Below are 60,000 nucleotides of genomic sequence, written 5' to 3'. Positions count from 1 at the left end.
ATGTATGCCTATGCACCAGGCATACAAGAGGGCATTGGATCCCCTAGGACTGGAGTTACAAAAAAGTTGTGAGCAGCCATATGGGTGCTGGGAACCAGGTTCAATTTCTCGGAAACTGCTGAGTCATCTGTCTCTTTAGCCCTCCATTTTTAAGTTTGAAAAAAAAAGCTTTATTTTTAGTATTTTTTTTTTATTCAAGAGTTTGTGTTTATGTATGTGTGTGTCTGTGGGAATGCATGTCACATGTGTGTGGGTGCTTTGGGGGGCCAGGTCCCATAGAAGTGGAATTACAGGCAGTTGTGAACCTCCCTACATGGGTTCTGGGTTCTGAATTCATATTCTCTGGATGATTAGTAAGTGTTCTTAAGAACTGAGCAGTTTCTCTGGCCCTATTTTAAAGTTATATGAGGAACCTCTAATGTTCCTAGGTTTTATGAATGATGGAATGGAATTTACAGAATGTCGCCCGCCTTCTCAACCGGCCCAAATATTAGTAATTATTTGTATCGACTGACTGACTTTTGCTACTTTTTTTATTGGTGGAGGAAAGGTTTGAGTTCTGTTTGAGTTAAGTGCAAGGTTCTCTGGGAAGAAAGACAAGAGGGATGGAGGAATTAACCACCTGTCCTCCTACCTCCTAGCTTGAACAGCACATTTCTGAAGGGAAAAGCCCGAGTGGGAAAAAGAGAAGTAATCTTATAAGATTTGGAGCAACTAAAACCACAAGCGGGTTTTGCTTTGTTTGTTTCTTTTTGGCTTTTTGAGAGAGGGTCTCACTATGTAGCCCTGGCTGTCCTGGAACTCACTATGTAGACCGGGCTGGCTTCAAACGCCCAGAGATCTCCTGCCTCTGCCTCCCAAGTGCTGGGATTAAAGGCGCGCACCATCAAGTCCAACTAGGTAAGAAAGCATGCACTCTCCAGGTATGGTAGTGTATCCCTTTTATTCTAGCACTTAGGAGGCAGAGGCAAGATAATCTCTGAGTTCGAGCCCAGCCTGACCTTCATAGGAAGTTCCAGGACAGCCAGGGCTACTTAGAAAGACCCTGTCTCTAAATAAATACACAAACAAAGAAATAAAATGCTAATATCCTAAAAAAGAGAAAGTACACACTCTGTGAGAGGGTCATTGCCTCTTCCTGCTTTCTGCGTTGGCAACTTGCTGACCTACAGTGACCTTAGCAGAGAAGAGCGAGAATATCTGTGTGAAGCCGAGTGACGGTGTTCGTTCAGAGGCAGCCCCTTTTAAGGGGCTTGCGAGCACCAGGTCATCTGTGGAGAGGCTAAAGTAGAAGTACATGGTTGGTTTGCTCCTGAGCCCTTGGGGGCCTTCCAGAAATAACTAAGGAAGATGACCAGGGGCATCCGTCAGACCGTCGGTAGAGGCTAGTGACATGTAGGCCAGGATACAGCATGGTACAAACAGGATGTGGAAGTTTGGTGTTCTGAGATACCGGGCCTTCTTCCTTCTGTGTGTGGTTCCCAGGAAAATCCTGTCTTTAGCAATGATACCTTGAAAAACCCTACGGGCTGGAGGTGTGGCTCATTGGTAAAGTGCATGCCTGTAGCTTGCACAAGGCTGCAACTAAGGCCCTGGGTTCATTCAATCCCTAACCCTGAAACCAAAAGGGGCATGGAGTGTAGAGGGTAGAGGGCCTAGCCAGCATTCTGGAAGCCCTGGGTTTATTCTCCAGCACCACAGGCATTCAGGCGTTCAAGGTCATCTTCAGCTATATAGGGAATTTAAGGCTGGTGTGGATTACATAAGACCATATCTCAAAATATAAACATAAAAGAAATAATTAGGGGCTAGAAAGGTGACTCAGCAGTTAAGAGCACACACAGGCTGCTCTTCCAGAGGACCTGGGTTTGATTTTTAGCACCTACATGGCCGCTCTCAACCACCTGCACCTCCAGATCCAGGAGATCCTATGCCTTCTTCTGACCTCCCAGGGCACCAGGCACATACACACAGTGTATAGGTATGCATGTAGGCAAAACATCCATACAAGCAGAACAAAATAAAAATAAGTTTAAAAGTAAATAGATAAACTTACAAGACAGCATCCTTCCAAGTGGAGTTATCCAGGGCAGTCCATGCACCCATTAGCTGATTGCCCAGCCCCCCACTTCTTGGAGGGCACTTTAGTTAAAAGGGAGGAATCTCTCAGAAACTGTCCCCACTAGAGAAAGTCTAGCTGCAGGGTTTCTGAATGGAAAGAAAATAGGTTTTTGTTCTGTGTTAGGGACAGTGAATCAGATAGGATTGGACACAGCCTTCTGAGGCACAGCTTTTTGCTCTTTCAGCTGAACTCTGAAAGAGAAGACACACTGAACAAATTGTGGCATACAGGATCTAGATGGTAACAATGAAGGGGTTGCCAGCATCGAAGGGCAATGGAGTAGCTGTCCCAGGTCCACTTAAAAAAAATTTTTTTTTTGACTATTTGAGCAGTCTTTAATGAAAGCTGTGTAGGACACACCCCTACTCCTGCATCTTCTCAATCGTTTCTTCCTTGTATTTGCCCTTCTCCTTTCCAGGATCTTTTTGCGGTCCATCTTTAGCCTGGTGATAACCACCTTGCTGGGGTGGATGCCCGCATGGAGAGTTGTGCCGTTAGCCTTTTCTCGCTGCACTCGTTCGATGGAGATGACATATTTCCTCCTGTACACTTGGACCACTTTGCCAATCTGCTGGCCTTTGTAGTGTCCTCGGACAACCTGAACTTCATCATCCTTTCGAATGGGCATAGACCGAACGTTGTACTTCTGCCTCAGCTCTTTGGAAAAGGGGGAAGACATGATCTTTTCTCCGAATGTGAGAAGGTGCATTGAAATGCTGTTTGCGGTTCTTGCTTCGGTCCGAAGTCACAAAGGGATTGAACTTCGTTTTGGCGGCTACGATCCAGCGATGGCCGCAAAAGGAAAGAGTAAAAAAATTTTTTTTCGCCGGGTGGTGGCGGCAGCACACACCTATAATCCCAGCAATCGGGAGGCAGAGCCAGGCGGATCTCTGTGAGTTCGAGGCCAGCCTGGTCTACAGAGTGAGATTTAGGACAGGCACCAAAATGACATAGAGAAACCCTGTCTCGAAAAAAACAAAAACAAAAACAACAAAAAAAATTTTTTCAATTTCATTTATTTGTATTCGGGGATGGGCAGAAACATCCCATAGCATAAGTGTGGAGGTCAAAGGACAGCTTTCGGGATCTGATTTTCTGCTTTCACCATGTGTGTCCTGGGATTAGTCCTGGGGACAGAACTCAGGTTGTCAGCCTAGGCAGCAAGAGCCATTACCACTGTTTTTTGTTTTTGTTTTTGTTTTTGAGAGAGATGTGGGTGCTGGGAAGTGAACCCAGGTCCTCTGCAAGATCAGTAAGTGTTCCTAACCTCTTAGCCATCTCTCCAGCCTCAGGGTCTTTTTCTAACCCTGATACTAAGCAGTTACTTACCTTTGCACTGCCCGTCGGTAGACTTGCTTTGTAAACCCTCATCATATTTTCCAGAAAAACACACAGATACAGTCTGGGTCATTGCTTACTCCTTTGGCCCAGACAGTCTTTTGAGCATGGTATCCATGTACACATTTAGGGTCCCCATCTCATCCATGGCAGATTTTGGGATCCCTCTGGGTGTCCAAAGGGCATGGCTCCTGACATCCAGTCCATGGATGCGCTTACGGATGCTGATGGGGGACTCTTGGGTCACCCCCTTGACGATGACATACAGCCCTCCCTCCACCCTTCCCTATTGGTCTGCGTTAGAAAGGACCAAAGGCCTTCCTTAAGTGGAGAGAGGCAGTCACGTTGCTCCAAAGCAGACAAAGAAGGGTAAGGAAGAGGCTTCTTTAAACTAGAATGTGTAAAATAGAGGTGCAGGCTGTGAACATCACCGCAGCAATTATCCCGAAAGACTGCAGTACAGGCTGGGGCTGGGCTGCGCCATCCTATCAGACATCGGCAGCGACACATCTCTGCAAGAGCCTTTTAAGAGCTGCTAATTATTTAGATTCCAATAGGAGCTGGGTCTTAAAAGTGATTTTGAACTGATTACAGCTTTTTGAACTGATTGCTGCTGTAAGTTAGAAAGGCAGGAGTCTATAAAAGCAAAAAAAAAAAAAAATCCTTTGATCAAACACAAAGGAATTATCCTAAATAAAAATACCTTTATCTCACATATACACAGTTGTTTCACACATGTAAACAAGTAATTTCTATACATATCAAAGATGTAAGCAATTACATTCATTATTCCACTCTCTCCCTCTCCCCATCCCAGGCTGGGGACCATGCCCTGGGTTTTGTATGTGTTGGGTAAATGCTCTACCATTGAGCCGTGCTGCCCACCTATCTACACCAAATTTCATGTTGGCTAAGAACAGGGGCCACACTGTTCACCCTTGTAATTCTTTATGGTGTGTAGAGTGCTATGGAGAACATAGAAAGCACTTACTGAATGGAATTGAACTGAAGCATTTGCTGTATTAATAATCAGAGCAAATAATTGTCATTTACTGTGGTAGTGAACTACCGTAGAATGAATACTGGGGAAAGGCAAGACAAAAGACCATCTGAGGAGCGTCAGTGCTGGGGAGACACACCTATTTTTTTCCAGAGACCCCAGAGAAATATGCAAATGTTCTTCAGAGGAAAGCCAACCACTCTACATACCACAACAGAGACCGTGTTGATTGCTCTGTGGGAGTTGCTAGGCAACCACTCGGTAATTCCCCGAGTAATAGAGATGAGCCTGTCATCTGCTTTCTTGGCTGTATGTGACATGAGGAGACAACAGGTAAAGGACAGCTAAGAACACCTGCCCCGGGATGACACAATCTCTCCCGCTGAAGTGTGGTGACACTGGAGAAAATCCCTGTGCCCTGTCACAAGTCGTTGCAGGGGGGATTTCATTAAACTATTAGTAGAGGGCATTGCAGCGAGCTTTCTGGATTCACCCTGTGGGCAGATCCTGTGGGTGATCCTGTTATCCCTGACCACAAAGCGGCAGACCAAAAGCCCTGCAGTTCTGCATGTGGACGGCTGTCACTTCAAGGAGGGCTTCCGGAGACTGTCCCCTGGCTCCAATGGATGTGGCTTCGCCGGATAAAAGCAGCTTTTTAAGTCCTAAAAGGGACACTAAACTACAAAGAGACCCAAGTTCTGGGTGAGCAGCCCACACTTTTCACGCCTGTAGAAAAGACCTCTTAGTGATGCCTTTGTTTGTTGTGATTTCCAAGGTGTATGATTTCATAGACAAACGGGTGGCCTTGTGAAGAATCCTCTCCGACACAGGTCTCGACACCGTCACTGTCTGCAAAACAGTGTGATAAAAGCATGATAAAGCATTGGAGGATGAATGCTCTATCATGTCTCAAATCTTCTTTGACGTTAAGCAAGGAAAAGAGAATTTGAATTTAAATTAGGAGGACTGACTCTTTCATTCAAATTTTCAAAAGGTTGCCCCCTCCCAAATTAAAAAAAAAAAAAAAGCCATCCAGTCTATCGTATTTGAGTCTTTGGAAACTGATTGCTTGCTTTTCAGCCTTCCTTTTGAGATCTTGGGCTCCTAGATTAGGCAATCAGCCCCAGAGAAGCAAGTTCTGGACTGAGGTAAACCATTCAGGTAGCCTGTGAATAACTAGGCAAGACTTCATTTTAACATCAGGCAGCTACTAGTCCAGCCTGTTGTGGCTGTCACAGCTGTGGCGGGGAGGAGACAGTCAAAGGAGAGGCCCTTCCTTTGGCTATCAGGCTATTGAAACAATGGCCTCCAGATCTTTAAAATTTCCCCAGGAATCCCGTGCTGGGGGGAGGGAAGGCGAAGTCCTGGCACCAGTCCATTGAGGAACTTGCTTCCCAGGAAGACATCACACAGGTCTCTGAGAGCTTCACATGTGCACATTTCCTGACTTATTTCATCTTTCCCATAGAGTTGGAAACCTGCTACAGAGGAAGTGGAGGAAGTGGAGAGAAACCAAGAGTTTGGTCACACTATAAATAAACGTAATTCCATTTACCAATTTCAGTCTCCTAGTTCTTTTTTGTTGGCGTATGTGAACTTGTGTGTGTGCGTGTGCGCGTGTGCATGTATGTGTGTGCAAATGGAAGCCTGAGGACAACCTTGAGTGTTGATCCTCAGGAGCCATCCACCTCAACTTCTGTGACAAGTTCTCCCTGGGAGCTGGAACTAGCCTAGCTGGCCAGAAGCCCCAGTCATCCACTTTGTCTCCACCTCCTCTGGGGTGGTTTGATTGAGAATGGCCCCCATAGGTTCATCTATTTGATTCCCAGTTGGTGGAACTGTTTAGGAAGGATTAGGAGGTGTGGCCTTGGAGGAGGTGTGTCACTGGGGTGGGCTTAAGGTTTCAAAAGCCCACATCAGGCCCAGTCTCACTCTCTCTGCCAGTCTGCAATTCAGGATGTGAGTGCTCAGCTACTACTCCAGTGCCATGCCTGTCTGCCTGCCTGCTGCCATGCTCCCTACCATGATGATCATGGACTAGTCCTCTGTAAGCAAGCCTCCATTTACATGTTTTCTTCTACATGTTCCCTTGGTGATGGTGTCTTCACAGTAATAGAACAGTAACTAAGACATTGTCCGTGCTGAGACCACAGGGCACACTTATGCCTGGCTTCTTATTTGGATGCTGGAGCATCGTACTTTCATGTCAAATACTTTTCTAACTGAGCTATCTACCCAGCCCTTTAGTCTCCTAATCTTTTAAGATACAGGGTAAGGATGGAGCAGGTTCAATGAATCTAAGTGTCCCAGTAATGACACTGCTTTAAACAGACCCAACTGGCCAACCTTTTGAGTGACACCTTCACAGATTCAGTCTACCTCCTCCAGGAGTGTGGTATACAGTGTTTAGGAATGTTTTGGTCTGTCACACAGACACTACACATGTCCTCTCTACTGATATTCTTTATAGACTCCAAATACCATCAGCCGTTAGCTAAATAAAATTTAAGGAGGCATTTTTTTTAGATTAAAAAAATAATGTCTGAGTGTTCTGCCTGCATGTATGCCTGAGCATGGTGGGCATGTAGTGTCTGTGGAGGCCAGAGGATGGCATCAGATCCTCTGGGACTGGAGTTACAGCTGTTTGAGCTGACATATGGGCACTGGGAATTGAACCAGGGTCCTCTGGAAGAGCAGCCAGTGCTTTTAATCTCTGAGCCATCTCTCCAGCTCCTCAAAGACATTCTTGAGCAAATGATCAGTATGGAAAAAAACTCCACAAATGATTCAGAAAGACAAGAATACTGGGGCTTTGGTGATTCTTTTCCAGAATTACAAGTGTGGAACAGAGTCTGGAGAGTGGTTGGGGATTTAGCTCAGTGGCAGAGCACTTGCCTAGCAAGCGCAAGGCCCTGTGTTCAGTCCTCAGCTCTGGAAAAACAAAAACAGAGTCTTCATGCCCCCTCATTTCTCTGTTTCTCTCTGCAGGGTCTCATGTAACCCGGGCTAGCCCTGAATGTTCTATGTACTAGAGGCTGAGTATTTAAATGTGAAAGGAGTTTAAGGTGCAAGCAAGGAGAGAGAAAGCAAGCTAGCTGTTTGGGAGGAATTTCCTGCCCCACAGACTCAAAACTGTGTCTGAATGTTAGTATCCTGACTGTACCTAAACACAGTCTTTCTCATGATCCTGCTTTTCCAGATTCCCACTATGAACACTGGTCAAGAAGTAACCTGGCTGCTGGGAGGAAGGAGGTCTGCACCTGCATCCTTTTATTTCTGACCTGTACATAGCTCTGTCTGTGTGAGACCATGGTCTCTCTTGCCTGTCCATGCTGAATAGCTGCCTCTTCTCTCAGCATGCCTCTGGCCCTCCAGTGCACACATGTATCCACCACACCATCAAATCCTCTTTGGAAGCTCTATGAATTGGCCAGCATCAAAGATACTAGGTACTGATTAAGACTAGAGGATGCTACAGATGGCCAAGGGATGTTCAGAGAAATGAAACCACTGCCTCCCAAATGCTGGTCCAGGAACCGATCCAGCCCTTATGCTTTTATTGGTCCTTGGTAAAAACTGGAGAACTGACGATGTGAAAAGTCTGGCATGACTCTGGTTTTCTGAGACGGGGTTTCTCTGTGTAGTCCTGGCTGTCCTGGAACTCACTCTGTAGACCAGGTTAGTCTCGAACTCACAGAAATCCATCTGCCTCTGCCTCCTGAGTGCTGGGATTAAAGGAGTGCACCACCACGCCCAATTTGAAGTTATCCATTTTTTTTAAATTGTGAGATTATACCTATTCTATGTATATGGGATATCAAAATGCCCTTTCTTTTATAAAATGATACTAAGAGAAGCTGGGGTTTGAAACTGGATATTTTGGATACTTTCCTTGATTCACATTACACTAGTATTTTTAAAATGATTCTAAAAAACTGTAATTTTATATTCAAGTTTATGTATCAATTATGTATTTATTAAGCACTGGGATCTTTCCCCATCCCCTATCTCTAGTAGCTTTGAACTCTTGGCCTCAAGTCACCCTTCTGCCTCAGCCTCTCAAGTAGCTAGGATTGCAGGAATGTACCACCAAGCCTGGAAAAAATGATTATTATTTATAAATATTTGAAAGCATACCAGGTGTAGTAGCTCACATCTGTAATTCCAACATTCAGGAGACGGAGGCAGGAGAGCCACTGTAAATTTAAAGCAAGGTCAGCCTGGGTTACTAAGTGAGTACCAGGCCAGCCAGAGCTACACATAAATACAAGATTGAATAAATAAAAGAATTGAAAGTTTAAAAATATCTCACACACGTACATACAGACATACATGGCTAACTCTTTATGTTATGTTACATGGAACTAGAAAGCCAAATCCTCATATGGACAGGTGATAATAATTTATTGACGTAGACTGGAAAGAGTTGCTGTTTCTTACCCAGCCCTGCTTACAGGGGGAAATCTAGTCCCAAATTCTAGCTCAGCATTTAAGGTACCATGTCTCCCCCTGCTGGAAATGGTGTTGGTAAACTAAGTATTGAGCCTCCAGCGGTACTGGGGATGATTCAAATTGCTAAGACCTGAAAACCAGAAGAATCATGCTTCAAAATCTACTCTTCATTGCAGGGACCTTGGCTGTGGGGGAACTGTCCCCACTTTTCCCTGGGTACTCTTTGAGGAGAGAGGGAAAAGAAATATTAGGTAGAATGATAGACAGAGATGAGAAGAAAGACAGAAACACAGGACAGTTTCGGGAGGACCTGGATCAAAATCCACAGGCCCAGAACTTTATTCAAAAGGGCTTTTTATAACAATGCCAAGAGGCAAGGCAAAAGACCTTCCCCTTGCTAGATACAGCCAAGTGCAGACCCTTCCAAACACCTGTAACCACGCCCATGGTCAAATCATTCCCTTATGCAGCCCTGAAGGGTAAAGCAAGCTCAGATTCTCTGCCCCTGAGTAATTTTGGGCCTCCACACAGCCCAACCAAGAATCTTAGAACACTGATTAAAGGTCTCAGGCCCCAGGAAACTATCCATCCAGGGGCCAATTTACAACCCTGGGAAATCAATAAAGGAAGAAAAAAAATTAATGATTTGGCTACCTAACAATATTATCTACTTCCAAGGACTTCTTCATATAGAATCATAGGGTAAAATAATCATAAATCTATATCTATAAATACCACTGATTTTAGTTTGAAATTCAAGTAGTTAATACAGAATGGCTGTCTGCTAATATGTAAGGGGAATCCGACTTTCTTTCCCTTTTTTTTTTTTTTTTTTTGGTTTTTCGAGACAGAGTTTCTCTGTGTAGCTTTGTGCCTTTCCTGGAACTCGCTTTGGAGACTACTAGGCTGGCCTTGAACTCACAGAGTTCCGCCTGGCTCTGCCTCCCGAGTGCTGGGATTAAAGGTGTGCGCCACCACCGCCCGGCTCTTTCCCAGTTTGAGGTCCAAGACAAAGTCATTCCTCGTGGTTCTGCACACTTAATTCTTTTCTGCCTGTATGCACTATCCCACCTCCATTACTGTACATCGACTTTTATCTGTGCTTAAGGCTTTACCTGGTTTCTTCCTCTTTCAACAATGACTCAAGCTGAGTAATTTTTCCTCCTTTGCTTTTATTGATTTGCTCACTTTTTTTTTTTTTGGCACTTACATTCTCTCATGTTGGTTATTGGACCATTTTCGATTTCATGTGTTTGATCTTTAAGGTGTTTGAAGGCAAAGATCGTTTTAGTTGGGGGCCGGATGTCTTCCCTGTTAAGCTCAGGCTTACAGGGCACAAACTTCAGTTCCCTGGTTTATAAACAAAGGATAACAGCACCTACGCCATACAATTGTTGAGGCGTCCTGAGAAAATGCAAGTAAAGCTAAGGACTGTTAATGATTTGATAATGGTTAACCATCATTTTCGTTTCCTCCATTTCCCAAACAACAGCCTTAGGTGTAGGCATTCAACTATTACTTGTTGGGAGGGCTTATGCTAATAAGTACATTCATACTCACTAATACATTAGCATTATCTGTGTCTGGATGAATAATGTGATTAACTATGACCTTTAAATTGCTTGGATTACCAGTGCAGAACTATTCGCCATCTAGATCCGCAAGGTCCAATTTAACTATCGGCGGTGCCAAGAACATGCGATAATCTTCGCTGTCCAGTAAAGCAGCCATTAAGCTGCATGTGGTCCCTGAGCTCTTGTAACGCCGCTAATGCGGCTGAAGCCGTAATAGCCTCATTTTATTTAATTTTAACAGCACTTCCTGGAGTACTGGGTTGGACAAACGAGGGCAGCTCCAGAACCAGCTTCCAACTTTCAACTTTTTAGTTGTGAAGCACTCCTCTTGGGGATTATCCTCATTTTGTGCTCCCCTTGCCCTTCATGGTGTTGGAGCGGCCGTTTCCCAGGGCCAGGCAGGGGACGTCGTCTGTAAAAGCTGACATCTCCCCCTGCCGGGGGGCAAAGCGAGCCAGACATCAAACGGCATGAAATCACCCCCACTAAAATACTGATTGCGTCTGGTCCTCGTGCACGGACTGGAGGGTTGACGGGGAAAGCGAGCCAGGCGACAGGCGTGGCAAAAACGTGAGCGAGCCGCAGGGAGACACCGCGCCCGGCTGCCAGCCCGCGCGAGTCCTCCCACGCTGGGCGCCGCAGCCACCCCAGGCCGGGCGCGACCAGTTCCGGTCCCCACCCCTAACGGCGTCCGGGGGGGGCGGGGGACACTCACACCCCGAGAGCAGCTTCCCGTCAGGATCCCCGAACGAATCCCGACTCTCGCCAGGTGGCTGCAAGCCACTAACTAACCCCTGCCTTCACAATCCAGTCCCAAGGGCTTGCTCTCCACACAATAGCTCCAGGAGCCAGGCAAGATGGCGGCGGAGCCGCAGGCGCCGACCATAGAGAGGACCACCGCTGCGGAGAGAGCGGCGACCTGCAGGTCTTCCGGCGTAGAGAGCGGAAGCGGGGTGGGGTGGGGGTGGGGGGGGAAAGAGGGCGGGTCTCCAAGTGCCCTTCTAGGAGCACAGCGCGCAGTCTCCATGGTGCTGGTTCCGTGGAGCCGGGTCACGTGACCGGCGGAAGCCGCGGCGGAGGCGAGGGGGAGGAGCAAGGGGCGGGAGGCCGGGGGCGGGGGGGGGGGGGATCGCTAAAGAGACCCGGCGAATACCAGGTTGTCATGGAGTCGTGGGGCCCGGCTCGCGCATGCGCCAGCTGACCCGCCGGGCTGGTCGTGGAGCGGCGACCCTGGCCCTAGGTGAGCGAGGCAGGGCTCGCTTGGCTCCGGGCACGGGAGGCGGGGGGGGGGGCGACTGGGATGGCGACACTGGCAGGTTGGGACTGGGATCACCGAGAAAGCAGGTGGGAGCAGGTGGATGAGGAAGGAGAGCAAAGTGGACACAAAGGGGAAGCAGGACTTTGGGGGGGACGGGGGTCGCCAAATATTGGGAGCAGGGGGACTCGCCAGCCCCGGCTTCTGTTTGGTTGGTTTGCTTTCAAGGGTCGGGCCCGCGTGGGAAAGGGAATCTGGGGTGAGGCAGAGACGGTGTGTAGGGATGGGGCCTTGTGTGAGGGGCCGGTGGTGTGAGTCCCTGAGGGCACGTGTGCCCTGGCCTGGCCCTGGGTACCATGGCTCCTGCGGGAGGAGCAGAGGGGTCTGGGAATGGACTGGTTGGTGGGCATGAGGGCTGCTTACCGAGTGAGTGAGGGCAGGTGAGTGTCCAGCACCTTCATTTAGCAGCTATGCCCAGACACAGGTGCACTGTCTATTCCAGGGGCCCGCGGTCCCCTACTTTAGGCCCCCTAGCCAGGCGTAGTGCCAAGGATAGGGATGCGAGGAAGAAAGTGGATAGTGCCAAGTAAGAAGTCAGTGGTTAATGGCTGGGTAGGGCAGTTTTGATCTGGACCCAGGACCCAGGCCCGAGCCAAGCTCTTCTGTTTATTGCCCAAGTTCTGGCAGGAGGCATTGCCTGGGCATTTGCCCTGGAGACTGGTGGTATGCCAGTCACAGCATAGTCCTGTGGTCTGCCCAATTCTGCCCTGTTGAGTTGGCAGGCTAGTTGATGCCTGGAGGGTGTGCATGCTGCTGCCTGGCGCAGATGTCCTGTGGGCTGGTGCGAATGGGTAGGTGGGCACTGTTAGTGTGAGCCCCCCGCCTTTCAAAGTGATCTGAGAACGTGCTCTAATCACATGCCCCCCCCCCCCCCCTTTAAAGGATGGAGAGAGTCATGGGAAACGGTGTGACCGTGTGGAACAGGGCAGGATCTTGGACACGACCTTTTCAGCCAGTTTTGAGAATGGGAAGGAGGTTGAAGGAGACTATGAATAGTGGACACTTAGGCAGGTGCGGTTTTTCCACTACTACAATACACATTCTCCTGGAATGGTATTTCTGAACATGCGGACCCGAAGGAAACAGCTGCAGAGAAAACGGACTAATACGTTTGTAACTGGGGTTACTCAAGGTTTTATGGCTGATAAAGGCTTTACTTTCTATGACCTTATCACTTTATTCCATATGAGCCTTGGCTTGGGCCTTCACCTCACACCTCTGCGCACGCATGTCGTACACGTGAGACATTTAAAGGGAACGTGAGCTCTCAGGAATGTCGCCAAGTAGCTATAAAAGGAGAGCACTAAAAGCTGCATTTCAGATCCTTTCCCTGTAACCCTTTGGTCGCCAGAGATAGTGGGTCACACCAGCTTTTAATTTGGTTGGTATATTTGTCCCATCTTAGAATAATGGGTATACTGGACTAGACCTGAAAGTTAGATCATGTGTTTGGAAATGCAGCCTTAACCGTCAAAATACCTGAACTCAGGTATTTTGGTGACTGCTAAACTGCTTTGGCTTCCAGAGACTGCCAGACTGAGATTTGTTAGAATTTGGTATTCTCTTGAATACCTTACAAGTCTGTTGCAAAGATTGAAAACAAAATAAAAACAGAACCAGCAACTGTGAGCTTCTAGAGATGAATAATGACCCGAATGTAAGGAGTGAAAAATGGAAGTAGGCACCAGGTGCTGCGGAGTACTTCCGAGAGTGTTTTCCTGTACCAGTTTATATGAGCCTCTGTGTTGACTCACTTCCCATTTTGAATTTTACTGTAGACTGCCCGCTTTGATAACCTTTTGGATAGTGTGTTACCCGTATATTCATATGAGGCCCAGTTAGGGTCGCTGGCTCTGCCTGTTTGGGAGTGTTAGTTAAGTCCTCGTGCAGAATGAGGGAAGTGCAGGGTAATCTGAGATGTGTAGAAAGTGGTAGTGACTTCGGGGAGCCGAGAGATGAGGGAGCAGGTGAAGACCATGTCACCCATTTTCAGATGCTTGTATCTGACTCTATTGTAAAATAATACCGAGGAGGGAAAATAAAACCCTCTTGATTTCTTGAGTTTTTAGGTTTTGCTATTTGTGTGGTTCTTGGCTTAAGGGGTGCTAGTGGGAAATCCCCCCCCCCCTCCGTTTTTCTGCCTAGGGTTTCCTCTGGTGTGTTGTGTGTGTGTGTGTCAGCCCACTTCCTCCCAAAGAAGAGAGGTGGGTGTAGCTCTCATGCACCTTCCTACATGGGCCTCCTCGGCTGGAACGTTAAGGCTTTTTTCCTGTTTAAACAGAACTTTATCAAGAAGAGAGGTTTTCATATTTTTAAACGTTTTTTGCATCCAAAGCAGACACTTGGCCATTCTAAAGTCAGTTGTATGGGTTTTGTTATTTTTATTCCCAATTGCCACCAATTCCCCAGGATCTCAAATTTTAGAATTTAACAGATTTGTCGAAGTTTTAGTATTTTGGTTCTGTAGTCAACATTATCCTGTAAATTCTCTGTGAACCAGAGTAAATTCCTACGTGTTTTTCTATAGCTCCCCTGACTGCGCTTTAGTAACAGTACTCACATTTTGATACTTAGCAACAGTACTAACTTTTTTTTTTTTGGTTTTTCGAGACAGGGTTTCTCTGTGTAGTTTTAGTGCCTGTCCTGGATCTCACTCTGTGGACCAGGCTGGCCTCGAACTCGCAGAGATCTGCCTGGCTCTACCTCCCAAGTGCTGTGATTAAAGGCATGTGCCACCACCGCCGGGCAGCACTAACATTTTGATAACTCTTTTCATTGTCTTGTCCAAGTACCATAGAAGGCTAAGTTGGGATGCTTTCTCTAAATTTCTCTAAAATGCCTGTAAAATACTCTATGTTTAGTAAGATATTGTGAAGTTTTCTCAGATTCTTAATTAGTTGCAACTGACATGCCCTGCTAATCTGGATCAACAGCCTGGTCAGACCTGCCTTAGTCTGAATGCCATCCAGAAGCCACATCTCGTTTCATTTTAAAGAAGGCTCTGTTCACTTTGGAACAGTATTATTTTAGGAAAATTGTACTCTATGCATTTGTTGAGTTTCATAGGCTCCTGCTTTAATATACAGTTTTACATTTTAGTCTACGTTTTAAACAGGATTGCCTTTGCAGAGTGCTCTGTTACCTGTGACAGTGTCGTTCTTCTCATTGTGTGGAGGGGGAGTGATGTGACCTGAGCTGGGTGGGGCTGATCAACCTCCCTAAATGAGTTGTATGCGGGGCATGATGACTTCTACTTGGAATGGCGTTGAGCGTTTCCTCCCATCCGATCTGTGTGTGTCCTTAGTCCACTGCAGTTGTCTGGAACAGTGGTCTCAGCTGTCCCAGTGCTGGGACCCTTTAATACAGTTCCTCATGCTGTGGTAACCTCCAACCATAGTTATTTTTGTTGCTACTTCATAACTCTAATTTTGCTGCTGTTATGAATCGTAACGTAAATATCTGATACACAGGGTATCTGATATGCAAACCTGTGAAAGGGCCATTTGACCCCCAAAGGGGTCACGACTCACGTGTTGAGAACCACTGGTCTGTACATATGTGAGGAAGGGGTACTCAAGAGTGCACCAAAGCATGAGTCTCCTGTCTCATTTCCCATGAGTCTTCCCTCTAGTTCACTAGGTCCTGAACTACCAGAAATGTTCAGGTATGGGACTTCAGGATATTCCAGGGACAGTGCTGCTTGGCCGAAGTGCGTGGAGTCCTGAGTGGATCGTGAAGTAAAGCATCTCTGGGTTTGCTTATGCCTACCCAGTTTCATTATTACTGTTTTCCTAGGTGGCACCCTGTTTTTTTTTATCCCCAAAGTGTCTCTTGTTTTTGTTGTTGAAAGACAGGATCTGGCTAGGTAGCCCTGGCTGGCCAAAAACTCACTCTATAGACCAAGAGGTCCCCCTGACTTTGCCTCCTGAGTTCTGGAGTGTGCCACCACTCCCGCTGCGCCTTAGTTAACATCCACAGTCTGTCCAGCATGTGCGGTTGCAGGGCCTGTCTGTCCTGGGTGTCTGCTCTCCCTCCTCACCCCCACCCCATTGTCAGTACATGGTCTTCTGCTCCTGCAATCTGCTCTGGCCAGCCTGGCCATTTCCTTCGGAGTGTGCCAAGTTCTTTCTCCCTGCAGCCTTCACGTTGGCCTGGAACACATTGCAACAGCTCACCTGTAGTCTTTGAACACACTAATGCCTGCTGACTCCTCAGCCTCCAGATTCCAGCCTCATGGCACTTTTCCTGGTGCTACAGACCATAGCCTCACTTTTTCAAAGCTCTTGTCAACATGATCATCAACTGTATGAATCCTTGGTTAATGTCTGTTCCTCTCTAGCTCACAAGCTGCAGGAAGGATACTAACACAGTTATGCTCTTCCCTCTGTATCCTCAGTCTAGCACAATGCCCAGTTTATAGGAGCATTGATACATGTTTTTTATGTAGACATGTGACTGAATGTAATGCATCTGAGCTTCATTGCAAAATGAATTACAACTGAGGAGGATATTGTGAAACTCAAGAATAACATTAACAGCAATAAATGTTGTATATCCTTATGCAATATAAGCTCTTACACTTTTAAAATTTATTTTACTGTTTTCCTAGGTGGCACCCTATTTTTTTTTATCCCCAAAGTGTCTCTTGTTTTTGTTGTTGAAAGACAGGATCTGGCTAGGTAGCCCTGGCTGGCCAAAAACTCACTCTATAGACCAAGAGGTCCCCCTGACTTTGCCTCCTGAGTTCTGGAGTGTGCCACCACTCCCGCTGCGCCTTAGTTAACATCCACAGTCTGTCCAGCATGTGCGGTTGCAGGGCCTGTCTGTCCTGGGTGTTTTGTTTGCTTGTATGTCTGTATACATACCACTTGTGTGCCTAGTACCCACAGGGCATTGGATCCTCTAGGATTAGAGTTGTTGTGAACCACCATGTGGGTGCTGGGAATCAAAACTGCTCCTAACTGCTGAGCCATCTTCCCAGCCCACCCCCCATAAACACTTCTTAAACATGTTTATACATAAAAGTTTTTGCTCTTTTGTTGTGATCAAACTTATACTAAGTAAGCATTCCACCACTGACCTATACCTTCAGGGCTGTAAAAGTTTTGTGGTTTAAAAAAAATTCGTTTAACTTTTATTTTATGAGAATTGGTGTGAAGGTGTCAGATCCTCTGGAACTGGAGTCACAGAGAGTTGTGAGCTTCCATGTGGGTGCTGAGAATTGAACCCAGGTCCTCTGGAAGAGCAGCCAGTGCTTTTAACTGCTGAGCCATCTCTCTAGCCCCCTTTGTGTGTGTGTGTGTGTGTGTGTGTGTGTGTGTGTGTGTGTGTGTGTGTTTGTATTGTTTTATGTTAAAAAGTAGCATAGAAGGCCAGTGAGATACTTCAGCAGGTAAAGGTGCTTGCCGCCTGACAACCTGAGTTTGAGGACCCACAAGGTGGAGGCCGAACCAATTCCTGCAAGTTGTCCTTTGACCTCCACACATGTGTCATGGCACATGTGTGTTCATGCCAATGTATACACGTACACAAAAGTACCTAGAATAAATGTAAAAAAGTCTTTTGAAGTAGTATGTGTGTATGCTCAGTACTTCATTTTGAGAACTGAGAGGTTTATTTGAGACACCCCGGACTGTGAGTGGTGGCAGTATATCACCATCCTGCTAGGAAAGCTCGCCTTGCTGGGTGCTGTTACCTCTTTTCTCCTCAGGGAGGAGGGCAAGTTTATTTGGTTACCAAAAAGGCTAATCAAATGTCCCTTTGTTAGCTGTTCACAAAGCTTCCACTGAACATGGTTTGTGTGCCTTGACTCGCAATGAAATTAGAGGACAGAAGGGGTGGGGAGCCTCCTTTGGATGGAACTGTTCTGTGTAGTAAACCTGAAGCTTGGTCAGCTGAGACTGCGGAGACGGAGTAGCTGAAGTGGGTGAGGCTGGCAGTCTTTGCCCTCACTTTCTTCACCATTTGGCTCGCCTGGTTCACTCTCCAGGTGATGACTTCTTACGTCCTTGTTGTTTTTCATAGAGCAATCCACATGCAAAGACTGTCTGTGACCCAGCTTCCAGCCCGCTAACATGGAGAGGAAAATGCCATCCAGAGAGAGCCCTCGAAGACTCTCTGCCAAGCCAGGCCGAGGCACAGAGAATAAAAGAGTCACTCGGCCGCTCGGTGTGGTGGCTGCCGACTCAGACAAGGACTCCGGCTTTTCAGGTTAACAATATCTTCCTCTTCTGCCTTCTGCTCCATAATATGAATGGAAACATTCCTCCCTGAAGCTCATTAGTATAAGAAGCACAAGAAGCTTTCATATACAAGATAAATAACTATCTGAGCTCTTCAAAATAGCAATTCTGAAACCAAGGGGTGGTGGTTGGTGATTCTGGTATCTTATGGCACCATAGGTTAGTTCTGAAAAAGTAATTTTCCTTTTCAATTTAGACTTTAAACTCTCAATCTTCCATTTCAAACTGTAGTTACTAGAAAAAATATTTGAACATGGACTGGAAATGTAGTTCAGTTGTGGACTGTTTGCCTCGTATGCAGGAAGCCGTGGGTTGGATCCCCAGTACTCATAAAACTGGCCGTAATCCCAGCACTGGAAAGTAGAAACAGGAGGGTCAGAAGTTCAAGGTCATCCTTAGCTGCATACGAGTTCAAGGCCAATATGAATTACATGAGATCCTGTCTCAAAGACAAGTGTTTTTAAAAATACTCAGGATTCTGTTGCATTAACTCCTTTTTCATGGCAGGGAAAAAGAAAAATACTACTGTATCTTGTTGCCATGAAACAGTGTGAAGGTCAGTTAAAAGTAATGTGGTCATGTATTATATAATGAGAAATTGGTCCTTAAGGAACACTAGGGTGTACTTTCATAAACCTAGATGATATAGCCTATTACATACTTAGGCTCTATGATATAGTCATCATCTCAAATGTGGTCTGTCATTGGCTGAACCGTGTTTATGTGGTAAGTGACTGTCATTTGTTAAGATAACACTTGCCTAGAAAGTAATTTTGCTATACTTAAAAAAGTCCCCTCCTAACAGTTTTTCCTAATAACTGTACACTTTGTGTTTGGACTGTGAGCCACCTGGGCCAACTGTAAACTCCATTAGACATAAGAAAGTAGAACAGGAGGCTGGAGGGATGGCTCAGCAGTTAAGAGCACTTGCTGCTTCTGCAGAGGGCATGAGGGCACTTGCGTGTACATGCACATGTATATACAGACAGAGAAACAGGCACACACATATACATAAAAGAAGATAAACAAATCCGTGAGCATGTATGGTAGATATGCTTTTAATCCCAGGACTTGTGAGGCAGAGACAGGTGGATCTCTGTGAGTCTGAAGCCAGTATGGTCTACATAGTGAGTTCCAATCCAGTTAGGGCTACATGATGAGGCCCTATCTCAAAAAATAAAAATCAAACAAACACCCTCCCCCCCAAACCAAATCTTTTATTTATTATCATATCATCATTGTCATCATCATTATTATTATTTGAGACAGGGCCTGTCTATGTAGCCCTGGCTGTCCTGGATCTCACTATGTAGACCAGGCTGGCTTTGAACTCACAGTGATCCTCCTGCTTCCACCTCCCACGTGCCAGGGTTAAAGGCATCCACCACCACATGTGGGATCAAAAAACCAATCTTTAAAAAAAATTTTAAAAAAGCTGAAGAGATGGCTCAGTGGTTAAGAGCACTGGCTGCCCCTTCCAGAGGACCGGGGTTCAATTCCCAGCACCCACATGGCAGCTCACAACTGTCTGTAACTCTAGTTTTAGGATACCCTCACACAGACATAGATACAGGCAAAACACCGGTGCATATAAAATAAAAATAAATAAGTTATTAAAAAATAAGAAGACTGGTAGTAGAGCAGCTTTCATTGGTAGCTGTCCAGAGTCTTCCCCAGAAGGGCTGACTGCATCCCCCCCTCAGCCTCTTAACTTCGTGCTGAAGCTCTTATGTCTAGGGCTGCGGGGAGTGGCTTGAACTACTCTAAATATTGAATTAATGCCAACATTAATGTCCCAGGAGAGTCTCAGGATGATGCCAGCGAGTCGGGCTTACTATCCTGGGAATGGAGCTTTTTCTAGGGAAAGATTTATAGGTATTACCCAGGCTCCAGAGACAATCCAGGCCTGTTACTGATTTACTCACTTACACTGGGAATTGCTGCTGTTAGGAAGTCTAGGACTCTCCCCTTCTTAGATTGGTACGTTTTCATCTCGTAGGCATGCTGAATGAGAAGCTCAATTATAAATAGAGTATTACTCAGAGAGGGACAGCACTGACCCAGGGGATTAGAACAGAGGAATTAGTGTCTGCCCAGGACCAGGACAGTCCAGGGAAGGGTGCGCCAGCCTGTAGCAATTGGGATCCCTTCACTTAATGAATTTCCTTACTGGGCTTGTCTCACCATGAAACCCATCAGAAACATCTGTTAAAGATTTAGATTCCTAGACCCTCTTAGAGATTCTGGTACTGAGGCTGGGGAAGGGTCTGGAAAGTGGGGCCTATAAAACAAGGCCAAAGGTCTAGAAACCACTGAAGGGCTTTTTTCTCTTTGAATATCACATTTGCTGTTGATCTGTTTCTGGATCATAAAGGTAATGTGTGCTCATAGTAAAAGTTTAGACGCTTGTGGGAGTCAAGAAGAAAACACACTTTACCCACAGTCCTTCTGTTTAGAATTCCCAGGACCACTGCCATTTAGCTCCATCTTCTAAAGTCTTTGTCAGGCTAGTTGTTTTAATAAGTACTGCACTATTTCGGACACAGAGTGATATTAAAAATGACCACCCTCAATCCTCTTTCAGAAGGTGGTCCCAGTGAATGCTGATCACTCTTGGGGCTAGATTCCAGGGACGTGGTCGCTGCCTGAATTACTCCAGTTACCTTGGATATAATGAAATTCTTACTTGATCTTAGCCAAAAGGCTGCCTGAGAAGGACTTCAGTAAAATTTGCAAGTCCAAAATGGATAATATTTTCTATTTTAATTATTTTTCCAAATTTATTTTGAGAAATTTCAAACCTAAAGAAAAATGAATGAATATTCTCTCTAACTACAATCTATTTGGATTTTTTCCATTGTCCCAGTAATGTCCTTATAGCTATTTGCCATTGTCTTTTTTTTGGATCAAGGATCCCATTGAGAAACATGCATTCTATGTAGATGGCCTGCCTTTTTAATATTATTTAATCCAGGATAGCTTTCCTATCTTTTCTTTCCTTTATGACACTGACATCTTTGAACAAGACAGAACTGTAGTTTTATAGCTTCCACATTTTTGGAATCATTAGAACACTGCATTGTTGATGTTGTATATTTTCCAAAACACAAGGAAACTCTTAAGTTAGTCTCATTTTTTTCTTTTTTTAAAGATACATTTATTTGTATGTATGTGTCTTCATGAGTTCGTGCACTACTTGCATGCAGGTGCCTATGGGGCAGCAGAGGGCATCAGATCCCCTGGAATTGGAGTTATGGGAGGTTGTTAGTCACCTGAAGTGGGGACTGGGAACTGAACCTGGGTCCTCTGTAAGTGCTTTTAACTGCTGAGCCACCTCTCCAGCCCCCCTGTTCTCATTTTTGATGATACTCTGATGCCTTGGTTAAAAGGTACTGTGTACCAGATTTCTTTATTGTAAAGATAATCTTTTATTTGGGCCTGGTGGCACATGTCTAGAATCCTAGGTTCTAGGAAGGCCGAGGCAGGTGAATGACAAGGTCAATTGCCTGGGTTACAGAGTGAGTTTTTGGCTTGTGTGGGTAACTTAGCCTCCAAGTGCTGGGATTTTAGGCAGGCACCACTATACCATCTTCCTTCCTGCAAACTCTCTCCCCTTTTTTTTTTTTTTTAAAGATTTATTTATTCATTCATTCATATGGGTACTTTGTCAGCATATACATCTGCACACCAGAAGAGAAGAGGGCGTCAGGCAGTTGTGAGTTGCCATGTAGGTGCTGAGAATTGAACTCAGGACCTTTAGAACAGCAGAGAGTGCTCATAACCTGTAGCTAGAGTTTTCCTGCCTGGCCCACAGTCAGGACAAATCTCTCTCACCTGCCAGTCCCACAGCCGCTCAGACCCGACCAAGTAAACACAGAGACTTACATTGCTTACAAACTGTATGGCCGTGGCAGGCTTCTTGCTAACTGTTCTTATAGCTTAAATTAATCCATTTCCATTAATCTATACCTTGCCACGTGGCTTGTGGCTTACCAGAGTCTTCACATGCTGCTTGTCATGGCTGTGGCAGGCAGTGACTCCCTCCACCTTCCTGTTTTCTCTGTTTTCCTCTCTGTTAGTCCCGCCTATACTTCCTGCCTGGCTACTGGCCAATCAGTGTTTTATTTATTGACCAATCAGAGCAATTTGACATACAGACCATCCCACAGCAATAACCACTGAGCCATCTCCCTAGCCCCCTCCTGCAAACTCTTGACTAGTGTTTTAGCATCTATTGACACTCTCACTTGAACTGGTTACCACCCTAGCGATTTAAAAGTTGTGATCTACTAATGCTGTCATTTTGCCCAGTCACTGAACCTCTTGGTTGAGAAGCATTTTCCTTCTTCTGGTCCCTTTTTGACTTATCACCCTGGATTTGTAGAATTCTTTAGTAATTCAGTCTGCTGGTCCGTTAACCGCATATTTCTGTTCCCTGCATTGTCTCAAATTTGGCCAGTGAGTTAAATGTGCCCTTGTCTCACTGATACCTGTAGCACGAATCTTAGAAGGTCTTATTAATAAAAACAAACCCATTGGGCGGTGGTATACACGCCTTTAATCCCAGCACTCGGGAGGCAGAGCCAGGTGGATCTCTGTGAGTTCGAGACCAGCCTGGTCTACAGAGCGGGATCCAGGACAGGCTCCAAAACTACACAGAGAAACCTTGTCTCAAAAAAACAAAAAAACAAAAAACAAAACAACAACAACCAAAACAAAACAAAACAAAAAAACAAACCTGGAGCCAGGTATTGGGGTGAACGCTGAAAGATCAGAGAAACAGAACAGGCCACAGCTAACCTCACCTTGCCAACTTCTCAGCCGATCCTGTTTTCTCAAACTGGAAACCTCTGTGTCCTCATCCGAATGGATCTCAGCTGAACTGCTGCTAAAAGTCTAAAAGCTTAACCAGGCTAGTTCCTGGTCCTCACACCTTATATACCTTTCTGCTTCGTGCCATCACTTCCTGAGATTAAAGGCGTGAGTCACCATGCCTGGCTGTTTCCAATGTGGCTTTGAACTCACAGAGATCCAGACGATCTCTGCCTCTGGAGTGCTAGGATTAAAGGCGTGTGCTACTACTGCCTAAACCTATGTTTAATATTGTGATTGTTCTGTTCTCTGACCCCAGATAAGTTTATTGGGGTGCACAATATATCAACCACAGACACCCTGTCCCTCAGTGTTTGGGCACCTCTTCCCTTTGTTGGGACAACAAACTGTGTGGGTTCATCTTGTGATAAAGTAAATACTCAAGACAAAAGCAGCTTACGGGAAAAGCGTTTATTTCAGCTCACAGTTGAAAGTTCGTCATGGCAGGGAAGTCAAGGCAGTGGGAACTTGAGGCAGTTTCTTAGCTTACCCACAGTCAGGAAGAAGAGAGCAAGGAACGTGGGTGCTCAGCTCACTCCCTTCTCTACACACGAGGATCCCTGCCCAGGGAGTGGTCCTGCCTCTAGCTGAGTCTTTCCACATCAATTAAGCTAATTGAGGCAATCCCTCACTGACATTCTGAGAGCTAAACTTGATCTAAATAATCCTTCACAGGTATGCCTGGGGGTTTGTCTCATAGGCCAGTGTAGATTCTAGTGTAGATTCTCCAGACAGTTAGCACTAACCACTCAATCAGAAACTCAGGACAAGGCTTTTCATTCTAATGGATATAGATTTTAATTGGCTTTGTTTTTTTACTTTGATTGTATCTTGTGGTTTCTAGAGTCTCTAAAGATCTTAACTCTGCCTGGGATCACACTTTCTCCCCACTTCTTAACAACAGATTTGGAAAGTAATTACCTAGCTCTGGTGAGAGGGCTCTGCAGGTAAAGTCACTTCTCACTAAGGCTCAGAACCTGGTAGCAGAGAACTGACTCGCACAGGTTGTCCTCTGTCCTCCACATGTGCAGCCGGGCACGCACATCCCTCCGTCCCCACACATGCAGAATGTAACAACAACAACAAAGCTGTGAAAATAATAAAATAAAATGAAAGTAAGCTCTTTTCTTCATGTGATCTGGGGATGAGTGCTTTCACAGGAACCCTGACTGATTGGGGCTCTCCTAAGGATTTGGAGAAAATCAAGCCCAGCAGGAGGGATGGTTTGAATAGCCAGTGAAATTTCCACCTCAGAAAACTCACAGAAACACCCATCAAAGATGTTCCTTTCTATTTTAGGGCGTCCATGGCTGGGTTATGAGCTGTTAGCCTAGAGCCCACGTGAACTGACCATTTTTCTGCCCACCAGATGGGAGCTCAGAATGCTTGAGCTCCGCAGAGCAGATGGAGTCAGAGGACATGCTGAGTGCCTTGGGCTGGAGCCGAGAGGACAGGCCGAGGCCAAGCTCCAAAGCTGCAAACAGTGCCTTCCCTGCACTGTCCCCCATGGTGGTCATGAAGAATGTGCTGGTCAAGCAGGTGAGGAGGACCAGTGGGGCCAGAGTCTTTACAGAGTGCAGACATTTCCACTTTGCAGGAAGAGATTTCAGAAACACACTAGAGCCACACTGATGTGGACCTTCCACCTGGGAGAGGATGTTACCTTTCAACTACTGATGCTGTTTGGTTTTATTTGTTTGTTTTCTGCTTTAAATTTTTTTCTTTAAGATTTATTTTTTAAATTGTGTGTGTTTATGTGTGTTATGCAAATACTCTACCATGCCTTCCTCTGACCTGAGGACACCTGAGCTCATATGTACACATACTTCTACTGATGTATACATGGGGGGTGGGGATAGGGGGTGGGGGAGTGGGGAGGGGAGAGCGCGAGCTAAAAACAAAAATTAGAAGTATATGCATGAGCCAGGACTTATGTTCTCACTATTTTATCTTTGTATTTCTAGTTTCAAAGGGACCTTGACCTGCTGTAGTAATGTATAATGGAACCAAACCAAAAAGTCACTTCAGCGGTGCATTCTAACTCAAGGCAGAGTTTAGGGGAGAACCAAAAGGTTTTTTTCTTTTTTAGTTCTGAGCACTGAAGCCAAGGCCTATGTATGTTAGGCAAACACACACCATTGCACTACATCACAGCCCTCGGAACCTCTTCTTTAATTTGAATTGATTTGGGAATTTAGGAGTATAAGACACATTTGTAAGCCTGCATGGTAGTACATCTCAGCCCTGGAGACACGGAGGCAGGAGGATTGCAAGTCTGAGGGCAGCCTGGGATGCATAAGACGACACTGTGCCCAAGACAGAGTTCAGACAAACAAGCGGAGCAGGAAGGACGTCTTTGCTGCAGTGGCAGAGGCCGTTTCTAGGCTGGAGCCGCAGCTAATGACAGGGCAGCTCTGGGGCTGAGAGCTGCAGCAGGGTCCTCACTGCCGACTGTAAAGCTGTGAGTAGTCTGGACTGGGCTCTAGCACAGAACCATGTCCGTTATGTGGTTATTATCTAGATAGGAAACATCAGTGCCTGCAGATATTAGTTAGCTTACAGGATTTGAGACTGAGAACTCATTCATAAAAACTTGGTTAAGTTCTAATAGCGAAGTTTAAGGAATGGAAAAGTGATTTAAGTCAAACAACAGTTAAACTTATAGTAATTTACTCTGAAAATAGAGTTCTTGCATTGACAAGGTATATTGAAAATATAGTTTTAGTGTTGGCCTTCCCATCTTAGCCAGAGGTTAAAAGAACATGGCTATGACATGATACTAGTGTCGTGTGTGAACACTGCCTGGTCACTTCTGCAGAACACACACTGAGGTCAGCAAGGTGGGCCGCTGGTGAATTCTGAACAATCATTTGAACATTTTGCTTGGTAGATCCATCTCAGCAGGAATGTCGGTTCTCCTCACTGAAAGGAAAGAGCACAGAGATGGGATGCAGCCCCAGGGAGCTGTCTGCCTGCTAGTGCTGCCCTGCCTGTGAGGGCCTCTCCTCCTGGCTGGCCCTCTCTCCTCTTTGCCTTTCTTGTTGCTCTGTGGCCTTGTTAACAAGCCATGTGCAGGAGTGAGGAGGCTTTTCCAGCAGAGGGACACGGACAGCTGGCAGGCTGCTAGTCTGGTCAGGCGCTAGGAAGCTCAGTGACAAGCTAGCCTCTTCCGGGGTTGGTTTAGTTTTGGGGTTTTGAGACAGGGTCTCCAGTAGCCCAGGCTGATCTTGAAATCCTCATGTAGCTGAGGATGGATTTGATCTCTCGATGCTCCTGCTTGTACTTCCTGAATGCCAAGATGATAGGTATCTGCCACCATGCCAGGTCTCATGCGATGATGGGGTCCAGTAAAGGCTTCCAGGCATGCTGGGCAAGCACTCGAGCAGCTGAGTCCAGGCCCAGCCTGAGCTTAGCAGCTCTGGCTCTGGCCAGGAAGTTGTACTCTCTGTTCCTGTCGCCACTGTTGTACCGTGACTGTGCTGTTATTTCATCTACCTCCAGTTTCTCTTTCTGAGTGATGGCCTTGATTAGAAACAGATAGTTCAGGGCTGGAGAGGTAGCTCAGTAGTTAGGAACACTTATTCTTCCTGAGGACCCACGTTTGGTCCCAGCGCCCATATTGGACTGCTCACACCACCTGTAACTCCGTCTGCAGGGGGTCTGACACTGGTACCATGGCCAGCTGCACTCACGTGCACCTACCCATGCACAGGTACACACGGAGACAGAATTTAAAACATTTCCTCAAGTTTCTCTTAGGAAAACGTTTTTGTGTTTGTTTTTAGTTTTGTTTTTCTCTTGTTTTATGGTATGATACCAGATATAAGTGGATTTCAGGCCCCTTCTTCCAGTTCTCAGCAAGGGCTCCCTGTGCATGCGGGAAGCCCGGCACCGGAAGCAGTTGTAGCTGAGTGCCCGCCTGCTTTGCTGGGGTGGAAGCTGGGGGCTGCACTCCTCCGTCCTGAATGCAGCTGCTCTTCTCCTTTGTCTGCAGGGCAGCAGTTCATCCCAGCTGCAGTCCTGGACTGTCCGGCCCTCCTTTGAGCTGATCTCAGCACAGCCCCAGCTCTTTGTCCTTCATCCTCCGGTGCCGTCTCCCGTCAGCCCGTGCCAGACTGGTGAGAAAAAGTCAGACTCCAGAAACTACTTGCCCATTCTAAACTCTTACACCAAAATAGCCCCCCACCCAGGCAAAAGGAGCCTTTCCCTCAGCTCAGAAGAAAGAGGAGCAGGTGGGCTACCGAAGAAAATCTGCACCGAGAGACTGGGGCCAGGCCTGTCTTCCAGCGAGCCAGCCAAGACTGGCCCTGTGCTTTCCAGTCCTTCCACCCCAGCCCCACCCAGCTCCAAACTCACCGAGGACTCGGCTCTGCAAGGAGTGCCCTCCCTGGGGGCTGGTGGGAGTCCACAGACCCTTCAGCCTGTGTCCAGCAGTCATGTGGCTAAAGCTCCCAGTCTGACCTTTGCTTCGCCTGCCAGTCCTGTGTGTGCATCGGACAGCACTCTGCATGGCTTAGAGAGCAGCTCCCCGCTCTCGCCACTGTCGGCCAGTTACAGCTCACCGCTGTGGGCCGCCGAGCAGCTCTGCCGCAGCCCAGACATCTGTGCGGAGCAGAGGCAGAGCAAGCACAGGCGCTTCCAGAACACCTTAGTGGTCCTCCACAAGTCCGGCTTGCTGGAAATCACTTTGAAAACCAAGGAGCTGATTCGTCAAAACCAAGCAACCCAGGTGGAGCTCGACCAGCTGAAGGAGCAAACCCGGATGTTTATAGAGGCCACCAGGAGCAGGGCACCTCAGGCGTGGGCCAAGTTGCAGGCATCACTAACGTCTGGGTCCAGTACTTCAGGCAGTGACCTAGATGCATTGTCTGATCACCCAGACATATAGCACAGAGGTGTTTCTCATTTATTTGAGTGGTTCTTTTAACTCTTTTGCTATTACTACCTACACTTGGTTTCCACAGCCTGTTTAAGAGCTTTTCTTTCTAAACTCACTCACAAAGCTACGTGCCAGCTCCTGGCTGCCGTCTTAATCTGTGGTTTATGCACAGGTTAAGTGCATTTATGTTCCTCTGAGGACCTCCAGTTGGAGTATCTGTGAGTCCCTTTTCCTTAGCCTGCAGGAAAGATGACTGTGTGGGTCTCTTCCAGCTTCCCACTCACTATCCATGATCCAAGGTACAGTGCTATGGATGAGTGTACACTTGTCAAACCAAGGAGTAGGTGACCTAAAGATCCTTCTTGGCCCTCCCTCAAGTATCTTAGTCACAGAGAAAAATAAGAGACTGTGTTTGTCTTCTACCGGGCATCATGCCAGTTGGGCGAAACCTGAAATGCTTTGGGCACAGGTTGTGCCTGGGTGCAAGCATTTCATCACGTCAGGCTTTGTGTCTTACACTTGAAAGTTAAAGGAGAAAGGGCAGAGCCATCAGACTCACACTGATCACACACCAGATCTCACACAAGTGGGCAAATACTTCAGATTTTTAAAATATAGACTTGGGTTTAGTACCATCTGGAATTGTAGTTGATGAATTGCTTTTTTGATTAAAGGGTCAGAGAAGCCAACATTTTTTGTCACTAGCTGGAAAGTTTTGTTAATTCATGCTTGAAATAGCACAACCTGTCTTATATCTAAAAAGCCTGAGACAGGACCGCAAGATGGCTCAGTGAGTACGTGCTTGCTGCCAAGCCAGATGACCTGAATTCGATCCCTGAACCCACACGGTGGAAGGAGAGAACAGACACTGTGGTTTGTCCATCCTGTGCACACACGTACACACATGCGCACACGCACACACGCACACACATCCACACACACACACACACACATGCACGATACATAAATGAATATAAGATTAAAAACAAGCCGGGGCAGTGGTGGCGCATGCCTTTAATCCCAGCACTCGGGAGGCAGAGCCAGGTGGATCTCTGTGAGTTCGAGGCCATCCTGGACTACCAAGTGAGTTCCAGGAAAGGTGCAAAGCTACACAGAGAAACCCTGTCTCGACAAACCAAAAAAAAAAAAAAAAAGATTAAAAACAAGCCACCATCAACATTAACACAATCAAAAGCTTGAGATGGCTTTGGTGGGTCCTCAGAGTCTGGCCTAAGTTTCCTCTGCTGTCTCTTGTCTGTACCTCACCCAGCTGTTGTAGGAGGGAAGGGGACTGTGCTTAGAACTTTTGAATTAAAGAAAACCCTGAGGTTAGAACAAGGCCACGGAGTCGGGAAGGATCCTTCCCTGTTCACATCTGAGTTCTCACCCATCCCCTGTGGTGATGGGGAGCCACTGTGGAGGTCCTGTGTCTTGTGTTAGATGTGGCAGGAGAGCCGAGGTGTGGTGTCCCTCTCAGAGGCTGGACTTAGGACGGAGAATGTGAGACACATTCTTATTAGCTTCCCTGTGCTGGTAACTAAAGTCTAAACAGTAAAGACTCAAAAGGATTGTATCCGCTTGTTTACAGTCTTCATCCTCCTGAAAAGCTTTGTTTTTCACAAATTAACTTGCTTTCATGACCAGCATCTTTCTGCAGAGAGAATGTTCATGGGGCTTTACTAGGTCCAGAGTTAGGGTCACATTTGTTAGGGAGTTGGTTGTAATTCTAACATAGTTTAAAAATTGTAAGACTCAGGTTGACCCTACTGTGTTCATGAAGACATATGATTTGGATATGACTGGTTGAAAAAATAATCAACTTGGTAAAATCTCTCTACTCTCTGGTCAACACAGAATTATTACCTGCTGTTTGCTTTCTGAAAGAGTTCCCCAAATCAGAGCCAGTGTCCCTGGGCAGACTCAGCTCCTTGTGATATGCTTTCCTGAATCCGTGTGGTAGCGTAGCTGCTCCACTCTCACTCCACTAGGAAGCTTCCTTTTTTGGCACACTGTTTGGCAGGAATGCTGTAGAGACAGGTGCATTCAGAGCAGCCTGGGCACCAGCCACAAGTTTTACCGAACATCAGAAGGCTGGAAGCACTTGCTGAGAACCAAATGTACTCCATTGGAAAAGCCCTCAGTGGAGCTGTAAGCCTCTTGGACTCTTCCTCCTAGATACGGGTTTTCATTTTCCTTCTTGTCCCCATAAAAGATGATGAAAGCCACCATAGATCTTCGCTGCTGAGTGGCAGGGAGGGTTAGCACCCCCAGTCACTGCTCCTCCGTGATCTTAGAGCCCTGGCTGCAAGTCCCTAGGCTGTTAGCACAGGGCTCTCTTCCTGGTGGAGCTGGAAGCAGATGGACTCCAGCAGAGAAGCTAGATCTTAGAAGGAGCGACCCTTTGAGGTCAGAGGCTAGACCAGCATTTGGAGGAAGCCTGGAGTGGACCGGAAAGATCTCCATTGGTTGCCCAAAGCTGTAAGTAGCCATGGCCTTAGTGGTGCATGCTCTAAGTCCTTCTGAAGCATTGTGCAGGGCTGTGAGAAGTTTAGCTCAGTCCAGCCCATAGGAGAACCTTTGTCAGGTTGGATTGGCGATACTGGAACACATTTGGAAAGGTTCCTGATTGAATTGGTTATAGGATTTAACGTTTGTAATTTACTACACTGTTTTATTGATTATAGTATTGTCTGACTTCTTCTCTAGTATGATTCCTTCAGCACACACGTTACTCTTGCACATATAGTTAAGTGGTTTTTCAGCCACAACCTCTTTAGGTTAGAGACTATTTACCAAATGTGAATTCTTTTAAGACAGTGTGAAGTTATATAGAAATTGACTGTGAAATGTCAGAGGAAAAAAAATAAAAGTCACTTACTTGAAAATTATTTGCTTTGTAACTGCATAAAAATTCTAAGGACTGGGCATGGAGCTCTTGGTAGAATGTTGGCCCAGTGTGTGTAAGGCCCTGGGCTCCACCCCAGCTACTCTTTCACAAAAATCCTAAAAGAAATCCAGAATAATTGTGGATTGCGTGAAGTTTCAAACATCGTTTTGTGTTATCTGGGATATGGAATTGGAGGCTGAGTACTGGAGTCTGTTCAGACTTCGGTGCTATGCACAGGCAGTCCCGCAGAGGCGGGAGAGTGAGAGGGCTGTCCAGTGCCTGCTCCACCTCACATACCACAGAGACAGTGGCTGCAGCTGTACACTGTGGTGAAGTAAAGCCACATAATCTGAAGTGCTTTCTACAGCAGAGGGGTCCTCAGCAAGTATGTCAGCCTTCCTCTGTGCTCCCTCCAGGGAGACGCCTTCCCTGCATCCCAGTCCAGCCAAGAACTCTTCCTGCATGTTTGATACTGGGAGTGTAACAAGCTTAATTTCATGAAAAGATCTCTAGGGTTGGCAATATGAAGTCCTGTAGAATTATTTCTGACCCACACAGTGATCTGAGTGACTTTAAAATATGGTTGTAAGGCCACTAAAATGAATTAAAAATGGGTAAAGATGACTCAAAAAGGCCCTTCTGAAATAGAGATCATCCTTCTCCAGAAGTGGCATCCAGAAAAGTAAGAGTGCACAGAAAACAGATTCTGTGAGGCATGGGAGAGCCCCGTTCCTTGATTTGTGTCTCCTCATCCACCCCACTACACGGCTCCTGTGTGAGGAAGCATCCAGGCATCTAGGACTACCTGTTTGAGAACATCTTGTTTAAGACACATCTTGGACGCTTCCACCACAGTTCATAGCCTGGTGCCAAAGACACTAAAGACTGGCTTTTGTTTATCATTTCTGTCTCATTTTCGTTCCATGTCACTGGTGATTGAACCTAGAGCCTCAGGCATGGCAGGCCGCTGCTCTACCGCCCGGTGAAGAAGCCCCGTCCCTGCCCAACCTACTGTTCCTGGTGACTTTGGCTAGGTCACGTAGCCTCTGAGCTGACTGAGAAAGCACTGATTAGCTCTGAGATTCTTCCCAGCATTACCCTTTATGAGATTTGTAGCTGTGGGTCAGCGGGACTGCTCAGTGAGTAAAGGTACTTACTGGAGGCCTAGGTTGACCACCAAGCTCCATATGGTAGGAGAGAACTGGCCCCTGAAAGTTGTTTTCAGACCTCCACATGTACACCATGGCATGCACATACCCCATCCCAAATACACACAAATGAATGAAATGTAATTTTAAAAGTTGCTTTTTAGAAAAGACCTGTAGCTGCATTAGATGAGCCATAAGTAAAATCAACAGACTAGAAAGGACTCACTTGAGGAGCTTAGAAAATGGATCGCCTGTGCTCCAGTAAGGCGACTGTGTCAGCGTCCGGTTGGATCTTACCTCTGGAATGTGACTCTGGAGAAGCATGTCGTCAGTCTTCTCATAAGTGCCTCATTGCAGCCTGCATATTCACCCATGCCATGTAAAAACTGCCTTCAGCCAGATGTGGTGGCACACGCCTTCAACCCCAGCACTCAGGAGGCAGAGGCAAGTGGATCTTTGTGAATTTGGGACCAGCCTGGTAAACAGAGTTCCAGGACAGCCAGGGCTACAAGCAAGACCCTGTCTCAACAACAACAAAACCTGCATTCGGATTTTTTTTTCTTGTTTTGAGGCAATGTCTTACTATATAGCCCAGACTGATGTTGAACTTGTGGCCCTCTTGCCTCAGTTTGCCACGTAAGACATTTATTTATTTATTTGAGTCCTGAATGAAGGTTGAACCCAGGGCCTTGCATATTAGACAAGCACTCTGCCACACTGAGCTACTTGCCTAGTCCTTCAAAAAAGGAATTGTTTGTGTGTATGTGGTATATGCATGTATGTACACATGTGTGCAGATGTGTGCTCAGGTGCCCTCCCCTCTGCCATGCCCTGCCTTATTCCCTTGAGACAGGGTCACTCACTGAACCTGGAGCTCCATGGTTTTCGGTTAGACTGGTGGCCAGCTAGTCTCAGCAACCAGCATCTAACACCCCTGGTGCCGGGGACAGGTGCACGTGACCCCACAGGTGCTGGGGATTTGAACTCAGGTCCTCAAGCTTGTGCAGCAAGCACTCTTCCCCACTGAGCCATTTTCCCAGCCTCAATCAAATTCTATTAACTAGAAATAAGGGCATCTGAGGATCAAATTACATCATGTTCTTTGCTGGTCAGTTTTCTGAAAACCATCCTTTCATCTCAGATGAAAGGTGTGACTTTAAAAAAAAATCGTTTTAGAGTGTGTCAGTTGGCTTTTTATTTCCTTTTCAATGTCTCTCCCCACGAGCAGGGGTGATGTTTCTCCATGTATTAGCAGGAGCTGTGGCCTGAGTGAACATTTTCACTGTCAGTAGTCAGGGTTACACGATGCTCTGGTGCTCTGTGAGGTCTGTCCTCCGGTCCCTGCCTTCAGGGGTCACCTTTTGTCTGCTGGGAAAGAGATGTGAGATGAGAAGTCTCTGCCTCCATGACACAGCGCAGTCCAAATAGCTGAGAAAGAAGCGCCTGTGTGTCCTCGCCCTGGCAGCTTTTATCTCTGGCACTTCAGTTGAGAACAGGATGGAGCACCCTGAGATCACAGCGTGGAAGGATGTTATCTTAAGTCTTAAAATCGCCGAGTAAGGCAGCCTTCGTATATGTAAACCCTGTAATGGAATTCAGCCTCAGAAAGGCTGTTACTCGCTTGGGGGTAATTAAGACTCTACCGCCAAAATGTCTAGTTAGAGTTAACCCCAAAAGAGCAAATGGCAACCCAGGATGGTTATTCTGCCCGGCTTCCTGGAAGGGCGCATTCTGTGGGTCCACACGTGACCACTTTGGCTTTTCCTCTAAGAATCCCTCTTCATTCTTAGAACACGTGGCTTCCCTGTATTTCTGAGGGTTGGTTATGTAAGACATTAGAGAATTGCTTGAAAAAAGTCTGCATGATTCCTGCCCCAAATTTCAGCAGCTGGAGATGAGCAAGAAAGTGAGAAAAGCCCATGGCATACCAAGTGAACACAGCGAGTGGGTGGAAGCTGATAGGAAACGAGGGGGAATAAAAAAAAAAAAAAAACCCCAAAAAACCGAAAGTGGGATTTTGAGGCTGGCTCTTCTGAGGGCCTTGGTCAGGATGAATGCTTGTGTTCTCTGCAAGGTTTTCAGGAGTGGCTAAGAGCCTCAGAGTAAAAATAGATGCTTTTAATTTTCCTATAGAGTTTTTATCTCAAGAACTGCAGTGGCCTTGGAAGAATGCTCCTTCCTCCTGATAAAGGCCCTTGTAACAGCCGGGCTGTGGTCTCTGTTCTCTGGGAATAGTCCACAAGCTTTGCCCACTGGGTGAGCCTATGAGAGGGCCTGGCACTCTTCTTTGGGAGTAATAGTAAGAAATCAGAAGCTCTGAAAAATGGAGATCTGCTCTGACCTACTGATGGTAAGCTGCTGCAAGCCGCAGGAAAATGTAGTGGAACCCAGCTACTATGACAAAAGCTACTACTTGGAAAAGGCAAGGACTTTTCCGAAGGGCAAGCCATGGCTTCAGAAGTCTTGGTGATATTTTAGTTTTTGTATATATATTAGCTGGTTCCTAAGATGATTTTCTTGTGTGCTTCCAAGAACTTCTAACAGTGTATTCATCTAAAATACCTATCAAGCATCCAAGGCCAAATGATCTCCTGAACTAAGGAGAAGTTATGGAAACAACACCTGTCTCCTAGGTCAGGTGGATAGATTTATTTCTTGTGCAATTTTAGGTGAGACCCTCCTTTCTTATACAGTCTCACTAACATAGACTCCTAACTTCTTACCTAACCACTTGTAGGAATGTAGACTGAGCACATAAATCCCCTTTTCTTGATACACTAACCGATCATTAGCTCTCAGTGGACCTCCTCCTTTACCACTCCCTTTTTGGGCTGTAAAAGAAAGCCTGATGGTCACTCCCTGAGGAAAACTCTTGTCTGTCTTCATGACCCTGTAAGAACTCAAGCCTGGTGACTGTACTCAGCCAGAGGATTGCTATTGCTTGGGTTTATAACTAAATACCTCAGAGACTTGAGAGAACTAAGAGAGATAAGGAGAGGTATAAGGAGACTTGGAGGAGGATTTGAGGGAGAGGACTTGAGGACGAGACGGAGAAGAGAAAAGAGAATGGAAGAACTAGATGGGTAAGAACTGGAGAGGAACAGACTGAGATGGGGAAGAAGTAGATTGAAGGGCTAGAAGGAAAACTAGAGAAACAAGATGGAAGATGAGGAAGGAACAAGATGAGAGAGAAGGAGACGGGAGAGGAGCTGATATGAGAAAGAACTAGATGGATGAGAACCTAGATGGGGTGGAACTAAGATGAGAGAATTAAGATAGAACTTAGAGGGGACCACAGGTAAATGTAGAGAGAAATCAGGCAAGAAAGGAGCTAGGCATGAGAGCAGAGTAGAAGATATGTAGACAGAGAACTGATACAGAATAATGAAGTATATGGACAAAGAAGTTTCATGTACATAGATTTATTTCTTTTCATCAAAGATTAAATTTTCAGCTGGTTGTAGATTCTTCCCGGACCCTGGGAGGGGACTCTCAAGGGGCTGGACGCCCATAGTCCCTGATAGTAATCCATGTCTTCACAGAGAGCTGTATTAAAGCGACCATCTCCATTCACTTCTCCTAAAATGAATAAATTGACCCTGGAGGGGCCAGAGGAGAGCTTCCCGTTGATCCCTGAAGGTTCATTGGAATGAACTGAGAGCAGACTGTGAGGAGAAAGGACATTCCACTTATGAATGTAGAATCTCACAAGAGCACTGGCTCAGTAGGTAACCCAGCCAGGTGCAGGCTTCTCTGCCTTTCTGCAAAGGGCATGGCGGGTGGGGAGATGTAGGCAAGTCCAGGGGTAGTAATATCTAAGGAGAATGTAGCTTCTGACAAAATGTGCCGTTCCTCAGCCTCCCTTTCTAGAACATGAACTTACTGACTCCTTGGAAAGGGACAGCTTTGACAAGTCTGGGCTTTCATCAGATAAAAGGATAATGGAACAAAGCCTCTTCCAGTGTCTGCTGTCAGCTAAGAGACTTTAGTCAGCATCCAAGGGTGCTGCGTTCGTGTGTGTGTGTGTGTGTGCGTGTGTGTGTGCGCGTGCACGCGCACGCGCACGCACTGGTTACACACAGCTGTGCTTATGAAGAAGCTGGAGCAAGAGGACACTGGGAGTCTTCCTCTATTGCTCTCAATCTTGTTGCCTCAATACAGGCTCTCTCATAGAAAAAGAATCTCACCAGTTTGGCTAGGCTCGCTGGTGAGCAAGCTCCTAAGATCTGCCCGTGTCTGCTTCTCCAGGGCTGGGGTTACAGGCACCAGCAGTCATGCCTGACTTTTTACACGAGGGCTTAGGGTTCAAACTCCAGTTCTCATGCTTGTAGAGCAAGCGCTCTGACCCATCCATCTCTTAAGCCCCTAGGGTGTCATATTTTGAGGCAAGATTCCCTGGGCTTGTTTACTTCAAAGTTAGGGGAAGAAGTAGGAAGAAGGCATACGCAAACATAAGGCAGTCTCATACTGCCTGTCATCTTTGACATTCAGGGAAGCCTGGCTATCAGGCCTTGGAGCTTCCTGGGAGTGCTTCATTCTGCATGTCTCCTCCTGCTGACCCCGGGTTTTGAGCAGGGCCTCTGGGCCTCTCTCTGTTGAGAGAATGCACACAAATATCCCCCTAAGCAAACTGGAAGGGCCTCAGATACGACAACCAACCAACCAACAGCCGTGGGTAGCCAGCCTGACAGAGCAGCAGAGGCCTGACCCAAGCAATTGTCCCCTGCACTTTGGCAGGCAGCTAGGTCAAGGTAAGCCGAGGCAGAAGCCTCTTTCAAGGCTTTCCCAATAGATGCTCATCAAGCCAAAGTGTAGGTAGAAGCATGCGAACCTTGTACTGGTTTGTGATTATTTCCTGCAGCATTTTACAGGCTTCAGCTGTGCGGTGAAGCCCACGTTACTAACGTTGCTGATGAGCCCAGTCAGGTCACAGTGATGATGCCGATTCTGCTTGTAGCCAGGATGGGCCTCCTTGACCTGCCGGCTACAGGAGGATTGGGATGAGTGGGACCTGACTCTGCCACGCTTCCTTTTACTGCTGCTGCTGTTTTCATTCAAAAGAAAAGAGGTCTCAGATGCGTAGAGTCAGGAGAGCAGGTACCAGACAGCACAGGTCAGCCCCGAAGAGATTCCACTTTGAGGAACCTTAAGTATCTTCAGATGTGGCCCTCGCCCTCCTGGTGTTCATCTGCTCCTCTCAAAGACTCGTGTTCTGTAGGACTGGGGATGCAGCTCTGTGGCAGAGTACTTGTCTAGCGTTTGAAAGGCCCTGGGTTTGACTCAAGTACTGAAGTGTTCTCCACTGGGAAGCCCCTCTGGCCCTGGGAAAGCTTGGCTGCGCTAAAAGTTCTGAGTTAGTACCAGGAGTGGTGCTGTATGCCTGTAATCCTGGTACTTAGGAGGTGGAGGCAAGAGGATCAGGAGTTCAAGGCCAACCTGGGCTACATTCAACCCTGTCTCAACATCAGCAACCACACCCCCCCCCCGAGACCCCAAATAAAACAAAATACATGCGTGTGTGCACACACACAGTGTATTCTCAAATCTTGGTCATTTTCACTTCTGGAGGTTTTAATGATTTCTCCACCTTACCTGACCAAAGCAATGCCATTGTTATTTCGGGGCAACAGATTCCTTAAATGGTCACTATGGTTTGTGTTCCAGGTTCTGACCTAGCTGTTTGCTATAAAAGGATATAGTTCTAGTTTGCTTTCTGTTGATGTGATGAACACCGTGACCAAAAGCGACTTAGAAGAGGAACAGGTTTACGAGGCTTCCACTTCCAGGTCTGAATCCATCGTTGCGGGAAGTCGGGGCAGGAACTCAGGGAGGAACTGAAATAGAAACCTCAGAGGAATGCCCCTACTGGCTTTCTCAGCTGCCTTTTCCCCTACAACCCAGCAATGGGCTGTGCCCTCCTCCTCCATTCATCTCTTGCATACGTTAATTTCTCACGTTCATGACCACAGGCCAATCTGATGGAGATAGTTCTTCAACTGAGGTTTGCTCTTCCCAGGTGACAATTGTTATGTCAAGTTGACAATAAAAACGAACCAGGATGATGGCTAAAACAGAGGGGGGCACCAGGGACTATGACACCTTTGACTGTCTCTTCTCAGCAGGCCTTAGACACACACAGTTGGTGTATAAAGCCCGGAGAGCTGAGACCTCCTACTTGCCTGACTCTTTTATTTCAAAGATCAGCACTTTGATAACCTTGGGGTCACACCCTGTGATGAAGGCCAGAGTCCTCAGCTCACTACTAAATTGAGAGCAAAGGGAAGTACTGTCACAGGTGCAACCTGTTGGCTGGTTGATAATTCACCACCCTCACACCATGCGGGTACACTGGGAGAGTTCTCAGGCAGACTATCCTGCTGGGGGACTCTCTGCCCTCCTGCATTACCCAACAGCAGCGCCTTCGTCCGGCCTCGGCAGCTGCCAGCAGAGGCACCCGCACATCCTGGCTTGCTGGTTCCAGGGAGGCCCTGTCAGCCCAGCCCTGGAGCCCTGACACCTGAGCCAGGAGCCTGTGGGGAAGACAATGACGTCACCGGGTGCCTGGAGTCCAAGGCCATTCAGACTAGAGCTGTAGGAGCTCTGCAAGGCTTGGAGAGAGGAGGTCATGGCAGGTGGAGATGTGAGCTCAAGTTATAGGGTGAAGCCCCAACAAATAGATACTGGGGAATGGCGTTTGGTTTTATTTATTTATTATTTATCCCAAAGTTTCTCTGTGTAACAGCTCTGGCTGTTCTGGAACTTGCTTTGTAGACCAGGCTGGCCTCAAACTCACAGAATCCACCTGCCTCCTGAGTGCTGGGATTAAAGGAGTGGGCCACCACCACCTAGCCTGGTCTTATTTATTTAATTTTGATTTTGATTTTTCTTGAGACAGGGTCTCACTATATAGTCTTGTCTGACTTGGCATTTATTATGTAGACCAGGCTGGCCTCAAACTCACAGAGATCTGCTTGCCTCTGTCTTCTGAGTGAGGGGATTAAAGGCATGTGATACTGCACAGAACTTCAGTTTGATTTTTTTAAAAAACATTTTTAGCTGGGTGGTGGTGCATGCCTTTAATCCCAGCACTCAGGAGGCAGAGCCAGGCAGATCTCTGTGAGTTCGAGGCCAGCCTGGTCTACAGAGTGAGCTCCAGGACAGGCACCAAAACTACACATAGAAACCCTGTCTCAAAAAACCAAAAAACAAAAAAATTTTTTTTTCTTATGTGCATGTGTGTGTGTGCATGTCTGCATGCCACAGCGAATGTGTGGAGGCTGGGGAACAACTTTTAGGAGTTGCTTCTCTTCTTCCACCAGGTGGGTCCAGGAGATCAAACTCAGTTCCCTGGGCTTGGCGGCTTGTGCCTTTACTGAAAGAGCAGTTCAGTGACTCTAATCCTGATTTTTTTTGAGACAGTTGTGTTTCACCGTGACTGGCTGGAATAGTGTTTTAGTCAAGGAGAGAGCAGGAATGGAGGCCTCTTGGGGGGAGGGAATGTGGTGTCAGGCCTCTGTCCAGTCTGTAGGAATCTAGCTAGTGGCATAACCCTGATGGGCCTGTTTCCTCATTAGTTGGGTTGCTCCTATCAACATTAAAAGATTGTTGGGCCTTAATGTAAAGGAGTTCACTGTGACCCCCTGTGGTGAGTGCTCAATAGCTCTGATCACTAAGTGATCGCTGCAGGTGAACTGTGTAGATTAATAAACCGAGGGCCGGGCTGGCTGAGCTGGCCTCAGTCCAAGACCAGCCTTCTGCTCTGTACTTACAGTCAGTCAGCATATCGGCCAGCTCCCTGCCTGCCTCTGGCAGCCGGCCCAGACACCCAGAATACAAGTCTTCCTAGGGCACATCCTGGGGAATACCTGCCAAACGGGCTCTGCGACTTCTCAGCCTGTCCCAGACCTCACCCCATCCAGGCTGGGTGGGAGTGAAAGGTCAGGACCATGGCTGTCAGCCCCACCTTAGCCGGGTCCCTTCATCTCACAGCTGGCCCCACCTCTCTGGTGACTGAGCCTCCAAGTTCAGTTTGTCCTTCACACCTGTGATAAGCCCCTTCTGTTCACACCTTCACCCTCACATACACCCATGGAGAGCTCTAGGCTTGGCTGCCGAGCAAGAGCCTTCTGGGACCTCATTTAAAAAAAAAAATCTATGCCAAGTCACACCCAGACCAGTTTGATCAGACTCTCTGGGAGGGGGACCTCCTTCTTGATCCACACCCATCAGCAACTTCTGACACTCCTGGGATGACTGCGAATGTGCAGGCCAGGTGGGAGGTGGAAAGCAGAAGCCGTTTATGAGAAATGCAGAGTGGCAGGGCCCTGCCGCGTTTGAAATAAGATTCTCCAGGGATTCCCAGAACTGTCAAGGGTCAGGGACACCACCTTTTGCTGGCCCAAGAGCACTGCCGAGGAGTTTACACACATACCATCTCATGCAGTTCTCACATCCCTCCCAATACTTACTCGTCTTTGGCAAACAAGGAAACAAATCTGCCATTCATCCTGGAGTCCTTATTTAATTAGCACCTATGTGAGGCTCTGAGAGGTTTGGACTAAGAACAGGTTAGAGGCTGGGGAAGGGCTCAGAGGCCATTGGAATGTGGACATCAACCTCCACTCACTGTGTGTTTCTGGGCCACTTCCTCAGCCTCTCTGAGCCGGGGTTGCTTCTTCAGAACAAGGTTAATTAATCGCACTGCACACCGCTGGGGTCATGATTGGGTGACCAGCCCTGGGGCTAGGTGAGAGCAAGAAAGGTCTCTGTTGTAACAAAGCCACCGGGTGGCCGTGAGCGAGGGAGGCTACCAGCCGAAGAGGGCTCAGGCCAGGAGCGAGCTCAGGGGAACCTGCGGAAGCACAGCCCCTGTGCAGACCAAGCTGCCGGGTCCCCGCCCTCCCGGACAGGCTGTCTGCCCCCTGACCCATGCAGAGACGGGTCTCGGGTCAGCCCATGATGGGTAGCATGAATTTGGACCCCAGAGCACTCCCTTTCCAGGCTAAAGCCCTTTGTGACTTGGCGAGGTAAACACCGGCAAGCTCTCTGGTCCTGGGGTAGGTCTCACGCTGATGGTCCCTGCAGGGGGTGGCCTCCGGTGCGGCGGGCGGCGGCGCCCCCTTCCGGCAGACCCGAGCACTGCAGCGCTCGCCCGCCCACCCGCCGTGCGCGGCTGGTGGCTAGGTGGAAACGCCACCCCCACGCGTGGTCTGGGCGATCGGCCTAGGGGGCTCCGGGGTCCTCCAAGCGTACTGTTGTCTGCTGTAATTTAATTGTCTCCCCCGAACGCGTCGCTAATTAACTCCTTTCTCTAAGAGCCGCCGCACCCTCTCCCCTGCTGTTGCGGATTAATTACGATGCCCAGGCGAGGGCTTTCTCAGCCTCGGCGGGCTCCGTAGATGGGCCTCGCCGCCCAGGGCTGGCCTTCCCTTTCCATCGTCATGCGCTGTTGTGCCTGGACACTGTGAGCAATCTCTACAGTCTTGGACGAAACGCAAGAACAGCTTCCCCTTGCTCGGGCGACTTCTGCAGCTCCTATCCATCAAAATCAAATTTAGGTTACTTTCGTCTTCTGTCTTTCCAGCTCTCAAACTATATACACCCCACTGCTTCTCCTCTTAGGTTCGGTTCCTGCTATCTACCACTCTCCACAGCACAACATGCTAGATGGAAGGTTTGCGACTGGGCAGAGTGGCCCGGGCCATACAGCATATCCACGGCACAGATAGGATTAGAACTCAGCGTCCCTGAAGCTTGGCCTTTGGGGGTTATAAACTCACAGCTCTCTCGGGACCAAACAGGCAGGGGTGTGGGGCAGCAGTCTGTGGCGAAGTGCATCATCACGCTTGTCTCTTTAGGGTTCATCCAAGAGACTCAGAATCACCAGGTACTCGATGTGGTGATCTTTGGGAATGGGGGTGGACTCCTTGGCTGGGGACCTGTGAGGCCACTGGTCAATTTTGCCCTTGCTCCTTGCCCAGATGTCTTGCTGCTCTTCTTCCCGCCGCACATCTTGGAGATGTCCTCAAGCAGCGTCCCTCCCACGGCTCCTGCTGGGAGGGCCTCCTTCCCTGTGCACCCCTGGGATTCCACCCTCCTCTGCCAGTCCAAACCTTCCCCAGCCGCGCGGGCTCGCCTCTCCGCTGGCTCCCTACCTAAGGAGGCATCTCATTTCAAGAGGTTTAGAGGCAAACGCCGCCTGGAATTTGAAAATAGTTGGCGGGGAGATACTAATGGTGAGGAGTAAAGGCGTCATAAGCAGGCCAGAGAGGAGGCTTTCAGGGACAGGGAAGGGCATAGGAGTTTGCATGTGGGTCTGCCTTTTGTCCTGAAGGCCTCATAGTGCTGAGTCCAGCTTCTCCCTGCTTCGCTGGGGTTCCGGTTTAGGGTAGTGCCGGGCCCGCTCCTTGTAGGGCTTTGCATCTTTGCTGGCCTCAGCCTGGAGGATTTAGCTTGTGACCCACGCCAGCACCAGCCAAGGTTCCGCGGGAAGTCTTTTTCCCAGCATTGTAGAGCTTTTCCCAGCTTGTGTGGAGAGGTCTTCTCTCGCAGCCTGCTGCCTCTGACCCCCACCTCCACCCCACTCCTCGCGCCCATACTTTCTCTCCTGAGTCTCCAGAAGCTGGGTAATGAGGGTTCTTTGACCGCGTTTGGTCTCTGTAGGGGTGGTCTCTGTTTTGTTTTGTTTTTCAAGACAGGGTTTCCCTGTGTAGCTTTGCGCCTTTCCTGGAACTCACTTGGTAGCCCAGGTTGGCTTCGAACGCACAGAGATCCGCCTGGCTCTGCCTCCCGAGTGCTGGGATTAAAGGTCATCACCGCCTGGCTCAGGGGTGATCTCTGTAGGGGTGCAGCCAGAAGGAGCTCAGGTTTTTCCCTAGATCCCAGAGCCCAGAAAGTTGTAAAGTGGTCACTATCCCCAGGTTGGGGAGGCCCAGCAAACCAGCTTTCAATAGGCATCATAAGCATCCCTTCCAGGCAGAGGTTGTACCACTAATTCCTGTTACATTCTAGCTGCTCAGTGCATACAATAAAGGAATGAACCCAAGAATTATCCAGGGAAAGTTTGACTCCTTGTTCTTTTCAGCAGGGAATTTGTTGAATGTTTACAATAATTCACAAGGCAGAAGCTGGTGCCTGGAGAGAAAGGCTAGACACCGGAGCAGGCTGCGTGGCTATGAAGCTAGGCTTTGTCACTTACTGTCTGCGAGGCTTTGGGCAAATTAGTAACTTTCTCTGAGTGCCCCCCTTTCCAAACTTGGAAAATAGGGTTATAACAGAGCTGACTATTCACAAGGTTGCTCTAGGGAATAAACAATAATACAGGCAAAGTATATGAAGAACAAGGGCCAGGTAGATGGGGAATGCTCGGTCAATGCTAGTCATTATTAATCCTATTAAGAATGTATCAGCGTGGAATGGAGTTGGGCAAAAGACCCCACCCTCTCTATTCCTGTCCCCGAAGGTGTGTGGTGCAGGCATTATATAAACCCACAGGAGGAGGCAATTACACCAACGGAGAGCCATGGGACTTCAGGCAGATGGTTCCAGAATAGTCTGGTTCAGGTGAGGCGAAGCCCTTTAGAGGAGCAAGATGTTGACAGGGTGGGAGATATCTAGGCTAAGGATATCTGGACTAAAGGAAGAACTGTGAGGGGCTTCCGGGTCATTGGGCATAGACAGCCATAAGGGAATGTCTTGCCAGGCAAGGTAAAGGGGACGGAGACAAGGAAGGGTCAGCCCCTGCATTTCATGGTCTTCCCGTAAGTCATTGTGGTTGGAAGGCTTCCTTCCACTCTGCTTGCTGAAGCTATTCGGGAAGGCAGGGGTGGTGAGGAGCTCCCATGAGCCCCTCATTTGGCACAGGGAGTCAAGAGATTATTTATGTTCCCAGCCAAATTCATCAGCAGCCTTGGACAGATTCCCTCAGAAATGGTCTCCAGTGCAGAGACCACTCAGACATCAGCTGGCACTTTCCTCACCCAGAGGACAGCAGGAGCTGAGGTGAGGCGTGGTTTCATTTAAAAAAAAAATTATCAAAGAGACGAGGCAGGGTTGTTGGGGAGCATGGGGATCCCTAACTGTGGCTGATGGACACATCCCACACCTCATCACTTTCAAACCCTGACTTGCAATTCCCAGAAATCACAGAAGCCTCTCTGTCGATGCACACCCTTCCTCCATCCCCACCCCCAAGCCCTGCTTGCCTGCCTGGTGTGCTCCTATGCATCCTGCCTGATCTCCATGTTGCCTCCTCTGGGAAGCCTTCCAGCCCACCCACGTTTGAGGGGGTGCTGTGCAGTCCTGCAGGCTCCCGTAGCGCCTTGTCCTCCCGTCAGCCGGTTCCTCCTGCTGAATCACAACCGTCTGCAATTTGTCTTCTTCCCCGTGAGCTCCCTGAGGTCTCATTCATCTTTGCTTTTCTGGTTCTTGGCATCGTGCCTGGCACAGAGTCAGAGTCAGTGAATGCTTGAAGAATGAGTGGAGTAGCTGGGCCGGCAGGCAGGGTGTACAACGAGAGCGTGGAGGGTGGGAGCCGAGGAGCTGTTTCCAGGCACCTCCTGCCCCACACAGCAGGCTCACGGGGCCACAGGGGAGATCTAGGCTCTGCCTCCTCACTAAAGCAGTTGGGTCCTTGGTCCCTGCACATCCTTCTTTCTTTAGTTTTTTTTTTTTAAAGATGTATTTATTATATAGACAGTGTTCTGCCTGCGTGTATCCCTGCAGGCCAGAAGAGGGCACCAGATCTCATTACGGATGGTTGTGAGCCACCATGTGGTTGCTGGGAATTGAACTTAGGACCTCTGGAAGAACAGCCAGTGCTCTTAACCTCTGAGCCATCTCTCCAGCCCCTAAATTTTTTTAAAATTATTTTTTGTGTTGGTATATGCGTGTCAGTGTGTCTCGGTGTATCTGTGCACATGAATGCAGGTTCTAGAAGAGGCCAGAGGTATTGGGATCTCATGGAGCTGGAGTTACAGGTGACTGTGAGCCACCTGACGTGGGTGCTGGGACTTGAACTCAGGTCCTCTGGAAGAGCAGTATGTGCTCTTAATCACTGAGCTGGCTCTCCAGCCCTATTCCTCCTTTTTACCCACACGGGGGGGGGGGGCACATTGAAAGTATCCCTGTGAGGATACCTGGAGGCAGAGCAGGACCACTTGGAGGACACAGGACACAAACAGAAGCCAGGGCCCTTTGGAGCAGGCAAACGCATAGACAATGTGGAGGACCATGGAGGCCCTAGGGAAGGAGTTTAGTTCCTGGGAGCTAAGGGCCAGCTTGTTGAAGCAGAGGGTCCATAAGTTCAAAATTCCATGAGTTTGCTCTCTTCCCAGAGTTTTGTGTGCTCCTGGACCTAAGAGTGGGGGTGCTTATACCTTGCTTGACCAGGACATGGGTCAAAACAGAGTGCACACACTGTCTGGAGGGGGATACTTAGGCACTGGGTGGGGGGGGGGGGGGAAGGGGCAGCTGTCTCCCTCTAGTACTGAATGTAAAGCCAGAGTACCGCATGGCTTCTTTCTGAAATAGGAACATAGCCTTGACTCAGCTTTGAGGGTCAAGAGCCCTGCTGCAAAGGGTGGCCTGCAGATGTCCCTCCAAATTCCTTCTTCCACCAAGGTGGCAGGGTGGCAGTTGACTATGACATTATCAATTGCTGCTAGGCCAATGATAAAGGTAAGTGCTTCTGTGGCCCAGATCCTCAGCATCCTGACCTCCCTATCCCAGTGTCCCTTGAAGTCACCCGATTCATTCTGTCTCAAGCTGCAGGCTGTCTTGGGTCCCCTCTCCGTGGCCCCCTCTAGTCACACCATGTGTCTGAGAAGTGTCTGACCCACGGCTCCTCTCTCCTAGCCCACAGCCCTGCCTCCACCCAGACTGTCAGATCACTTCATTTCTCCCTCTTCCTCTATCCTCCAAGACGCTACTTTTTTCTTCTTTGCGGTCCGGCGCTGATGCTGCCATTCCAGAATGTTAGTGGCTCCCTAGTGTCCCTCAGACCCACTACAGATACCCCAGCCTGGCGTTCCAAGTCTTTCCTGCTCACATAACAGCCCTCGGATTTCATTCCCTGTCACTGTGATGGCCCCTGCGCTCTAAGGCTCCAGGCACGCTCCTACCTAGAAAGCCCTTCTCCCTCTCAAGCTGAACACATCTCACTCATCTACCCCGGCCTGCACAACCTTACCCCATCCTGACAGCTGGACATACATTCTCTGCCTCTCTGAGCACTCCCAGGAGCCTCTCCCAGAGCAAAAACCGCCACAGCATCAGAGTTTCCTGAACCTGCAGTGTGCAGGGCGTGGCACTGGTCACATGGGAAGCAAGCACTCAGTAGTAATTGTTGAGCAGTGACGGTGTACCCCATCCCTGCTAGGCATCAAGGGTACTGGGCTGAAAAGGGCAGGTGTGGTGTTGGCCTATGGGATGGACAGGCCATGACCTCTAGAACATGCTGACAGTGGGCTGCCTGGTCTATCAGGGTTTGGCCTGCTGGCTATTGTGTTGGTCTGGGCTTTGACGGGTGACACAGAGTCAGCATTTGCCCATTTGTCCTGTGTGTCTTTAGGATGCTTCAGAGGCTTGTACCCCTCCTGATTGCCCCCAATGCTGGCAACCTGAGGGATCAGAAGGCCCTGGCTTGTCCTCGAGTTAGCCTGCTAGCTGGGATGAAGAAGCAGATGGCCTTCCATCCTCTTCCCTGCCCACCCCTCTGTACCAAGGAGGAGGAGGGAGAGGAAAGTTCTTAGATGAGATCTTTCATTCATGGTCTCTGTGGTTCACAGACCCCAGGGCCATATACCTACTACCCCACCAAGGCTGAGAGTCATACTACCACCACACTGCATGGCCCTGACCAGTCACAACAGACATAGGTATGTGTAGAGTGTGGGAGGGGGTTGAAGCAGAGTCCTGGATTAGTGCCAGATTGTTCAGTGAATCTGGGGTCTCTAGGGAGGAACAGGGGTACCAGAAGTGCATCACTCAGGAAATCTTGCTATAGTTTCTTACTCACTGGAACAGAAGTATTCTTTTCTTTTTTTTTTAAAATTATTTTATGTTCATTGGTGTGAAGGTGTCAAACAGATCCCTTGGAACTGGAATTACAGACAGTTGTGAGCTGCCATGTGTGATGGGAATTGAACTCGGGTCTTCTGGAAGAGAAACCAGTGCTCTTAACCACTGAGCAATCTCTCCAGTCCCCAGAAGTTTTTTTTTTTTTTTTTTCTTTCCGACACAGGGTTTCTCTGTGTAGTTTTGGTGTCTGTCCTGGATCTCACTCTGTAGTCCAGGCTGGCCTCGAACTCACAGAGATCCGTCTGGCTCTGCCTCCCGAGTGCTGGGATTAAAGGCGTGCGCCACCACTGCCCCAGCACCCCCCCGGAAGTATTCTCAATCATTGTAAATCAGCATCAGGGACATGCCGTTACTGCAGTCCTGCCACCAACCAGACAGTCAAGTCAAATACAGTTGAAAACCACATATTTTATTGATAGTCTTCATTAACAACAGAGGGCCATGGGCACAAAGGCTACTCACGTAGCACACCTGGCAGGTTCCCCACAGCCACCCCTCAGCGACCAGTGTTTAAGGAGCTAGACACCTGAAGTTCTCCCCTTTTCCTTTCTGGGATGTCAGGCTCCATGGACAAAGCAGGGCTGCCTTTCAAGTTTGAACTCTCTAGGGTCAAGAAAGCTCCAAGTCCTGCACTGTCCAGACCCTCTCCCACCCGTTGTTTCCTCATGCTGCTAAGGGGTGGCCAGAATTGTCCGTGAAGACACCTCTCATGGCTCCTCCACCGAGGAAGCCTGGGCTTCCCTTCAACCCTACCACGCATTTTCCCTCCAAGGGGGCCGGGCTTCAAGGACTGCCAAGGTCGTCGTAGAGTGGAATTGTCAGATCGGCATCTGGATTGCCAGTGACTGAGACCCAGCCCACTGTTGGTGCTTGATAAATACAGGCAGGATGAACGGATGGAGGCTGAACAAAGGGGAGGCCCCAAAATAATGGATGCTGGAGGGAGAAGTGTGAGCAGAAAACCCATTACTACATTAGCCCTCTGGAGGGCACCAAAGGAGGGCCTGCATAAAATTGCCCCCAGCCTCTGTTCAAGAATCCAGGGTCTTACGGAGCAATGGTTGGGGTCGCTGTGGCTACCCACTGGATACTTCAGGCCAGGTGTGGGCTTCAGCCTCAGTGCCTGTATGAATGTTAGATTGGCCTTGGGGACCAAGTTGGGAGAGGGGTTTTTATGTGGCCTCCCACTTCTTCATGTGCCCATGGGTCTGTCTGGTCCTCTGGGTCTCAGAATACAAGGCAGTGCCCCCCATCTAGAGCTGGTCAGACTGGCAGCAATGGACTGGCAATTGCACCCCTCATATTCTGTCACCCCCCACCAACCCCTCAGGACTGAGCATGACCTTCAGGCTTTTCTCTCCCTACAGCTGCCCCCACCTGACCCTAACACAGCTACAACCTCCCCGTCCTCCAGTGCTAGCCCCTCTCGGCCCACTGCTAACATCAGAAAGTCTCCAGATTGGCTGGGTTGGGTGCAGAAAGTCTGTGTTCTGATTTCTAGAGTCTTCCCATGCTCACCCCACCCCCTGCCCCATGAGAGCAGGTAACCCCCAGGGGTCTCTAAAGACCTTGCCCATGGACCCAGCAATGGCAAAGAGGACATTAGAATCAGGACTGTAAAGGGATTTCTAAGTTCATCTAGGACTAGATCAAAAGTCTCTTTCATAGTACTCCTGGCAGATAACCGCCTAGATCCTGTTAAAATACTGCCAATGGTCAGTTTGAACACTCCAGGTAGTATTCAAACACCCCCCGGATGGCTTTGGTTGCAAGAGAGTCAACCCATTTGCTCTTCCATCCTTCCCCTCCAATATTCACTCTTTCTCTCTGCTCATAACCACACTCCTCACCTCCGCCCCCTTACACACACACACACACACACACACACCACACACACACACACACACGCACACACACACACACACATTTACATATGGTATATAAGGCTATATAGAAACACACTTCCCTTGTTTACTTATGGGTAACTCCCCTTTCTCTTTCCTTCTTCCCTTCCCAATATCTAGCAAAAATCTGAGGCTGGAGACCCCAAATGACAGAGGGAATTCCAGGGAAAAGAAGTATCCCGCTAACTCTTGGGCTGGCTGGGCTGGGGTGGCCAGCTGGGGCAGTCTGGGAAGGGAACAGCGTTAAAGAAAATGCTAGGTCATTGATTGAAGTAAGTGCTTGTGGTCCCCTCGACCTACACACACTGCTGAAGATCCCTTCTAGCGGATGAGTGTGCATCCCCACCCCTTCCCATTTTCACTAGCGGTTGGTAAAGCTTACTGGACGGTCGTTCATGCTTGTTAACTGTACCATTTACCAGCCTCCAGGGCCTGGGGAGTCTCCCACCCACAACCAGAATGTAGTCTCCACTATCAACACGGAAGAGAAGGGACTTTAGCAGAAGCGGTGATGGCCTGAGACACGAGAGTGGATGGGCCAGGCAGGGACCGGGGGAGGGGCTTCTCAGGAGATAACAACGTGGAGCAGAAACACCCTAACAGCTTAGCAGCTACCTACCTGGCTGGCCCGTGGGCAGCCTAGCGGTACCCAGGTGGCCAGTTCCCCTCCATGTCAGAATGCACCTGTTTATAAATCCTCTGAGGGTGGAAGACCTGGGGGTGGATATGAGGCCCTTCCTAGGGGAGGGTGTGCTGTGTCACAGGTGGAGACAGGGGTGCTGTGGTCTTACGTTCAGGAGGAACTGAGACACAGAGACGGCAGGCGTACTTGCCCGCTATTTGTCCTGCTGCTTGGAGCTTTCGGTCCCGACATTGAACATGGGGACCAGCAAGCCCAGCAGCCACCTCTTTCCGAAGACCTCCTGTAAGTTCTTGCGCCAGGGCCCGGGCTCTCACTGCCACCCCCTTTCGAACCTGGTAGCGGGTCTGCCCCCGGAGAATCAGCAGCAGCTGGTGGCAGCAGAAACCCGCGCAGGCCAGGCCGACGGCAAACCAGAGGTAGAGCATGAGGATGACGAACATGTCAGAACCGAGGACAGCTCCTGTGGGGGGTGGGGGGCGGAGAGAAACACCAGACCGCTTTACACCCAGGCCACGTACCCAGGCGCTCCTCCTCGCTCTGGCCCTTTCTGCTGCGAGGCAAGGGAGAGAGGCTCACGAGCTGGAAGTTTGCGATGTGTAGCAAAATGCAGCCTGTGAGACTGTGGCTGAGTTCCTTGCCCCAAGTTTTCCTTACTGCTGACGGCTCCTGAGGAGGGGGCAAGAACCGGGGGCCTAGGGGGACGGAGAACAAGCTAAATGGGCTCAGCGAAAAGGGTCCTCAGCATTTCTGGCACAGCCTAGGACGCTGCACATTTCCCTAGAGGCAGAAATGCTCCCCATTTCGCTTTCTGGATTGGAAGTGGGGTGTGGCAGGGTACACATGAAGAGAGAGGAGCGAACTTAGGACCCTAAAGGGGGAGCTGGCGCCTGGGCAGCTGTCTAGACTGCTGTCAGTTCTCCCGGTGAGGCTGGGAGCACTGTCTGGGAGGATCTGGGAAACTGACAGCATGATGGAGGACAGGACCTGGTCATGGGACCAAGTCACAAGCTCAGCTTCAAGGGCAGCGCACAGAGCTGACTTAGAGAACAATTCAGTCATTAATGTTAACAAAAGAAGCAGACACTGGAACACTCGGCCAAAGCAGTCCTGCCTGTCAGTCAACGTCAGCCGGCTAAGGCTCTAACAGGCGCCCCCCCCCCCCCCCCCCCCCCCCCCCCCCCGCCAGCCAGCCATCAGTTCAGCACCCTAACACGGGACAGCACCCTCCTCTACACCCTTCAAACCCAGCACTCCCTGTGGCTGTTTTTAAACGTCCACTAGTAAGAGGTCTCATGTGTCCTCAGAGTTTGAGGTGGGAGGATTAGTCCATGCTGGATTTGAATCTCCCAGCTGTGTGGACTTGCGCAGGTTTCTTAACCTCTCTGAGTTGTAGGTTGCTTATTGCAAAATGGCTATGATAATGCTTCACAGGTTTAACAGGATTACAGGGGTTGTGAGTTTCCAGTGCTGTGGTTTCTACTCAGTGCTGAATATCAAGGCTCAGAGGAGGAGAATAAGACCCTCCGGCCTTCCCCCACCTTTCCAGGGCTTGGAGTCCGGGCTGGGCTGCAGCTGTGGTAGCTGTAGTAAACATCTACCTTGACATGCTTACAACCACCCTGACATGCTTAGCAGCCAGAGCAGTGGGTTGAGACTAGAACTCAGGGGCCACCCCACCACCACCCTTCTCCAGTGAGGCTTGGGTACCTGCTTCAGGGATGTCACTTTACAACCCAGTCTACCCACACACATCTCCCTCATCTTCCCTTCCCCCAGCACCTCCTTGCCCCAGCCTACCTCTTCCCAGGCTCCAGTTTCCAGACTCCTGAGAAGCAGGCTTCAACACCTGTTAGTCTGATCCATGATGGATTCAGCAGCCAAGATGAATCGATTTGCTGGCTTGCTCATCTGAAGCCTCTTTCCTCAACCCTAGGAGCTTGGGTAGCAGGATTTTCTTTGCAAAGTTAGAGACAGATAGGTCCAGCTGCCCAGAGGACAGAAATCTTGTTCCAGCTGGCATTTAGAGACCCCCCTCCACCATTGTTGGGGGGGCATCAAAGAGACTCAAATGGGGCTGGACCATCCTGTGACCCACTTTTTCCTTGTCAGTACAAATTAGCTTGGGCAGCCATGTGCAGGACAGAGACTCCCGGGGACATGGTGCCCTTCCAGCTTGAGGAATACTGATGTGCAAGCTAGCCCTCAAGCTAGGATGTGAGAGCCTCGGAGCTGTCAAGCTCAGGCCTGCCTTGCAACTCAGCCCCAGGAACAAGCCAGGCAGATGGAAACCATTTCCCATAGGTTTCTAAATCAAGGCATGAGGCAAAGACCTTTCTGCCTTTTGCTGGCCCCATGCAGCAGCCACAAAAGGCTATTCTGGGGAGCTGCTTTCTTTCTTTCTTTCAAAGTGTTTGAAGTTACCAGGCCTGGCTGCTTCAGCGCCTCTAAACTATGTAATAATACTTCCTCTTTCAAAAAAATCACAGAACTTTCTTAAGGGACCTGAAAGATTACATCATCTAATTTCCTCTGTCCTTGCCCTCCTCCCGGCGGCCATCTCTAGCACCCCTGCCAAACCATCCCCCAGCATATTCTGTCATCCATTTGGGCATCCGCAATCCCCCTCCTCAGAAAGAGGCCCATTCAGCAAGGAAGCAAGACTAGACAGGCAGGGTGGCAGAGCAGAGCAAAATGAACCCAGAATCCAAAGCGACATGGCTCAGAAACAAGTTAACCTGGCAGAGCCTTTGGCTCCCCAGCCTTTAAAAAAAATAGACTAGCAGTCTCCCAGATTTGGATTGGATGCGATGAGACGCAGCCTTTGGGGCACAAGATAGGTACTCAGTAAGTTCTAGCCATCTTTTTCTCCCACCGGACCTTCTAGTGCTATCTACTAACTCATGCTAATCCAAACGCTGTGGCACATGCTAGATGGTGTCATCTCCATTCTCTAGATAAGAATGGAGCTCAGGGGGACTGGAGAGATGGCTCAGAGGTTAAGAGCACCGACTGCTCTTCCAGAGGTCCTGAGTTCAATTCCCAGCAACCACATGGTGGCTCACAACCATCTGTAATGAGATCTGGTGCCCTTCTCTGTATACATAATAAATAAATAAATCTTTAAAAAAAAAAAAAAAAAAAAAAAAAAGAATGGAGCTCAGAGCCGGGTGGTGGTGGCGCATGCCTTTAATCCCAGCACTCGGGAGGCAGAGGCAGGTGGATCTCTGTGAGTTCGAGGCCAGCCTGGTCTACAAAGCGAGTTCCAGGAAAGGCACCAAAAACTACACAGAGAAACCCTGTCTTGAAAAACCAAAAAAAAAAAAGAAAAAAAAAAAAAAGAAAAAAAAAAAAAAAAAAGAATGGGGCTCAGACAGGTGGCATGAAACCAAAGGAAAAAACCTGTTTCAGACTTCCTCAGCTGACCTCTCTTTTACCTTTGGTGTTAGCCGAGGGTCTGGACTCAGTGGTATTTGCATTTTTAGAAACACCCCCCCCCCCCAAAAGGTGGGGGGCTTTCAAGGCCCCCCCTCACTGCCATCTCAGGTGCTCATGGCAGGTCTTGACCTCAGGAGTGATTTCTATTCAACAACTGCCTTGGTACACTCTCCTGTCCACCTGTTCTGAGCGGCCAAGAGGGTATGCTCTGGACCATTTGGACCAGGAACTGGAGAAGAGGGATCTCAAAGGAGGGAGCTGAACAGGAAAGTGTACGTGAGTGGAGAGGACCAGGGAAGGATGTGAAGTGTCAGTAAAGGAGGAAGAGGAGGTGGGTCTGGCGATGAGAAGTCTTGAATTCCTTTTTCTAGTGGGCATGGTGAAGGATGGTGAGACTCATTCTAAAGCCAGAACAGATGCCTGGGCCCTGAGGTGGGCATGGGCTGGCTCTTTTCTCCCATCAGATCAAAGCGAGAGGCTTCCTTTCTTCCATATTTCCCAAACCTAGCACATATGGCCAGGCCTCACGCCCAGACTTAAATCCAACCCTTTCAAGGTCCTCCTTCTGGAACCACCCATTTTTATGGTTGTGAGACTACTTGGGAAAAGATGTGTAATCAGGTTCTCTGGCTCTCCTCATCACTCCACCTGCCTGCTCTCACACTCCACCCCCCAGCCCACCCACCTACCCTCCCCCATCCTGCTTATTTTCAGTCTTGGGCAGCCTCTCGTGCCAGCACCAAGATCCAGAAGGCCCCAGAGCTCCAAGTTCTGGGCCCAGCTTCGCCACCAGCCCTCCAGGCATTTCCCGTGGCTGGTGCTCCCTGGGCTGCTGTGTTCCCACTGCCAATTGGCATGCTAGTTCTATGTCTGGGAAGAGCTGGGTTATAGATAAGACAGGGGCTGAAATGAGAGCTCCCCTAGGGTACAGCCAGTTTGTTTTTTTTTTTTTTTTTCAAATGCCCTAGCCCAGCCCAGTCCAGTCTGGTCCAGCACAGTTCAGTCCAGTCCAGGTGCACCAGGACAGTTAAGTTCTCTGTAGAAGCAGCTGTCTTTCTTTGAGCCTAGAAGGTCAAGTCATTGTGTTTGGGACTATGGGAACTGAGGAAGAGCACTGGATTGTGGTTTAAGCACCTGGATACAAGCCAGAGATAACTATTCCAGGGAAGTAAGACGCTAGGCAGGTCATTTAGTTCCAGATAAGACTCAGTTTCTTATCTGAGAAATGGACCTAAGAACACCAGACACACACCTTTGTGTACACACTGCTAATGGTAGAGATCAAATTGGTCAGAATCAAAGGTCAAGGTAAGAAAAGAGTGGAAAGAAATGAAGTAGGGACAAATGCCAAGGCCAGGTAAAATGGACTTGCCACCAGGAGCAGAGTCTCCCAGGGCGTCATGGGATGTTCTTTGAGACATACTATTCAAATTACAGTCCTCATCCCCACGTGAGCACCAGTATGAGGACTCATGCGCCTGGCTCCAGCAGGTGTCAGAGCCTTCCAAAGATCCAGATCCTACAGCAGACTGGATCTCTGGAGTGTGGACTTGTAAGCTGTGAAGTGGCTCTGAGCCACTTGTCAATTGCAGAAGAGCCTAGTGGAGTCAAACCTAGTGGGTGGGAGGTTGGAGGTGAGCAGTTAGCCTCCTGCTGAGCACAACCTGAAGTCAAGTGTAGCTGTGGTTGTTCGGTAAAAAGCTCCTGAAGGAATGTGGACAGGATTGGGGGTGAGGTGGGGTCCAGGTCAATGGGGAGCATAGCATGAGCTCTGAAGGAGAGTGCCGCTCCTGAGAGGTGTAGAGCTTGGTTGCCATAATTTTATGAGTAACATATAGTATGAGAGATGAGGGGGGTCAAATGTCAGAGGAAATAGAGCATGCCCAGTTAATCTGAATCTCTGATAGATTACAATCTGTTCTCTTGGTGTGCCTCCTGAAATACTGGGGCGTAATTATACCAAACGGCTGGTTATCTGGCGGTTTGAACTGAATAGCCTGTGCTTTTATTTGAAAAAAACTTGGGTTTGGGCTAGGAGGTCTTGTCTGCCAGACCTGCCCAGGCCCACTCACCGGAGAAGAACTGGCTGATTGAAGTGGGCAGGAGCGTGAGGAAGGCCAGGGGATGGGCGAAGGAGATGGAAAGGACAGCTGAGATGTAGGCCACGCCGGCCACCATGGAGTAAAGACAGGCCAGTGAAGTGTAGAGGCAGAACAGGATGAAGTTGCGCATGTTCCTGCTACCGATGCAGTTGCCAGTGAAGAAACAGTGATGGTCGTGCCTCAGCGTGACTCGGGAGCACACTCGGCAGAAGTGGGTGCTGGGTGGTGGGCACTGAGATCGCTGGGATGAGGTTCCCTGGCAGGTACCCAGGTCGTCTGGGGAGTTCTGGATGACCAGGATGTAATTGCCCAGGGCATTGGCTGAGAGGAACAGGAAGAGCGCCCCGTGAAGCACGGCAGGCGAGAAGAGCGGGGTGGCTGTGGGGTCCTCTCGCATGCTGGGCAGGAAGAGGAAGAGCTGCAGGACGAAGGTCACCAGGGAAATGCAAAGGAAGTAGGCGGGGGCCACCACGTTGAGCAGCCGCAGGGCCAGCATCCTCCTCCTCGATTACATTCCTAAGGGGCGCAAGGAGAGAGGAAGCCTTACAGCGTTGTCCAGGGTCATCCTGGTCCTCTTCTCCTTGGTCGAAGGTCCGGAGGGCTGTACACACAAATCTCCCAAACTCTGCCCCCTCGGACCACCCTTTCCTAATTTAGGACCAAGCAGGTTAGAAACCCAGAGACCACAGCGGGCCTGCCTCTGGCCAGACCTACTTCGGATAAGAAGTCCCGGTTTCCTTGGAGTCATGGAGGTCAGGCACAGGAGGGAAGGGCCTGTTTGCAGTCTGGAGTGATTGTATGTGGGGGCGGCGTGGGGTTTAGGAGCTGAGGGGTAAAAACTGCTACGGTATCACGGTAGTGAAAACCCATTTTTGGGATCTCTAGCTAAGGCTTCTCTAGGAGAAAGAACGATCCAGTGGGGGTGGTGAGACCCGCTCGACTCTTGGAAATCTTGATTCACCCCTCCCCCCAACTCCTGTCTTGAGCAATATTCTGTGACCTCACAGGTTACCCAAGGCTCTCTGGAAGTAGTTGTGCTGTGGATCATGATGTGTGTTCCCTTGCCTGCGACTCTACGTGTTTTCTGTGTGCCTCTGGGTATGTGTGTGTATACCTACCCCCTGCCACCTGGCTTTTTCTTTTCAAAATCAATTAAAAAATCGATACAGTGTTCAGGGGCTGGGGAGGGTGGAGGTATAGCTAGACTGCTTGTGCCAGTGGGTCCTGATCAGTTCATTTCCCAGCCGCTGGTTGCCCTGACTATTTCTATAAAATCTTTGCAAAAGAGTGTTTTCCTCTGAGGCAATGAAATTGAAATCCCCCACTCGCACCCGCCTTTCGCTTTCCTGGCGGGAGAAACCCAAACAATCCCCAAGGCGCCTAAACCCTTTCGATGCCAAGAAGCTCGTCCTGGGTGGACTCGTGGATGGATGCTTGGCAGCATTTCCTGGGTTGACACCCCTACACAGAGCTGAATGCAGCTTCACCTCTTACAGCCGGGGCCTCTGCCCGACTTCGGATACCACGGGGAAATGGGTTCTGTGTGTGGAGGAGAACTTTCCAGTGGTCTAAGTAATCGGCCAGAAGGAGGCACGAGAAAAGTTCTGGGAAGGTGGCTGCACCCAGGATGGATGGATGCCACAGGGCCTGTGTCCAAGCTGTCCCGTCCATCCGGGCTGAGACATTGGTCACCTTGAAATCTTCTTTGCAGGTGACTGTGTTTACCGCTCTGGGGACCTGCAGTCTCTCTGCACAGCTGGGGCGCAGCTCAGGGCACGACTCTGTGATCGCTGGGGCTCAGCGTCCCCATAGCCATGCATCCCCGGAGGCCACGGGGGCGCTGCCCCACTTCATAGAGCCCTAGGTACCGGGCTCCGGCGAGGGAAGCAAGTGTCTTCCCGGCGCCAGTCGCCAGGGGGGCGCGGGAGCAGCCTCCAGATGCGCCGCGGCTCTGGGAAGGCGAAGGACAGGGGCTGGGGGAGTGCGGGGCGCCCGGTGGGCAGGGCGCAGTCGGGGGACCCTGCGTCCCGCAAAGGCCCGCAGAGAGTGACTGGCGACCCCGAGCGTGGGGAGCTGTCCGCTCAGCACCGGCGTCCGCCCCACCGGCCTCTGAGGGCGGCCCCGGAGCCCCTGCGGACCCAGGCAGCACGGGCACCCGCCGGTTCCTCCGCCACTGCCTCCTGGACGCCCGGGCAGCCGCCCCCCGGAGCGGGCCGCAGCGCCGCAGAGGACTAGGGAACGAACTCACCGAGCTCGGATCGCGACAGGAAGAGCCCTGGACGCCCGCCGGCCTTGGTTATCCCCGAGGCTGCAAAGTTATGGGCTCGCCCGACTGGCTCGCAGCCTCCTCACGCTTCGCTTCGGGGGACTGGGCAGGTAGCGGGGGTGTGGGGAGGAGGGAGCGGGCAGCTGCCGCCCTTCTACTTGGGCGCCAGAGAGTGGGGGCCAGGAGGCGGCGGGGATGGCAGCTGGGCACCCCCCCAGCTCCGCCACCCCTCCCTCCGCTCCTGGGGGCGGTGCTCTGGCCACTGGCTCAGCACTGAGGACTTGCCCCCCCACATCCCCGCCCTTCTCGGCTCCCCCAGGGCGGGTTGTGGCGCCCTGCCCTACTGCAACCCCCAGTTCCAACTGGGAGATGGGGATTCAGCCCTGATACAGTAGTTCCAGCCATACCCTGACCTCCCCTCCTCTTCTCTTCCTGTCTACCATCCCTCCCTGCTGTTGGCCAGGACCAAGGAAACCTTGTGTGTGTATTAGGGGGTGAGGGGATGTGGGCTGTAGAGAGCTCTGCTTACCAGGGCAACACCCATGAAAATCAGCATTATCTCAGAAGGTCTGTGAACTGAGGGGTGAGAGCCAACGTACCTGGGTGCCAATATCCACCGTTTAGTATTTGCTGGGCGAGCCTATATTCCAGGGTCTTGTGTAGAATAGAAGATTGAACGACAGTGGCTGTTTGTGTCTTAGGTCATCCATCATTAGCACTACAGATTGGCCCTTTCCTAAGTAACAGGCACTGTGCTGAACCCATGACCTGACAGCAGCATTAATCCTCCAATACGATCCCAGAAGCTTGCTGAGCCCCATTCTAGGGCCAAGAAGGTGATGCTAAGTCACATGCCCAAGGTCATGCAGCAGGTGAGTGGTGGGGCCTGGTTTTGAACCTGGTTCTAGCCCGATGCTCCTGGTTTCAGCCTCTGCCCACTTCAGCATCCCCTGGGACCCGGGGGGTCGGCTTTGGTTTGGGAGAGGGGAGGACAACAGGGCTTTTTCCAGACACAGACTGGGACCCTGAGCTTCTCCTGCCCCTGTGTGTCTCCTTCTCATACTGTTTTCATGTGTGTGCCACGAGACAGCGAGAGGGTGGTGACACTAGTGTATGGCATCCGTGTGTGTGTGTGTGTGTGTGTGTGTGTGTGTGTGTGTGTGTGTGTGCATCCATGCATGTAGGGGGAGTCTAAGACCATGAAACACCACAAGAATATCCATGCTTTTCCTAGCCTCAGTCTCCCAAGCTGTCACAGCTCCCAAGGCCTTCCCCACTCCTCTGTGTACAAGCAAACATAATAAATGCTTATTGGCATCTCAACTGGCTGATTAAAACGAGCAATCCTTTGAAGCGAAGGCCATATGCCGATCGGCTTAGCCTCTATTTTTGAATCATCAGACACTGTTTTCTCTGTATTTTATCAGCATACATAAAAATAAAAAAGGGGGCCAGGAAGCCTTTTCGTGTTCTAAAAGGATCTTATACACGAGAGGAAGAACAGCATTCCAGGTGGTAGCTCCTGAGAATCTGTTGGCCCAGGACAGACACAAGGAAGCACAAGAGGTCTTTTTCCTTTAAGGGCAGCTTTGAGTCACGGGCTGCCTGGCCCCCTGCACAGGCTCTGCCTGCCTCTCACACAGGCTTGGGATGGAGGGGACCCAAAGGCCTCAGTCTGGGCCATACTGATTGAAAAATCTCCATTCCTTAAATACCTTGAGAGTTGGGCATGTTTCTAATTTTATTTTGCATATGGGTGTGTGGGGGGAAGGTGAGTGGTGTGTGTGCTGAATTATCGTGTGAGGGGTAAAGAAGAGGAGCTAGGCAAAATGTGGGAAGATGTCAGTAGGGGAAGAGACGAATCAGCCCGGAGGAGGAGATGGGTGCTACAGACAGGAATGAACAGGAGAATTATTTATTTAGAAGCCAAATTTATCAACAGAAAAGGATGTTAGAGCTGGAGTTCTAAGCCTAGTGTACAGAGCAAGAGGAAGAACAGCCAAGTGCTTTGCCCCGACAAGGCCCCATAGGGAGGTCAACCGGAGACTTCACTTTGATTGTGGCCTTGAGTTAAGCAGATCATACTTCATTGCCACTTACCCAGCCATGTGAACTTGAAAAGGTAGTGTAACCTCTCTGCACTCTGCCTTCTCACCCATAAGACGAGAACACTGTCCATATTTGTGACCATGGCAAACAGGATGCTGAGCTGGGGGTACCAGGACCAGAGGGACACTTCAGCACTCTTCTCTCCCATCAGTCCCCCTCTCTTTCTTCTAGGCTCTTACCTCTATCTCTTTGTCTTCTTTCTAAAACGAGAACTCCCATCCCATCCTGGATTAGAAATATCAGGGAAGGAGGTGTCTCTGATTTGCCCGGAGTAGACCAGAGCAAGTATTCTGTTTGATGAATCCATACTTGTCTCTCTGGAAAGGAAAAACCTGTATTTTGAGGTTTTGAAATGCCTGGCGAGGACACATTTGCCATTGATCTTCCATTCCCGCCACCACCCACCCCGGCGATAGTCCTGTTCTCCTCAAACAGCGTCAGAAAGTAGTTTCTAAACCACATTCTCCATCAGCCTTATCATCTACTCTCATAGCCGAGCTGCAATGGCACCTGCAGGGGCTCCCGAGGGGGCAGGGAATCAGACAAGTATCTGATTGCTGCTGAGCACTCTCCTGGAGATACGTGCTGTAAACCTTTCAATTTAGTGGTATTATCTGAGTGAATAATAAACTCC

The 60,000-nt window shown here is 49.0% G+C and overlaps 2 protein-coding genes and 1 long non-coding RNA gene across 6 annotated transcripts; 1 reads left to right on the top strand and 2 right to left on the bottom strand.

The window, feature by feature from the left end:
- Window positions 1-3,120: 3,120 nt before the first annotated feature.
- Window positions 3,121-11,316, bottom strand: LOC128111061 (uncharacterized). The gene is made up of 2 exons (XR_008218453.1): window positions 11,202-11,316; window positions 3,121-5,309 (listed from the first exon to the last, which is right to left on the bottom strand). It is a non-coding gene; the product is annotated as an uncharacterized LOC128111061 (long non-coding RNA).
- Window positions 11,291-30,682, top strand: Cipc (CLOCK interacting pacemaker). 4 transcript variants are annotated; one of them, XM_052739213.1, is made up of 4 exons: window positions 11,291-11,411; window positions 17,826-18,011; window positions 24,285-24,454; window positions 26,910-30,682. In XM_052739213.1, the coding sequence occupies exons 2-4, from the start codon at window positions 17,876-17,878 to the stop codon at window positions 27,801-27,803; spliced, it is 1,200 nt and encodes a 399-aa protein (XP_052595173.1). In that variant the 5' UTR covers window positions 11,291-11,411; window positions 17,826-17,875; the 3' UTR covers window positions 27,804-30,682. The 4 variants fall into 4 exon arrangements, with proteins under 4 accessions (XP_052595173.1, XP_052595170.1, XP_052595172.1 ...); XM_052739210.1 differs by lacking the exon at window positions 11,291-11,411 and adding an exon at window positions 11,612-11,726; XM_052739212.1 differs by lacking the exon at window positions 11,291-11,411 and adding an exon at window positions 11,810-11,830.
- Window positions 30,683-48,958: 18,276 nt separating this feature from the next.
- Window positions 48,959-57,291, bottom strand: LOC128111058 (palmitoyltransferase ZDHHC22-like). The gene is given in 4 exon segments (XM_052739214.1): window positions 48,959-49,755; window positions 49,757-49,914; window positions 54,962-55,507; window positions 57,240-57,291. Coding segments are annotated over 3 exon segments (792 nt in total). The 5' UTR covers window positions 55,488-55,507; window positions 57,240-57,291; the 3' UTR covers window positions 48,959-49,647.
- Between the last annotated feature and the right edge of the window lie 2,709 nt (window positions 57,292-60,000).

Source organism: Peromyscus californicus, unplaced genomic scaffold (assembly GCF_007827085.1).
Source record: "Peromyscus californicus insignis strain IS unplaced genomic scaffold, ASM782708v3 Scaffold_15__1_contigs__length_86483966, whole genome shotgun sequence".
Classification (NCBI taxonomy): Eukaryota; Metazoa; Chordata; class Mammalia; order Rodentia; family Cricetidae; genus Peromyscus; species Peromyscus californicus.
Note: the sequence above shows the minus strand (reverse complement) of the source record. Positions and strands in the feature narration are given on the sequence as shown.

Excerpts from the sequence above, each read along its gene's own strand:
- Cipc (XM_052739213.1), top strand. The coding sequence starts at position 17,876 with ATGGAGAGGAAAATGCCATCCAGAGAGAGCCCTCGAAGACTCTCTGCC. Across the intron at positions 18,012-24,284 it reads CAAGGACTCCGGCTTTTCAG|ATGGGAGCTCAGAATGCTTG; the intron begins GTTAACAATATC and ends TCTGCCCACCAG. Across the intron at positions 24,455-26,909 it reads AGAATGTGCTGGTCAAGCAG|GGCAGCAGTTCATCCCAGCT; the intron begins GTGAGGAGGACC and ends CTTTGTCTGCAG.